At 49.0% G+C, this 72,089-nt stretch overlaps 1 protein-coding gene and 1 pseudogene across 5 annotated transcripts; both read right to left on the reverse strand.

Annotated features, from left to right (window-relative positions):
* Positions 1-889: 889 nt before the first annotated feature.
* LOC100282809 (uncharacterized) lies at positions 890-10,481 on the reverse strand. 5 transcript variants are annotated; one of them, XM_008678668.4, is made up of 9 exons: positions 10,132-10,362; positions 8,766-8,942; positions 8,336-8,412; positions 7,726-7,926; positions 7,543-7,614; positions 1,904-2,019; positions 1,743-1,809; positions 1,545-1,651; positions 890-1,474 (listed from the first exon to the last, which is right to left on the reverse strand). In XM_008678668.4, exons 2-9 carry the CDS (start codon positions 8,848-8,850, stop codon positions 1,315-1,317), a joined length of 885 nt encoding a protein of 294 aa, XP_008676890.1. In that variant the 5' UTR covers positions 8,851-8,942; positions 10,132-10,362; the 3' UTR covers positions 890-1,314. The 5 variants fall into 5 exon arrangements, with proteins under 5 accessions (XP_008676890.1, XP_008676880.1, NP_001149187.1 ...); XM_008678658.4 differs by having other exon boundaries at positions 8,766-8,988; positions 10,132-10,356; NM_001155715.2 differs by having other exon boundaries at positions 893-1,474; positions 10,351-10,481.
* An 8,957-nt stretch (positions 10,482-19,438) lies between these two features.
* Positions 19,439-57,084, reverse strand: LOC109941403 (WEB family protein At5g16730, chloroplastic-like; annotated as a pseudogene).
* Positions 57,085-72,089: the final 15,005 nt, after the last annotated feature.

A 72,089-nucleotide genomic window follows, 5' to 3' on the forward strand; every position in this document is an offset into this window, starting at 1 on the left:
AAATACTCATGATTTAATAACCCGCTCAACTCGACTCGTTAGTGGCTCGGCTCGTTTTAATTTTATAGCGAGCAGAGCTAGCATTCTAGCTTGGTTCTCTAATGAGTCAGCTTGGGCCAGCTAATGAGTTAGCTCGCGAGCATGGCAAGCCAAGTCAAGCCACCACAAGTTCGTCTAGTCATCGGTGTCACCACGTCTCTCATTGTCTTGTTCTCTCGTAGTTATGATATATGATATAGACATCTGTAGATGTGACATGTGATTAAATTTTGCATTATCGCATGGCTACATACTTGCATTGCATATTTAATATTTGATTATTGGTTGTGGTTTTGTGAACTTGTGGTTGCTAGCAGCATACAACATTAATATTATGCAATGAAATGTTACATATTTATGAAATGGATGATGGATTGCTCTATTATGATGTTTGTTGCTATTTTGTTATAATAAGGGCTTGTAAATCTGTAACTCTAAGACTATCTCTAACAACTTATTCATCATATCTCATATCCTATCTCCTATTTCAAACTTCACTCTGCGAACAGTATAGTCTACAGTGCAAAACAATGTTTTAGATAACCATATGAGTAACACGATCTAATGCATATTTAGTTGTTCGATTTAATATTGGAAGTTAGAACCTAGGACGATAATAATTTTATAATGATTTTAGATTTAAAGTGTTAAACACTTAAACTGTGGTTGTGTTTTTTATCATGTATTTGTTTACGTAGATCCTTATGTTTAGTTGGTGTGGCTCACGAGCCTAACGAGCTAGCTCGAGCTCTCTAATGAGTCGAGCCGAGCTAGAAGTTTAGCTCGTTAGTATAACGAGTCGAGCTGAGCTAGATGTTTGCAGATAAAGATAGGATACTAAATACTCGGATACATCTCAAACCGGATTAAATTCAAATACGAACAGATAATATCCGTACCATTTACATCCTTTTGTACCATTTACATTCTTAATAGAAGGCGAACGCCTTTTCATCTCAACCGACAACAGATCGTTCGTCACACCAGAGCAATATTACTTCGTGTAAAAGTGCTCGCACACCTACATTTCAAGAATGCTGGCATTATTCTTGTTGTAGACTATATACATTTCAAGCAAATGTTACTGTCCCAAACATGTTACCTTCGTAATCATCCTATATAATAAGAACTGCAGAATGATCGTCTCAACCTGCTTTACAAGGAGCCTCTGCTGTAGTATCTACGAGATAGTTAATACATAGTGTTGCTCAGTTGCCCCTGCGCCTCCAAAATGGTGTTTTTTTTTCTACATCAAACATAATTATTGGAGGCAAATCAAGTAGCATAGGCTGGGAAATCATGTAGCTCATCCTGATCGGGGATGATGGAAATCTGAGCTTCTTTTGGAAGCGAGTCATCCTCCGCGCTGGATTCCGCTCTAGCAGGCAACTCATTGCAGTGGATGGAGAGGGTTCGTTTTTCTTCCTGGAATAACCTGCAAGCAGAACAAAGATAGTTAGTTTGGGTCCTACAAATGTATCGCCTAGGAGAATGCTAGCACTTACGGGTTTTTGCAAAGCATGGGACTTTGAATCGTTACAACATATCTGCAGGAAGAGATCTCCTTGACTGAACTAATCAGTACAGTAGGCTCCGAGCAGACAAATCTAACCTGTAGGACAAAGGCAGGGTGTGCACAGTTAAATGCACTGACATGGTGATTATGTGCTTTAGTTGATAGACTTGTATTGTTTCTTTCTCACCTCTGTCTCCCGCGGAATATCTGTGAGATCGCATACAGTCCCATTTGTATACAAGTGAACATGATACCTGAAACAAAACAGGAACAGAATATATCCATTCAAGACTGAGGAACACACTATGTTGTTTCTCTTCTGACTTTCAGGAGAGTTCAGTACAGCACCTCTGAGATATATCTTTCACATGATGGTCATCGTCAACTAACTCAGAAGTGATATTTTCATGGTATGCAGCAGTCGCGTCGTCATCGAATTCGCCTAGAACAAATTCTTGGATAACCTTCAACAAAATAAACAAAGTTTACACAGCAATTCTGATAGCTCTAGCAACTTTTGACTGCACATGTGGTAATGCCAATAAAACTGAAGGTACAGTTACTATTATTCAAAATAAAGGCACGGTATATCCTTTTCTCCACATTGAAATGTCAAGGACCCCGGGGCCCAAGGTAGCAGGGCCTCGACTATGAAGATCGTAGTCGCGGTCCGTGGTCGCCGGCCGGGTTATACCCCCACGCCGCCGTACCCCGTCGGCTGGGTTATGCCCCCTGGCCACCGGGTTAGATGAGAGAGGAGGAAGAGATTGGATAGGTAATTTCTAATTTAATTCCTCTCCTTGCGGTACAGGGTATATATGGCCCTTGGCCCAACAATCTTTCCTAAACTTAAGGACTAATAATAGGAGGCAACAATCAAATCTCCTAATTTCTCTCCTAGCCCAACTATCTTTCCTAAACTTAAGGAACTAATAATAGAAGGTAGCAATCAAATCTCCTAGCCACTTTCGGTGGTCCTTTCCTTAACCAAGCGCTCGGCGCGCTCAGCAGCCCGGCGCACGTCACACGCCCGACGGCGTCTAGTGTACGTGCGCCCCCACATGACATCTCTCCCCTCCTCAAGAGGCAGATCGTCCTCGAGCTGGAACTGAGGGTAGTGCACGGTGAAGGTGTCGACGTCCTCCCAGGTGGCTGATGTTGGCGAGGTACCCTTCCAGCGAATAAGCACCTGGCGCACCCCTCGGGCCAAGCGTGTCTTGACAGCACACTCTAGTTCAGGCACCACCACGCCATGGTGGACCATCGGTAGGGGCGGTGTAGCTTGTGGTTCCGAGCCCTGGAACTTCTTGAGGAGGCCGACGTGGAAGACGTCGTGCAGGCGAGCTTGGGGCGGCAGATCAAGGCGAACCGCGACTTCGTTGATGAGTTCGACGACGCGGTACGGCCCGTAGAAGCGAGGCTTCAGCTTGTCACCGACGTAGGAGGCATGGACGCCGTGGGGCGCTGCCGCAGGCAAAGGAGGACCCAATCACCGACTTGGTGAACGACCTGCCGGTGTCCCCGATCATAGTGGCGCTTTTGGAGCGCCTGAGCTTGCAGCAGCCGGGCGCGGATGTCCTCTAGAAACTCGGCACGTTCCTCCATGGTCTTAGCCACCGCAGCCACCCGCGTCTCGCCTGGCTCATAAGACCGGATGGATGGAGGATCGCGGCCGTAGACGACGTGGAATGGCGTCTCCCACAGCGACGACTGGTAGGCTGTGTTGAAGACGTACTCCGCCCAAGGGAGCCAGCGCAGCCACTCACGCGGCCGATCACCTGTAAGACACCGCAGGTACATGATGATGACCCGATTAGCTAACTCCGACTAGCCATCGGATTGGGGTGGAAAGTCGTCGTCATCTGCAGCTTGGTGCCGCTCAAGCGCATCAACTCGCGCCAGAAGTTGGAGGTGAACACCGTGTCGCGATCCGACACGATGGACTGTGGCACACCGTGGAGGCGCACGATGTCGACGAAGAAGGCGTGAGCCAGACTCTCGGCGGAGTACGGGTGCGCAAGGGGAATGAAGTGGCAGTATTTGCTGAAGTTGTCCACCACCATCAAGATGACAGACTTGCCCCGAACGCGCGGCAGCGCCTCGACGAAGACCATGGCAATGTCCGTCCAAACCCCTTGCGGCACGGATAGCGGTAGAAGGAGGCCAGCCGGCTGTAGGTGTTCGGATTTGTAGCGTTGACACGTGGGGCATGCACGAACCATATCCTGCACCAACTTCTTCATGTTAGGAAAATGGAAGTCGCGCCGCAGTCAGTGCAGGGTACGTTGCACGCCTTTGTGCCCCTCCTCGTGGACGGCCACCATGATTTCCTGAAGGAGGGCGAACGAGGGTGGGACGTACAGCCGCCCGTTGTACTGCACCATCCCATCCACCACTGCCCATGGCAGTGTTCGCGAGCCGGCGTGGATTTCCTCACGCAAGGCGACGAGAGCCGGATCGGACTCCTGTTGCTGACGAAGCCGCTCAATGAAGTCGAAGCGAGGTGCGGACAGCACCAAGACCGCGTCGTCCTCTGGCGTGTCCCGGCACGACAGGGCGTCAGCCACGTCGTTGGTGTGCCCCGGCTTGTACTCGACGGCGAAGTCGAAGCCCAACAGTTTCCCCACCCAGTGGTGTTGGGGAATCGTCGAGAGGCGCTGGTCGAGAAGATACTTGAGGCTGTAGTGATCAGTCTTAACGATGAAGCGTCGCCCCCATAAATATGGCCTCCAGTGGCGCACTGCGTGCACTAGGCCGATCAGTTCGCACTCATACGCGGCGAGCGCACAATGACGAGGCGCCACCGGTCGGCTTAAGAAGGCTATGGGGTGGCTGTCCTAGACCAGCACCGCCCCAAAGCCATGTGACGAGGCGTCACACTCGACGTTGAATGTCTTGGAGAAGTACGGCATGGCGAGGACCAGGGCCAAGGTCACCGCATTCTTGAGGGTGGCAAGCGCGATAGTGGCCTCGTCCGACCATGAGAACCCATCCTTCTTGAGGAGGGCGGTGAGCGGGGCGGCGATGGTGCCGTAGTTGTGCATGAACTTGCGGTAGTAGCCCGCCAAGCCGAGGAAGCCCCGAATCGCCCGTGCAGAACGTGGACGCGGCCAGTCCCACACTGCCTGCACCTTGGCCGGGTCCATGGCGACGCCCGCGACGAAGACGATGTGTCCCAGGTACGCGACCAACGAGGTGGCGAACACACACTTGGTGCGTTTGAGGAAGAGCTGGTGACGCCTCAGCTCTCCGAAGACCGCACGGATATGACGCAGATGGTCCGCCCATGTCTGGTTGTATATCAGAATGTCGTCAAAAAAGACGAGGACAAAGCGACGAAGAAACGGCCGGAGGATGTCATTCATCAGCGCCTGGAACGTGGCCGGGGTGTTGCACAGCCCGAAAGCCATGACCAGGAACTCGTAGAGGCCGTCATGTGTCTGGAAGGCGGTCTTGTGGATGTCGGTCGGCCGCATGCAGACCTGGTGGTAGCCGGAACGGAGGTCGAGCTTGGTGAAGAAGCGCGCCCCATGGAGCTCGTCTAGCAACTCGTCGACCACCGGAATGGGGAAGGCGTCCTTGACCATGAGCGCATTGAGCGCCCTATAGTCGACGCAGAAACACCACAACCCATCCGGTTTCTTGACGAGGATGACCGGGGACGAGAAGGAGTCGATGCGTCTAATGATGCCTTGCTCGATGATGGTGACACATTGCCTCTCCAACTCGTCCTTGTGGGCTACCGGGTACCGGTACAAGCGAACGGCTACCGGCAGCGCGCCCAGCTTGAGGACGATGTCGTGGTCGCGTGCGCGCTGTGGTGGCAGTCCCGTCGGCTTGGAGAAGACGTCGGCGAAGGCAGACAACAACTCCTCCAGGAGGGCTGCTGAGGACGCGATGGTGGAGAGGAGCGGCCCCTGGCGCGGCGACGTCCGACCAGCGGACCTTCCTGTCCTGGCGGGTGAATACCAAGGTCCAGGAGGTGAAGTCCCAGACTATGGGCCCAAGGGTGACCATCCACTGCGTGCGGAGAACTAGATCATATCCGATGAGTGGCATAACATAGAGGTCGACGTGGAAGTCTTCCCCGACGATGGAGATGGGCGCCTGACGGAGCACGCCTGGGCACGAGATGCGCTCGCCATTCGCCACTGTGGCGGTTAAGCGCGGGTTGAGGTGGACCTCCAGGCCGGTATGACGTGCGGCGTCCTCGGCGATGAAGTTATGAGTGGAGCCAGTGTCGAGGAGAGCAGTGAATGAGGCAGCACCCACGGACACGCAGACCTGCATCGTGTCACAGATCGGGGCATCTTGATCCACCTCGCCGACCGCGTCCCCGTCGTCCGCGATCTCCACACCGCCTATGTAGAAGGTACGGCGGCACACACGATTGTGGCCTCTGGAATAGGGCTCATTGCAATTGTAGCACAAGCCAAGGCGTCGTCGTTCCGCCTGCTCTTCTGGAGAGAGACGTTTTCGCCTGTTGACCCCTGCCCCTGGCTGGCAGAGCTGGAAGCGCCGGCTGTGGTGCAGGCAGAGACGGGAGCACGAAGGCCTGGGGTGTCGGCCGCGGTGCTGGCGGGGATAGTAGCGCGCGCGGAGCGGCCTTGGCCGGTGTAGCTGCCACCCTGTCGAGCTCCATCAGCTCCACCTGGAGTGCAACACTCATAGCCGCCGCGAGGATCTCGGGGTTGTGGATGCAGGAGTCCCCCGATGAAGAGTTGGACGCGTTGGGCTTCCACCAAACGACCAGCACGCGAAAGGAGGGCTTGGAAGCGGTTGGAGTACTCTACCGTCTCCGTGTGTCGGCACTCCAACAACTCGAACAAGGGCGCCGAACGCAGGGGCGGCCCAAACCTCAAATTGAGGAGCTCTTTGAAGCAGTCCTAGTGAGGCGTGCCTTCATCTTCCTGGAGCTGGATGTACCATAGTTGGGCGACGTCTTCTAAGTTGTAGGATGCCATCCAAATGCGCTCCTCCGCCATGGTGCGCTGTTGTCTGAAATACGACTCACACTTACTGATGAAGAGCATGGGATCAGTCTTGCCATTGTAGCGGGGAAAACCGAGCCTCTGGAACTTGAGTGGACGATCGAGATCGCGCTGGCCCTCGGTGTGGCCGCCGCTAACTGGTGACGACGAGGTGGCCTGTTCCTTCATGCCCGCCATGTCGGCCTTCATGGCCGTCATGTTTGCGGTCAAGTCCAGCAGCTTCTTCATGACATCGGCAAGGGTGGGCTGATCTCCCATGGCCGACGATGCAATGGAGGACGATGGGGAAGGAGGTGGGTGCGGTGGGTGGACAGAGGGTGTGTATGCGGTGGCGGATTGGGATTGAGACGCAGATCGCCGGACTCGTGATACCAGGTTGTCAAGGACCTCGGGGCCCAAGGTAGCAGGGCCTCGACTACGAAGATCGTAGTCACGGTCCGTGGCCGCCAGCAGGGTTATACCCGCACGCCGCTGTACCCCGTCGGCTGGGTTATGCCCCCTGGCCGCCGACTTAGATGAGAGAGGAGGAAGAGATTGGATAGGTAATTTCTTTCTTATTCCTCTCCCTGCGGTACAGAGTATATATGGCCCTTGGCCCAACAATCTTTCCTAAACTTAAGGACTAATAATAGGAGGCAACAATCAAATCTCCTAATTTCTCTCCTAGTTCAACTATCTTTCCTAAACTTAAGGAACTAATAATAGAAGGTACCAATCAAATCTCCTAGCCACTTTCGGTGGTCCTTTCCTTAACCAAGTGCTCAGCGCGCTCAACAGCCCGGGGCACGTCACGCGCCCGACGGCGTCTAGTGTACGTGCGCCCCCACATGACATGAAACTAAGTACAGAACTTGCTTCTCCATTTGAAGCTAGCAATTCTTGCACCGGAACATCCCAAGATTTGTTTGAGGTGATGGATAGACAGAATAACAAAAGATGTTACGATTACAGGCCTGGGAAAAAAGCCAAATTTATTGAAGGAGAAAAAACTCTTACCTTATCGTCGTCTACATGGACCTGTCTGATTTTCCCATGATAACAGAATTCATACGACCACCAACCTTCATGCTGTGCCAAAATAAATAGTAATCAGTTTTTTAGGCATTGCTTACCAGGTACACATGTACATGACTGAAAATGCACTGCATGCCCATGCATAAGAAAGAACTGTACACTCACCCTGTAGAAGCACTGGTCCTTGAGAACCTCAAGTAACTCATCTGGCTCCTTTGGCTTAATTCTCCTTTCACTTTCTATTATAACATTAGTTGCATTTTGCGGAAGCATTGACTTCATGGTTTTAGTTTCTTCAACTGGTAGAAAGCATTTATAACGTTTCCCATCATGACTAGCCATTGGTACCGATTCTTGACCATTCTCCTGTTGAACACACCGTAATCATCTCTACTTCAGATAAAAAGGATCCGGGTTTGAATTATGCTAAGCAGTAATCTCCAGATAAAATGTAAAATTCCAATACACTTTTTTCTAAAAGCGTGAAATTCACATGATTTAGCATAAACATGGTAAGTTCGCATTGCCTGATTTACAGTCAACTGTCTTTTGCAGCCAATGACCACTGTAGTAAAGTCAACAATGATTTGTATTTTTATAGTAAGAGTTCAAAAACTGCCGGTAAACTTTAAGTAAATTCAATTACAGTTCACTAGAACCTAATACCCATACAACCAGTCGGCCATATGTAATCAGCAATGAAATTAAGAACAAAAGAAAAATCTTGCTTTGTTACAAACAAAGCTCGGAAGGACAAACCCATTAGAAATCTTACTGGATGGAATGGTGAATCAACAGGATGGAATTCGACGCGGTAACTTGGCTCACGCGAACTCCGCCCAAATGGCACACCTGACAATCAACACCCAGTTAAGCTCGTCCAGGGCATATCAGTGTTGAACAAAAGAAAACTAAACAGCAAGCAAGTCTACCAGACCAACCCTCAATCCATATGCACTTTTCAACCACACTACTACAGGCTGCAAGATCTGGGCAAGAATTTATAGCATATGGGTACTGGCCACTAGGCACTAGGTTACCACTAATGTTGTCCTACAACCTTTGTTTTTTTTATTCAACAAGAGAAGCCATCAAGACACATCGATGGAATGGTGGATTCATTGGGTTTGGGGGGGCAAAAACGCGGATAGGGTGGGGGAATTGAATGGCACTAGTGAGATCCAGCGCGGTCCCATGCCGCTCACCTGAAGTGGTGAAGATCTGGTCATTTGCTACAGCACCGGCGACCAGGAGGAAGAGCAGCATGGATACCCAGCCAGCAAAGCCCATCAGAGACGGCAGGTGAGTCTTTGCACCTTGCTTCGAGACCCCTTCCGTGATGACTTCTCGTAGCGTCAGCGTATTCACAGTGAAGTTGAACCCTGGAGTCTAAAGATCCGTGAGGGCATGCGCAGAAACTAGAATAGTCTGAAAAGTGCAAAGTAATTGTGCTTACAAGCTAGCATCAGCAAGCAATTTTAGTATTAATTCATTAATAAAACCTCAAAGAATAAAATGCCATAGCTGATAGTTCAGTATACAAATGGAAGTTCAGATGTCACGAAAGTAATGCAAAAATCTAATATTAAGAGAATAGTGAAAAGGCAATCTAAAGCGGCATCCATACCACAGCACCTGGTGTGGTGTACTCATGTACACCAATGCTTAGTCCTAAATATAATGTATCCTAGAAGCTAGATGGATATGGAAAGCAACAGCAAGCTAATAAGACCTAATAACATGTGATAAAGTGAAAGGGCCTCCGCACATTGGAAGTCCATGGTCTAGGATAGAGGCTATAAACTCCATGACATACACACTGGAAATTGTCTAAGAAGATTAAGACGTGAAGATCCACATTGCAAAGCTTTAAACATAAAGTTCAAGATGAACAGCCAACTTGAATGTATGGTAGCTAGACCAGGAAATCCACTAGGTAACAGCTCCTATCGGTTCATTTCACAATAACATAGGCTTAGAGTATGCATCATTTGGAGGTAGCATTAAATGCAGCCAGATTCCCGACCCAACCTATGTAGGTAATAGAACATAAACATGCCCTAGTAGTTGATTTCATATGCAAAGAAGAAAATCCTTGGTTCACTCAGGTCATGGATGAATATCGAGATACTGGGCAGTGAAGAACACATAACAGTCAATGTACATTGTTTCCTATTGCCGCATTTAGTTTACGTGACTGCTCATGTATATCATCAAACGAACACCTACCTGAGAGGTTCCATATGTGAAAATAATGGTAACCTAGAAGATTACACACATCAGACAAACTTGTGCTAGGTTAGAGTCTTAGAGACACACTGGTCCCCAGCTTAAGGAGCTAAAGGGCATCCGAATCACGAATATGAGCAATGCAAACCCTTGTCAACATGAAAACATAGTAGACCAGAAAATGTCACTAAGATGTAGGTTATGCCTCTGCGCCATCTAGAGGCAACGGCAAATGCAGCCGGATCCCCAATCTAGTTGATTAACATCAGTAACAAATGCGTTGTTCAGATAGTTCTCTGAATAGGCCCGCAGAAAAAAAAGAGACAGCAGCCGCATCCGCACCCACTCGGCCCTCGCACACGCCCTCTACACCCGCACCGAAACGGATCCGCCGTGCAAACTCTGCACGCCGGCGCCGACGGGGAAGCCAGATCCGAACGGCCAAGGAAACCGAAAAGGCTAAGTTTTTCTTCAAACTCGAGCAAGCGCGCAGCTTTGTACGATCAGGCGCCGGGAAAGGAAGTAAGGATCAGAGGTACAGTAGAGGGGAGGGGAACTCACCACGACAGAGATGGAGGAGGACCTGCACCGCCGCCTATTCTCGAGCGTGTGGCCGGTAGTGTTCGGTACTTCGGTGTTCCTGTGGTCCGGGCGTCTGCAGTCTCCGTCTACGCCGAGTTTACGCCTTTGATGAATAGTTTACGTCTTTGATGCATATTTTATGTCTTAGGTGGTCGCTTGCTTCTCAGAGTAACGGGTATGTTTGTTTCGACTTCTCGGTAGCTTTTGGCGGCTGACTACTAAACACTTAGGTTTTCAGTCAACTTTTATTTGAATTATTTTGATGATAATCATCTAAAACTATGTGAATAAAAATTCAGTCGAATCGTCACGAAAGTAGGACTCAGTCACTTTCTAGATCCTAAACCCTATGAACATATTCATCTCTCTCCACACGTAATCCTCACGATACTCAGATTCTCTACACAGTCATATTCTCCTCACAGCTACATTCTCGGAAAACTCGTCAGAAAAAAGTCGAAACAGACAGGTCCAATGTCTATTGGAGCTCTGTATCGCTGCAAGAACGCTAATCTTAAATGTATGCTTGGTTATTTTTATTGAAAGAACGTTCTTTTTGCAAGTAAGGATGAGAAAATTGTCACTCAATTTCAAAACCTGAAGGATTAAAAAGTTATCTTATAATATGTAAGTTTTCTTATGCTATTTAATATTCTTTATCTATATATTTAAGATATTGTCATTAGCCACTTGATATGTAAAACAATTAATACTTTGATATGTTGAGTATTGAATAATATCATCTTATGACATATTCTTTCTTGCATTAGTTATGATCTAGTTTACTAATTGTGTAATGTGTATGTTCAGTTATGTGTTATATACTTTATATGATGTGAAACTACTTCTACGTAATACTATAATAAATTATATATGCCTAAAAGGTAAAGGCTACTAGACTAGGATCTATGTTGCCAAAAAAGTTTGTGCTCTACTAAAAAATTTGAACACTCATCCTCTAAATCTTAGGACTACCCGTGTCCATATGTTAGCTCTCCCTCTTCCTTTGCATGCTTTTCTACGGACCGATGGTAAAAAAACTAAAATTTTCAAAACACACATTCACATTCCACCTAGCCAACACAACACATATGTTTTTATAATTTATACTCTATACTAAGTATAATATAAATATTTTTAGAAAAAACTAAAAAAATTAAAATCAGTCCATATCCACACCTAAGGTCGAGACAGACACGGTGATCATGCTCGAACCGAGCTAAACCGTATCGGCCACATGGCACCTAGCATGCCCGACCCATTTGGATATTTATACCAGTACACTAGTGATGTGCCCATGCAGGCATGCAGCGGTGCAACCAAAACAATGGCCCATGCAGCCAGGCTACCATGTGTCAACGCAACAGCTGTCAGATCATCGATTGAGATATATGGTTTTTTGATTTGGTAAATTTGAGATTAATTAGGTTCCATTCGAGATTGTACTTATTTAATTGAGGAGGAGAGGAGCATGGGCAAGGGCACCTGTCGTGGCATCGTCATCTGTCATGCTTGTGAGACCTGAAATTATGAGGAAGCGAGGAGAACCCATTGCTACCATCCTTGCAAGCCGCTCTAGAGGTTCCATTGCTTACTCTGGTGATGGCAATGCGGAGAGCGGAGGAGGAAGGGGCGACGACAATGGCTAGAGTTTGGTATCACCCAAGCCAGCTCACAAGAGATGACACAATAATTGGAATTGTGGTTTCTTGGTATAAGAAATGTATTTATACGGTTTACATGATAGACACGTTAAGATCGGACACAACGAACAATTCAAATAGAGCACAAATTATCAATAAGATTTGAAATGTGTTTGAACAAATATCTCATTAAATTAAATCTACCTATGTCATATATAGAAACTATAACAACGCACAATCTACCTAATTGAGAGCACCTAGAGGGGGTGAATAGGTGATCCTGTAATACTTTCTCTAAACAACACAAACTTGGTTTAATACTTTAGTTAGAATAAATAAGACCAAGTTTGAGAGTAGAGAAGAAGAGAGAAGTTCCTTTCCCTTGATTGCTCTATCAAGATATAATTTAGACTTATAGCAATATTACAAGTGAGAAGATGGAAGTTGGAAGAAATAAAAATTTTAATAAAGTGAATGGCACAAGAGACAAGACAAATTTTTATCTCGTGGTTCGGTAAAGCGTAATATGCTTTCCTACTCCATGTTGTGGTGTCTCAATGGACGAGTGTTGCACCTACACTCAATCCGTCTCAAGTGATACAAAGATCAAACTTGAGTACCATAGTTCTTCCTTATATCTCAATATCATGTTTGTGAGGAATCAAACTAAACCAAAACAAATCTAAACCAGCAACCAAACTCAACCTAGCTAGGACACAAACTCAGAACTGTGGACTCCAAAACTGAATTGTGCAAAGGCTAAGGTGATGGTTTTAGATCGAGATGAACTGATCGTAATTTTTTTGGCTTTTTGTGGACTATGGGATGAAACAAAATGAATCTAAAGGTAGTATTATACCTCACGGGCAACCTGAATCTTGATACCACTTGATAGAGGACGAGACCCGATCTTCTGTGAGGTATGATAACTTGATTGGGTGGAGATCTCAACGTTGATGATCCAAGGCTCCGAGCGAACATATCCTCACAATCACTACACCACTGCTCCGTTGGTTATCACTCATGATACACGAGTGACCTTGCCATGAAGGCTTATCTATGCAAGCACAATCAAGAACACAAGCAAGAACATGAAGAACACAATCAAAACTATGTTGATCAGGAGGTGGGGTTTTACAAACCGATGAACGACGATATTGTTCGATGATAGATGTGATTTAAACCAAACCCGAACTCTAATGTGGGCACGACTTATGTTAAAATAGATGTTAGGGGCGTGCACAACCCCTGGAGGTACCCTAATGGGCTCCAACACGATACACGGCCCAACGACCCAACAGACGATGTCGCAGCACCAAAGCAGAATCTGAACGCTGACTTGTTTCGACGATTCTTGTTGACTCGAGATGATTTTTAAGATGGGACCATTTGGGTTGGTTATATAATCTTCTTATCTTTCCAACCATATCAAGTCCATCACAATCGAAGTCTAGATGTGTCTTGGGCATCCATTTTAGTGCGAACTGGTCCTAGAACCCGGATGGAATCGCAACCAAGTCGGACTTGATATCCTTCTTGTTGTGGACTCTCTTGCTCCTCCTCCTCAACACCTTAGCCTTTACCAAGTCCTTGATGGTCCTCTCCAATGTTCCTAATCATTAAAATATCCACGACACCAAGTGTATGCTCTAAAACACAATTGATTAGGTTAGAACGAACCTGGAGATTCAGCTTTCGTGCATGTGCTCGTGTTGTCGGTCCATGCATTTGTTTGTATGGGAGTGATGTCCTCATCACCTTACACACCTTACACAAGACGGTCACGATCAAAACCGAAGGGAGGGAGTAAGAATACGCACACAAGAGCACAACACAACAACAACACGCGCAAAAAGCAAAGACAAGAGTGCAACAACAAAACAACAGAGTAACAACTCAGAAATGCACTCAAATCTCTCTCAAATCACTTAAAGGCGGGTCACAGAGTCTCAAAGTTGTAGCGTGCTCTTAGAATTCTTGGACACTGAATAGAGGCACCATGGGGTCCCAATGGGCCTTAGAGCCATTACTCCTTCCTTTGGAAACTCCAGATTTCCTTCTATCCGCGGGTGCACCAGACTATCTGGTGCACATCGGACAACTTTTCTGTGCAACGGTCACCGCATCGGGTGATTGGTTGCTTTCTTTTTTGAGTGGGCACCAGACTGCTCGGTGGCGCATCGGACTGCCTAGTGACCCCATCCGACCGTTGGCGCGTGATGTGGCCGGCGAGCCGACCGTTGCACCCGCCTGGAGAGTTGTCGGCCGTCACATTACACTGAACTGTCCAGTGCACACCAGGTTGTCAGGTGAATTTTAGCCAACATCGCCGACCAAAAATCGAGAGTGGCCAGTTCGTCGTACAACCGGACTGCCCGTGCTCCTAGACCAGAGCCCAACTTGGCTCTTTTGAGCCACTCTCTTTCGATTTATTTTGGCTCTTCTCGAGAAGTTGCCTAGCACTTAGACAAACATAGTTAGCAACAAAAACAATTGACTAAGTGCCAAAATCACACCTTTATCACTTCACTTCAAAAGGACTTGCAATATGTGCAAACTCAGGTCCAAAAAGTGATTTTCTCTACAAAATGTGTTAGAGCCCAAACACAAGTACTAGAAACATTGTAAAAGACTTATGCAACATATTTAAAAGTGCAAACCTCACACTTATACCATTTCCCACAAAGTTGCATATTTGGGTCCATCTTTGTGCCCTTTTAGACTTGATCTGCTCAATTTGCTTTCTATACACCTGTGATCATACTCATATAAAGTAAGTAAGTTCAAGATGGTGTGTTAAGCATTTAATCACCAAAACAATTAGAAATGTCCCAAAAGAACATTTTCCTTTCACTAATCTGTTTGACAAAATTTATCAGATATATTAATATTTATACTAAAAATATATTACATATTAAATCGAATTTCTGATTTAATATCATAATTTTTTATATTTTTTGTAAATTTAGTTAATCTTGCAGCAGTTTAACTTCATTAAATCTATATATAAGATATTTGTACTACGCCTCTGTGCATTTGTAGATCCACTGCACCATCCACATCAACTCGGCTTCAGTGTTGTGGAATCTCGAAACTCAACATTGCAAGCTTTCAAATAGAAAATCAATTTCTTTGATGGGCCTAAGGATATGTGTTGAGACATGAGGAGGGATGTTAGATGGTCCATGAATCTGTAAATAGACTATTGTTTATGGATTTATGGAAACCAGTAAAAATTAGCTTGTTTGCACATGTAATCGAATCTGATACGAACATATATTACTCATTTTATATTTATTTTTATATTATCTTTTTAAATTTAGATCAGATACAAATATTATTGTGTTGTGTTGGATATGATTTGAATGTATATCGATATCCTAAATATCCAACTTTGATTATATGGACATAAATATAGATCGAATATGGATTGGATACTGAATACCCAGACTTGGATATGAAACTTGAATACCCAGACTCGAATATGGATCAGATCTCAATCCTCTTAGGGTGTGTTTGGTTTAGTTGTGATCTATGAAAAGCTGCTGTGAAAAAAGTTATTGTAAGAAAAAAATTGAAAGTCATTTGGTTCAAAGTGTCATGAGTTGTCCACTGTAAACAAACTATATATTGTTTATATGCAATTTATTTAACTATATCTCTAATTAAAAACACATGTCATATTTGTGTTCCTGGCATTTTTAAAAATAAATCAATTTTACAATTTCATTTTAATGATTTTTTATTTAATTTTTTTTGTTCTATAACATTTAAATATTTATGTTTTGTCGCCGCCGCTCAGCTCCTGTCGTCACCCTTGTCACGGTGAGCTTCGCATCGGTGCCAGCCGCTCGGGACTCACCCCCAATTCCCCTTTCTCCCTATAGTTTGCTCTGTCCGCGCTCAACCGTCGTTCCCTAGGCAGTCCCGGAGCCGCCATCGTTGACCTAAGCCACAACCGTGTCGTTGTCGCCTTTGTGGGGATCCTCTTGCGTCTCGCCTTGAGGTAAGGTGTCACACCCGATTTTAAGGGCAAAACCGTAAGCATGGCATATGTGTGCCAGGATCTATTTCCACACATATGTTGACGTCACAAGTGTAATATATCAAAAGAACAATGCATAAAAGCGTAAATGAAGATTATATTAACATATTACACTTCGAACAGACATAATATCTTAACCTTTATTCATCAAAGTACAACAAAACATGGACATTCTTCCACAGGAAGATGACCGGGGGTGTCACTAGACTAGCATCCATCAAGTTCACCATCATATCTTCATCTGCAAACTTCTGATCAAAATTAAGCAAGGGTGAGCTCACTTATGGTCGGGGCTCAGCAGGTGGGGTGAAAATGTAAGGTTAACAAGGTAAGGCTAAAGTTTATTGCAATTAGCATTTTAGTTGGTCAACATTTTATTATCAACACCTGATTACTAGGTATAAGTAAATACCAAACCCAATTAAGCATAATTCATAATTAGCATAAGCTCAAACCACTTGAGCAAATACCATCAACATGAAGCTAAACCTCTTGAGCAAAACACTTAAGCATACCGCTTAAACAAAACCGATCACGCTTTATTTCCATCTTCAAGTTCAATTATCATGTGAGGGTCCAGGCTGCTCATAACCGTGAGCAGGGCTGATATATCAGTTTTACACTATGTAGAGGTGGTACAACTTTACCCACAAGTCGTGTATCCCCTCTAGCCTAGGTCGGCCAAACCCGGAAACACTTCCGAGGTGAATGGTTAGGGATCCACTATGAGGCTTTCACAGAATACACTTAATACAAAGCAACATGCTAAGGTTTCTAAGTCGATGTGGAGGCCCTCTAGGTGAGGTACCTTAGCCAAGAGTACGTCCCCATGTTAACGTGAGCTGCCACCACTGCCGCTCTCCCTCTTGCCCATATTTCAGGTAAGGTTGCTAGGCACTAAGCATATAAAGCTAATTACCAAAGCCAGAGCCATGATAGCACTCGTGGTTGCACTGTTTTCCTAGGTGGTCACTCCATGTTCCAATTATCACAATATGATCTTGCTTAATCATCAGATTAACAACAATAATGTAAACTTACCATTTGGAACATTAATATCATCAGTAGGAGTACCAGCATAAAGTTAAAGTTGCAGCAATAGCATAGCTACTTGATTAGATTAAAACCCACATTAACAAGGAATAAGGTTGGAAAGGTTAGGTGTATCTGAATAGGTAACCCATCAAATTATGCATATATATCCAAGAATAAACCTTATTAAATGAATTGTTTGGGATCAAACAGAGTATGCAGAGGGAGAAGTCCACTTGCTTTGCTTATATCAAACTTGAGATTATTCCACAAAATAGATCTTGATTCTCAACTACTAGATCAACCACTGAATAATACACAAACAAACAAGAAACAAACACCACTCAATAACATAAAACATTCATCATAGACCAAGCTAAAAGGAAACATAACAAAAGAGCATTTGCTTTTCAAAAGCATTACACGCAAGGGTTATAATAAAAAGGTATTCTTTTCAAAAAAATGTGTGATCTATACTTTATAAAACAAGATATGAGCTGAAAAATATCTTAATTAAAATATACAAATATTAGGTTCACCATTTTAATCTTTTATAAAAGCATATGTGGTATGTCTAAGGTTAAGGGTTCATAAGATGATAAAACACATTATAACATTATTAAACCTTTTAACTATTTAGAAAAGATATATTCTATATGTCTATGGTTAATGAGTTATAAAACATTGATTTATGAAACATTACAAAACATATTGTAAAACATTTATTGATGAAAAGTTATTATACAAGCCTAATCGAGTTTTATGTGGAAGCGTGGTTAAACAAATAATTATATTTATTTTCATTAAGGAAGTACATGGCCTAGATAGGTTTTTATGCCATAGATAATTAAACAATTAATTATATTCACTTTTACTTAAGAAAACACTATCCTCTATTTTTATTAAGAAAGTTATATACAAAACAACATATAAACTAACATTTTAATTATAAAAGACCATAAACACTAATTACTTTATTTTATCTTTAGGAAAAACTGAGTTATTTATATATAATGTGGACTAAATCTATGAAATAATTAATCGTGTAATATATCTAGTTATGAACAAATCGACTATAGGTTTGATTAGTAAATTGTGACAAGGATAATTAATCTATTAATTATCTTTAGTTCTAATTTAGGAACAATGATCTAATTCATTAAAAATGAAATTATGTTCAACAATATTTAATCTTTCATTTTAATTATGTGGGCACTTAATTAAGCTATACTAATATTATTAGAAATCCCTATCTGGCGTACACATATTTAAATATACAATACTTGAATATAAATCCAAATCATAAAAAAGTTGTTATATAATTATTTATCTAATACATTTGATTAAGAAAAGGTGTACTACATTCATTTTTTAACTTCATAATTAGAAAACTACACATAAATTGACTATAACAAACATAATTTAAATTGATTCACAAGAGCATGTAAACTATTGAAAACACATAATTAAAGAGGTTTATCACCAAATTACAAGGCTTAACAAAATAATGACTTGCTAAATATTATTTCTTGTTAGCAATATCATAAGTCCAATTTAAATTACAACTAGTTTGGTGCCCGTACGTTGCAACGGTATACAAAATATTCAACAAAATGTTAGTGTATACTGATTCATAAAAACAAACACTACATATATTATCACCCTTAATATCTCATAAATTCTTTAACTGATTGCAAGACATGGAAAAGTTTGAATAATAAGCAAGCTAGCACTCTTCATGCCAGTGTAGCACGTATAATTGTTAGGCAATATATAAAGTGTCTTGGCCCTCATGTTACTTTAGGAAAGAAAAGTTCTGCAACTGCAACAGATGATGATTTTCTAATTACTTTTGGTGCAGTCACTTTAGCCCTGCGCCCATTCCACTCTTAGAAAGAATAGAGGACTGTTGATCTAAATGGTGCTTCAAAGAAATACTTCATATTGATACTTATAATACCATAGTACAATGCCAATGTGTTGCGACGGCACATAAAACCATATTCATCTCAATCACAGAGCTCTGATTCAGATATACATGGCTACAAAATGCATATGTTGCATTCGTCTCAGTCATAGCTCAGATTCAAATCTAAATGGCTACAAAATACAATCCTGTCGGGTTATCAATTCATAAATAAATAGAGCCCAAAGGAAAGAACAAACTCGCTTCACTAACAAAAACAATATTTCTTCTAAATTACTTACAGATGATTCAATTGACTCAAGCCTCCTTCAAGCTTTGATCGTTTGTATCCAAGCACCTTTCAAGAATAGAACTCCAATACAATTGGATAATACCACCAGTTATGTTGGTGTCTCCAACACCAACACCAACACGCACTTCATTTCTGTCATTTATTTCACACTGCGCAGGAGGTTTCATAGTACTCTCAATAGTAAGTTGGCTTTCAGCATCTCTGAGAGGGTTTACAAAAAAATATGTCAGATGATAGAATAAAGAATATCATCAGACGGTTTTATGCTAATTTTCGCTTTTCTTTTTTAGCAGACCACCGAATCTCTTTAGTAGAGGCTTCTTATACTGCTGGTGCTGTTTAGTTGGTGATGCCCTGCCACTGTTCTCTTTAGTTGAGTGCAACCCGTTGCTGTCAAGACCTGCATCCCCCTTGTTTGATTCCAAATCAACCTGTGAGTCACCATCATTCTCCTTCTCCTTAGATGAATCATAGTCAACAAACTTGTTGTTCTCCCACATTTTGGCAACTACTACAACAGGTTCATCGTCCTCTTCAGTGCCCCCCTTCTCATTATCTCCTTCCTTGGTGTTACTATTTATCATGCCATATTTTGCATTAGTAAGCTAGGAAGAGAGTTCCTTAATCTTCTCAGAAGCCGCTGATTCCTTTGTCTGCAGGTCGTCGTTCTCCTGTTTTATGTTCTGTAATTCATTCTCTTGGTCTAATATGTTCTCCTTCCATCAGATACTTTCAGTGTTGCCTTCCTCTCTGATTCTGTTCACTTCCATTAGCTGAGATTCAAGCTGCTGCAGCTTCTCCTGCAACTCTGTGTTTTCATTTTCTTTCTCCTTAACAACCTCCAAGGTCCTGTCCATTTGAACCCTGGCAGTGTAAGCCCAAAATCTGTATAGGAGAAAAATAATAAGATTAATAAATAAGTATACTTATGTGTTAGTGTTTTGATAATTATTTGATTTCCTTTTCTATATGCACACTCAATTGAGGGAATCAAAGTAGTCAAATAGCAAATAAATAGCAATATAAGAGTTGTGTAGTTCAAAAAAAACTTAGATGTAAATCTTGAAACTAAAAGAGTTGGTTGAAATCGATAATTAAAGGAAAGTTTTTTTTTCTGTAAACTATATTAATCTTTTAAAACATTCTAATTAGAATGATACCTAGTAAATATTTTATTTTATTTTTCCCTAAATAAGTGAAATAAAGGATACTCACTTTTATTAAAATTTTGATCACATACTCAAAAGTAATATTTTTCCTAAAATAAAATATATGTGTGCATGGCACATTTTGAGCCTTTAACTAAACAAGGGAATAATATGGGAATAATTCATTTGGTTCAGTAAATAATGGATACATAAAATAAAATAAACCGGATATAATAAGTTAGAGATTTTGTTTGAGCACTTAAATTTACTTTAAATTGAACTCTGGTTGAATTTAATTTGAGATCTGAATTCAAATCTAATTTGAAATTGGAAAGAATTAGAAAATAAAAAGGGATTTCTGTGCTGCCTGGGCCAAATTCCATGCTCCTGGCCCATTTCTCCCCTTCTCTACTCCATATCGGCCCACGTCGCTCGCACCCGCGCTCCACCGACAAAAGGACCCCGCTCGTCAGCCCCACGCCGCGCGGAATCCGTGTGCCCACCTCGCACGCTCGGACTCGGACGACTCACCTCCATGTGGGGACAAATAGTCAGTTCTGTCTTCCTCTCATCCGTTGAATCGGGTCCCCGAATCTAGCCGCGTGAGGACCGGAAAAATCGCGTGCCTCGCTCCTGCCACATGGAGCCTGGCCAACCTCGCCCCACCTCCTTATTCCAGGCGCGACCATGGGTCTGCAGGTGGGTCCTGATGCACGCTCAATTTCCTCCTGATGCGAGCTCAACAAACCTCGTGGATTCCGGGATTGGGGGGATCCGCTGCCGTGACCCATGGCGCTTTGGTTCCTTGAGGGGTTATATAGGACGACCGTGACCTCTCTCCTCCCTCATCCCATAGCCGGTGCATCACGCCATATGCACCCCACCGCTAACCATGGCGGAGAGTGAGAGAACCGCGAGAGACCCGACCTCCGCTGGCATCTCACCGGTGGCGCGACTCTAGGATTGGCATGCGGTTAGGGCGGGTCTTCGGAATTGGACCCGTGGGCCTCATCATGCCGCTCGGAATACCGCCGTGGCCTCATCGTGGACGGAGCTCTTGGAATCGCTTGCCATGGATACGTCGTCGCCGTGGTTCCGCCTGTTTCCGTGGCCAACTACGTCGTAGCTCCTTCTCGGTGAGTAGTCGCCCCAGGATGTTCCCTGTCCTCTGCTCTGCGTGTTGCTCGCTTCCGGTGGGAGGATTAGGTACCTGGGCGTCGAATCGGCTGCACGCCGGTGGAACTCCGTCGTGGGGAGGTCCTGGCGCCGCCTCAGGACGGCGAGGGAAGGGGGGAAGGTGCGCTAGCCGTCCGTTCCGTGATTAGTGGATGGGATTGAATCGGCTAGGTGAGCTATTCGGCGATTGAAATCAGGACGTTGGTCTGTTGATCTACAGCCGAGAGCGGGGCATGCTATTTTAAATCGAGATCGTGGATCTTAGATCTAACGGCTATAGGCACATACCGGTTCACGAGGCTTGGGATCTAATCCGGGCGGTTAGATCTTGATCGAACGGTCCTCGTGAGGGGTACCCCTTCGGCTTGGAAACTTTACTTATGAAACCTCGATCTTCTAATATATCAACCCGCCGTCCACCTCGGGTCAGGGCTGAGTCTGGTAGATTTTGCGAATTAAACCTCAAGCGTCTTAGTAAATGACGCGCAGTCCAGATAACAGAGAAACTAGATAATTAATATTAGAAATTGATTTTTAGTATAAAAATAAATCTTAAAACTTGTTTAATTCATATTTAATTCATTTTAACTCCAAATTAATTCAATTCAGTGGCATTAATTTTGTATTAATATTGTTTATCACCTAGTACCTTTGTTTAACCTTGAAACTTGAATTAAAATTGCTCAATTGAATTAATCTATTCTAGGTGCTAATTGATTTCAGAAATTCATAACTCAATATCCGTAGCTCCGAATTTAGTGGTTCTTGTTTCTACGATCTCGTAGTATCGCGTAGATCGTTATTACGCAGTTTGTTCTTATGTTTGGTGTGATGTTAATTTTGCCTATACACTATTTGTTTGTATTCCTACGACTAGCGGTGAGGACACGTGTCACCTGAAGAGCAAGTTGGTACCTGGAATCTCAAGTCCCAGGCAAGTTGTGCCCTGGATCACTTCTTTTTACCCACTCATGTTCTAATTAATCATAATGATCTGCATAGGTTAATTTTGATGGGACCCAATAGGTTACCCTAGTTTGTCTATCTTTATACCTTGTTTACCACTGAACTTTTTGGGTAGTACTTGCTAGTGCTTGATGTGGTTTTGGGTATGAAGATACAATATTCATGATCACACTTTTATTATCTATTTATTATTACTGTTCATGATAAGATCATTATGTTAATTGGAACATGGAGCGACCACCCGGGAAAACAGTGCTACCACAAAGGTTTAATGGGACGCCCTTGGCTGATTAATTAGGAAAGCTAGTGGAAGACTACCTTACCCGAAAGGGGCAAGGGCAGTAGGGGAGTGGTCAGTGTAGGGAGGTCCTTGGGATGATTTTGCTGCGATGGCGATCATGCGAGGGATCCCTGCATTGGAGCTTCCTATAATCTGTAGCGGGTTTTCTGAAGCTAGTGGAACTTTGTAAAGGCCTCGTAGTGTTACCCTGTCTCGCCTCCTCGGTAGAGGTGTATGGGAAGTCGCGATCCCTTGGCAGATGGGTAACATGACTTGTGGGTAAAGATGCGCAACTTCTGCAGAGTGTAAAACTGGTATACTAGCCGTGCTCACGGTCATGAGCAGCTCAGACCCTCACATGATTAATTTATGGAACTAAATTCAATTTGTCATATGCATTGCATCGCAGGTGATGTTGTTACTTCTGTTCTACTACTTAATTGAGTTGGTATTTACTTATACTTAGTAACTGCTAATAAAATTTTGACCAACTTTAAAAGCAATGCTCAGCTCTAACCATCCTCTTTGGTAAGCCTTACACTTCACGTGAGCTCCCACCTTTGGCGAGTTCATGCACATTATTCCCCACAACTTGTTGAGCGATGAACGTATGTGAGCTCACTCTTGCTGTCTCACACCCCCACAGGTCAAGAACAGGTACCGCAGGATGAGGCGCATGGAGGATGTTGTGGCGAGTTGTTGAGAGGTCTAGGTCGTCGTCTCCCAGTCAACTTTGGGTTGCTGGACCGTTGTGTCCTTATAATGTAATTATTTATTTATTTTGTATAGAACTCCTATTATATAGTAAAGTTGTGACATTCGATCCTGTGCCATGATTCATCATATGTGTGAGACTTGGTCCCAGCACACCTGGTGATTATGTTCGCGCCCGGGTCTTGGTGCCCCGAAACCCGGGTGTGACAGAAGTGGTATCAGAGGAATGTTGACTGTAGGACGAAACCTAGATAGAACTGGACAACCATTACTACTTACCTTTGCTACTCTGATTCTTTTTCTAAACTTTTCTTAATCTTTCTCATCTATTTCCGCTTACTCTGATTATTCTTACCTTTTCCTTCTAAAGGCAAACTTGGATTTCACACTTTGAAATCCTATGCCTAAAGTGACTTTAGGAATAGGAGACCTACTCTTAGGAACAAAAACAAAACTATTTTTTTCGATATGCTTGAATGCTTGTTCTTATGATACTTGTCTGATTTGGATCTTTGATTGAGTGCGATGAGTTGTGGAGTAATGTCCACAATTACATCTATATATACATAAAGTAAAGAAAAAAATGTTGATACAATAACTAGCCAACTTAGATTATCCCCCACTAAAATATAGTAAGCTTAATAGATCCATCTCATCTCAAAAGATCCTAATTTATCATAATTAAAATCTATCTAGCTTAATAGATCCATCTTATCTTAAAATATACTCTATTACCTTAGAGGATTCATCTTATCTTGAAAAGATTTTATGTCATCCTAATAGATCTAACCCAACCAATAGAGTCATGATGGATTGCATAATCTGCCTATCCCCACCTAACATCAAACAAGTTTTGATCTACATCATGTAGTCTACCTCATCCGTATCTATCTTAACCACATTCCCCAACCCGATGATATGCACTCATTGCGAATCAATGAGACCAAGACCGGAGAAGAAAAGATCAACCTCGTCAAGGAAGGAGAGAAGTCGAACTCAACCTTCAGTTGCATTGCCACTCAACACAGTGTTGTTTCTCACCATAAACTTACTTACCCCAGGATATTCTTGCCCTAACCTTCCTATCTTTTATCCTACATAATAAAATGGCTATACATATAGTCACACATGCTTTCCTAATTACTTTCTAAATTGACAAGAAACTTCTTATCCTTAAACTAATTAGAAACTAAAAGTAAACTATAAATAAGGCTTTTTACATCCTTTTCTTACAAATCTCGAGGACGAGATTTCTGTTAAGGGGGGAAGGATTTGTAAGCCCAAAATCTGTATAGGAGAAAAATAATAAGATTAATAAATAAGTATACTTATGTGTTAGTGTTTTGATAATTATTTGATTTCCTTTTCTATGTGCACACTCAATTAAGGGAATCAAAGTATTCAAATAGCAAATAAATAGCAATATAAGAGTTGTGTAGTTCAAAGAAAACTTAGATGTAAATCTTGAAACTAAAAGAGTTGGTTGAAATCGATAATTAAAGGAAAGTTTTTTTTCTGTAAACTATATTAATCTTTTAAAACATTCTAATTAGAATGATACCTAGTAAATATTTTATTTTATTTTTCCATAAATAAGTGAAATAAAGGATACTCACTTTTATTAAAATTTTGATCACATACTCAAAAGTAATATTTTCCTAAAATAAAATATATGTGTGCATGGCACATTTTGAGCCTTTAACTAAACAAGGGAATAATATGGGAATAATTCATTTGGTTCAGTAACTAATGGATACATAAAATAAAATAAACCGGATATAATAAGTTAGAGATTTTGTTTGAGCACTTAAATATACTTTAAATTGAACTCTGGTTGAATTTAATTTGAGATCTGAATTCAAATCTAATTTGAAATTGGAAAGAATTAGAAAATAAAAAGGGATTTCTGTGCTGCCTGGGCCGAATTCCATGCTCCTGGCCCATTTCTCCCCTTCTCTACTCCATATCGGCACACGTCGCTCGCACCCGCGCTCCACCGACAAAAGGACCCCGCTCGTCAGCCCCACGCCGCGCGGAATCCGTGTGCCCACCTCGCACGCTCGGACTCGGACGACTCACCTCCATGTGGGGACAAATAGTCAGTTCTGTCTTCCTCTCATCCGTTGAATCGGGTCCCCGAATCTAGCCGCGTAAGGACCGGAAAAATCGCGTGCCTCGCTCCTGCCACATGGAGCCTGGCCAACCTCGCCCCACCTCCTTATTCCAGGCGCGACCATGGGTCTGGAGGTGGGTCCTGATGCACGCTCAATTTCCTCCTGATGCGAGCTCAACAAACCTCGCGGATTCCGGGATTGGTGGGATCCGCTGCCGTGACCCATAGCGCTTTGGTTCCTTGAGGGGTTATATAGGACGACTGTGACCTCTCTCCTCCCTCATCCCATAGCCGGTGCATCGCGCCATATGCACCCCACCGCTAACCATGGCGGAGAGTGAGAGAACCACGAGAGACCTGACCTCCGCCGGCATATCACCGGTGGCGCGGCTCTAGGATTGGTATGCGGTTAGGGCGGGTCTTCGGAATTGGACCCATGGGCCTCATCATGCCGCTCGGAATACCGCCGTGGCCTCATCGTGGACGGAGCTCTTGGAATCGCTTGCCATGGATACGTCGTCGCCGCGATTCCGCCTGTTTCCGTGGCCAACTACGTCACAGCTCCTTCTCGGTGAGTAGTCGCCCCCAGGATGTTCCCTGTCCTCTGCTCTGCGTGTTGCTCGCTTCCGGTGGGAGGATTTGGTACCTGGGCGTCGAATCGGCTGCACGCCGGTGGAACTCCACCGTGGGGAGGTCCTGGCGCTGCCTCAGGCCGGCGAGGGAAGGGGGGAAGGTGCGCTAGCCGTCCGTTCCGTGATTAGTGGATGGGATTGAATCGGCTAGGTGAGCTATTCGGCGATTGAAATCAGGACGTTGGTCTGTTATCTACGGCCGAGAGCGGGGCATGCTATTTTAAATCGAGATCGTGGATCTTAGATCTAACGGCTATAGGCACATACCGGTTCGCGAGGCTTGGGATCTAATCCGGGCGGTTAGATCTTGATCGAACGGTCCTGGTCGAGGGGTACCCCTTCGGCTTGGAAACTTTACTTATGAAACCTCGATCTTCTAATATATCAACCCGCCGTCCACCTCGGGTCAGGGCTGAGTCTGGTAGATTTTGTGAATTAAACCTCGGGCTTCTTAGTAAATGACGCGCAGTCTAGATAATAGAGAAACTAGATAATTAATATTAGAAATTGATTTTTAGTATAAAAATAAATCTTAAAACTTGTTTAATTCATATTTAATTCATTTTAACTCCAAATTAATTCATTTCAGTGGCATTAATTTTGTATTAATATTGTTTATCACCTAGTACCTTTGTTTAACCATGAAACTTGAATTAAAATTGCTCAATTGAATTAATCTATTCTAGGTGCTAATTGATTTCAGAAATTCATAACTCAATATCCGTAGCTCCGAATTTAGTGGTTCTTGTTTCTACGATCTCGTAGTATCGCGTAGATCGTTATTACACAGTTTGTTCTTATGTTTGGTGTGATGTTAATTTTGCCTATACACTATTTGTTTGTATTGCTACGACTAGCGGTGAGGACACGTGTCACCTGAAGAGCAAGTTGGTACCTGGAATCTCAAGTCCCAGGCAAGTTGTGCCCTTGATCACTTCTTTTTACCCACTCATGTTCTAATTAATCATAATGATCTGCATAGGTTAATTTTGATGGGACCCAATAGGTTACCCTAGTTTGTCTATCTTTATACCTTGTTTACCACTGAACTTTTTGGGTAGCACTTGCTAGTGCTTTATGTGGTTTTGGGTATGAAGATACAATATTCATGATCACACTTTTATTATCTATTTATTATTACTATTCATGATAAGATCATTATGTTAATTGGAACATGGAGCGACCACCCGGGAAAACAGTGCTACCACAAAGGCTTAATGGGACGCCCTTGGCTGATTAATTAGGAAAGCTAGTGGAAGACTACCTTACCCGAAAGGGGCAAGGGCAGTAGGGGAGTGGTCAGTGTAGGGAGGTCCTTGGGATGATTTTGCTGCGATGGCGATCATGCGAGGGATCCCTGCATTGGAGCTTCCTATAAACTGTAGCGGGTTTTCTGAAGCTAGTGGAACTTTGTAAAGGCCTCGTAGTGTTACCCTGCCTCGCCTCCTCGGTAGAGGTGTATGGGAAGTCGCGATCCCTTGGCAGATGGGTAACATGACTTGTGGGTAAAGATGCGCAACCTCTGCAGAGTGTAAAACTGGTATACTAGCCGTGCTCACGGTCATGAGCAGCTCGGACCCTCACATGATTAATTTATGGAACTAAATTCAATTTTTCATATGCATTGCATCGCAGGTGATGTTGTTACTTCTGTTCTACTACTTAATTGGGTTGGTATTTACTTATACTTAGTAACTACTAATAAAATTTTGACCAACTTTAAAAGCAATGCTCAGCTCTAACCATCCTCTTTGGTAAGCCTTACACTTCACGTGAGCTCCCACCTTTGGCGAGTTCATGCACATTATTCCCCACAACTTGTTGAGCGATGAACGTATGTGAGCTCACTCTTGCTGTCTCACACCCCCTCACAGGTCAAGAACAGGTACCACAGGATGAGGCGCATGGAGGATGTTGTGGCGAGTTCGTGAGAGGTCTAGGTCGTCGTCTCCCAGTCAACTTTGGGTTGCTGGACCGTTGTGTCCTTATAATGTAATTATTTATTTATTTTGTATAGAACTCCTATTATATAGTAAAGTTGTGACATTCGATCCTGTGCCATGATTCATCATATGTGTGAGACTTGGTCCCAGCACACCTGGTGATTATGTTCACGTCCGGGTCTTGGTGCCCCGAAACCCGGGTGTGACAGAAGTGGTATCAGAGGAATGTTGACTGTAGGACGAAACCTAGATAGAACTGGACAACCATTACTACTTACCTTTGCTACTCTGATTCTTTTCTAAACTTTTCTTAATCTTTCTCATCTATTTCCGCTTACTCTGATTATTCTTACCTTTTCCTTCTAAAGACAAACTTGGATTTCACACTTTGAAATCCTATACCTAAAGTGACTTTAGGAATAGGAGACCTACTCTTAGGAACAAAAACAAAACTATTTTTTCTATATGCTTGAATGCTTGTTCTTATGATACTTGTCTGATTTGGATCTTTGATTGAGTGCGATGAGTTGTGGAGTAATGTCCACAATTACATCTATATATACATATAGTAAAGAAAAAAAATGTTGATACAATAACTAGCCAACTTAGATTATCCCCCACTAAAATATAGTAAGCTTAATAGATCCATCTCATCTCAAAAGATCCTAATTTATCATAATTAAAATCTATCTAGCTTAATAGATCCATCTTATCTTAAAATATACTCTATTACCTTAGAGGATTCATCTTATCTTGAAAAAATTTTATGTCATCCTAATAGATCTAACCCAACCAATAGAGTCATGATGGATTGCATAATCTGCCTATCCCCACCTAACATCAAACAAGTTTTGATCTACATCATGTAGTCTACCTCATCCGTATCTATCTTAACCACATTCCCCAACCCGATGATATGCACTCATTGCGAATCAATGAGACCAAGACCAGAGAAGAAAAGATCAACCTCGTCAAGGAAGGAGAGAAGTCGAACTCAACCTTCAGTTGCATTGCCACTCAACACAGTGTTGTTTCTCACCATAAACTTACTTACCCCAGGATATTCTTGCACTAACCTTCCTATCTTTTATCCTACATAATAAAATGGCTATACATATAGTCACACATGCTTTTCTAATTACTTTCTAAATTGACAAGAAACTTATTATCCTTAAACTAATTAGAAACTAAAAGTAAACTATAAATAAGGCTTTTTACATCCTTTTCTTACAAATCTCGAGGACGAGATTTCTGTTAAGGGGGGAAGGATTTGTAAGCCCAAAATCTGTATAGGAGAAAAATAATAATTTTAATAAATAAGTATACTTATGTGTTAGTGTTTTGATAATTATTTGATTTCCTTTTCTATGTGCACACTCAATTGAGGGAATCAAAGTATTCAAATAGCAAATAAATAGCAATATAAGAGTTGTGTAGTTCAAAAAAAACTTAGATGTAAATCTTGAAACTAAAAGAGTTGGTTGAAATCGATAATTAAAGGAAAGTTTTTTTCTGTAAACTATATTAATCTTTTAAAACATTCTAATTAGAATGATACCTAGTAAATATTTTATTTTATTTTTCCCTAAATAAGTGAAATAAAGGATACTCACTTTTATTAAAATTTTGATCACATACTCAAAAGTAATATTGTTCCTAAAATAAAATATATGTGTGCATGGCACATTTTGAGCCTTTAACTAAATAAGGGAATAACATGGGAATAATTCATTTGGTTCAGTAAATAATGGATACATAAAATAAAATAAAACGGATATAATAAGTTAGAGATTTTGTTTGAGCACTTAAATATACTTTAAATTGAACTCTGGTTGAATTTAATTTGAGATCTGAATTCAAATCTAATTTGAAATTGGAAGAAATTAGAAAATAAAAAGGGATTTCTGTGCTGCCTGGGCCGAATTCCATGCTCCTGGCCCATTTCTCCCCTTCTCTACTCCACATCGGCCCACGTCACTCGCACCCGCGCTCCACCGACAAAAGGACCCCGCTCGTCAGCCCCACGCCGCACGGAATCCGTGTGCCCACCTCGCACGCTCGGACTTGGACGACTCACCTCCATGTGGGGACAAATAGTCAGTTCTGTCTTCCTCTCATCCGTTGAATCGGGTCCCCGAATCTAGCCGCGTGAGGACCAGAAAAATCGCGTGCCTCGCTCCTGCCACATGGAGCCTGGCCAACCTCGCCCCACCTCCTTATTCCAGGCACAACCATGGGTCTACAGGTGGGTCCTGATGCACGCTCAATTTCCTCCTGATGCGAGCTCAACAAACCTCGCGGATTCTGGGATTGGGGGGATCCGCTGCCGTGACCCATGGCGCTTTGGTTCCTTGAGGGGTTATATAGGATGACTGTGACCTCTCTCCTCCCTCATCCCATAGCCGGTGCATCGCGCCATATGTGTCGGTGTTTTGGGTCCGACCGCACACCCGGGGTTGCCCCTCAAGGTGTTTTTAGGAGTAGGACGGTGTCAATGACTGTAGCAAAATGGTTCGTGCTTGTCGCACGAGGGACAATGGACAAGATTTACAGGTTCGGGCCGCTTAGAAGTGCGTAACACCCTACGTCCTGGTGAGTATATGAGCGTGGTTACAAGAGGACTCTCTGGATTGAGGGCGCAGAGAGTTTACGTGGGTGGCTAAGAATAGAGTCGATCGTTCTGAAGGGGTGCCCCCTAGGCCTTATATACTCGACCGTGGGGCAATACACTTGGATATGATAACAACAAGTAACTAAGAGATAGAGAACCTCTCGAGTTTATCCTGCGTGATCCTCCCCGACTTATCCTCGCACGGCTTCGTTGCATGGGAGCTCCAGCGCGGGAAAGTCGGGTCTCCGTTGCAGCCGCTTGCTTGACGATGTGGGCCATCCGGGTTTGCACCAACCTGGCCTCATGTCGTTCTCCCTTGCTGGTTGTTCCTCCCCAGGCCCACGAAAGAACGACCTTTCGAATTATTGGGCCCTTGGGCCTTTCGTGTGGCCTTTTACTTCTTTAGTGGACCCAGGGGATATCTATCCCCCACAAGCCCCCGATCTTTGGGTTGATTTAGAGGTAATCAACTCAAAGATCCAAGGTCCAAGAAGTGATTCCCTGCTGTCTTCTCTTGCTCTGATCACTCGTCTGACCAAAGTTTAGTTTTGTGCTTGTGCCTTAGAGGTCGGCATTTTGAATTGTAGGATTCTGGACTTCATTGGGTGCACCGGAGGTGCACCCAATGGGTGTAGCCCCCGACCTTTGAGTAGATTTTAGAAGACAATCTACTCGAAGGTCTTCCCCAAAGATTATCTCCATTCGCGCTCCTGCATCTTGGTTGAGAATTGGTCTTTTCAATCTTGTCCCACGCCTTAGAAGTCGGCGCTATATTGGTTTAGAATGATAATCCATGGGGTGCACCGGAGGTGCACCCAATGGGTGTAGCGCCCGACCTTCAAATGGATTTTTTAAGGATAACCCATTCGAAGGTCTTCCTTTCGTGCCTCTTTGCTGAAAATCATCTCTTTCGTTTGTAGAATTTGGCATGAAGTTATTTGCATTATGCTTTGGAGGTCAGCATTATGTCACCAATATTTTGCTGCAGAGGTCAGCATATATTTTGTCTTTAGCAGCCGAATTTGCAATCCATCCATATCTTGCTAGGTAATGCAGTTTATTTGCTTCTGCAACTTGATTGGACGTTTGATGGACGTTCTCTGTCTAGTCCCCACATCGCTTCTGTCAGTCATATCTTGTACTTTTGCTGGCTATATTTGGCTTTCCTCTGATCCTTACTGATATCTTATTTTTGTCTTGAAGTATTTACTGCATGCCCTGCACGGATGTGACCGTTTTGAAAAATATACTGATAATTCCTGGGCGTCCCCTCCCCAATGGGTGTGGGCAAGGGACGGCTTGGTACGCTGAGTGTTTTAGCCGGCTACTTCTGAGTAGTAATGTGATGGGACGGCTAGTGTAATCATATCCTTTGCACTGTTGACTGGAGTCCCAATGGGTGTAGAGTTGCATGAAACGGCGTCAGCCACCTGACGTGTCTTCAGATGGGTGGAAGTGCTTATTGAATGCTTTGCGACTGTTCAGTGACCGCGGTTGGAGGTGAGCGGTTGCCTTTCCTTTCTATAAATAACGCCCTTGCTCCCCTGGTTTTTTCACATCTCTTCGCTGATCTTTACTGCATCCTTCTCTTCTCTCCCGTCTGCTTCCGCCATGGGCAAGAGTAACAAACGCAAGCGCGAGCCGACTCCTCCGTCTGAGGACTTCGGCGACTCGGAATACTCGGAGGAGGAGTTCTCCTCCGAGTCCGAGGGGTCTCCGGCTCCCGTCTCTCCCCCGGCGTCGTCTGATGATTCAGACGACTCCCAGGGGATTGCCGCGGAAGTCTGGACGTACATCCGGGCCGTCGAGCGCTCCGGACTCGAGGGCTCGGATGAGTCGGAGTACTCCTCGGATGAGGAGGACTCGGACGGCGGCGAGGACGAGGATGACGATGACGACGACGGCGACGATGACGACGGTGGCGACGGCGACGGTGACGGCAGCGGCAGCGGCGGGGGTAGCAGCGGCGGCGACGGGAGCAAGGGCAGCACCAGAGGCGGCAGCAGCAAGGGCAGCACCAGGGGCGGCGGCGGTGGCAGCAGCAGCAAGGCCAGTGGCTAAACGCCACTGGTCTTTAGATATTAGTATAGTGTAGTTAGAATAAAGTAGCAGTAATGTAGAGTAGTATAGTGTAGTTTAGTAGTAGTAGTAATGTAGAGTAGAAGTAGGGAAGCACCAACTCGCGAAGAGTTGGTTTGTAATTTCATTAACTTCCCCTTAATGAAGAACTGTCGTTTACCCCCCTTTTCGATGACTCGGTGTTGCTTTTTCTGAATGTTGAACTGTTTCTTTTGATATAGTAGAAACAACGCCGAGCGATGTGAAGGTTGACATCAGCGTTTTTAGAAGTAACACCAAACAATCGAACACAAGACCAGCGTTTTAGAGGCAACGCCGAATGATAGAAGGTCAGCGTCGGCATTTTAGAAGTAATGCCGAGCGATAGAATACGAGGTCGGTGTCGGCATTTTAGAAGTGACGCCGAGCGATTGAACGCGTGGTCGGTGTGTTAGGGGCCACGCCGAGTGATTGGAGGTCGGCGTCGACATTTTAGAAGTAACGCCGAGCGACAGAATTCGAGGTCAGCGTTTTAGAAGCAACGCCGAGTGATTGAAGGTTGACACCGGCATTTTAGAAGTAATGCCGAGCGATTGAACACGAGGTCAGCGTTTTAGAGGCAACGCCGAGTGATTGAAGGTTGACACCGGCATTTTAGAAGTAATGCCGAGCGATTGAACACGAGGTCAGCGTTTTAGAGGCAACGCCGAGTGATTGAAGGTTGACGCCGGCATTTTAGAAGTAATGCCGAGCGATTGAACACGAGGTTAGCGTTTTAGAGGCAACACCGAGTGATAGCCAGCCTCATGAGTTATTTTGAGGATAATAACCGAGTGATGAAGTGGCACGTCGGTTTTCTTAGAAATAACTGTTGGATGTCCACGTGGCATGCTAGGATTTCGGAAATAACCGCCGGGTGATGACTGGGCACTTTTTGAATGGGTATCTGGCTCAAGAATATCCCATAAGAGTTGCGCTTTTAGCCGCCTTTGCTTTCTGTGCCCTAGTTCTTGCATTCCCGCATCTGAATCTCCTCTGCCACTCGCCTCCTACTCTGCCCGCCAGTGAGAAGCAAGATGGCGCCCAAGAGAAAAACTGCGAACTCGTCAGCTGCGGTGATCCCCGCAATCGACCCCAACAGTCAGTTACCTTTCGCAGGTAACCACATGTCCGTTATTTCCGAAACTGAGCTTCTCTGTCTTGTCTCCATCGGGGTTCTTCCTCCGCGGGAACTCTGTTCTTGGCGGATCTGCCACGGGACTACTGTCCCAACCGAAGATACCCACGAGTCAGTAGTTTATGCTCCTTTTCTTCTCCGCGGCCTCGGCCTTCCAATCTCTCCTTTTTTCCGTGGCCTTCTTGACTTTTATCATATCAACTTGACCCACTTGAACCCTAATTCCATTCTCCAAATCTCCATCTTCGTTCACCTATGCGAAGCCTACCTCGGTGTGCTGCCGCATTTCGGTTTGTGGAAGTATCTGTATCACTGCCGTCCTGGGATGGCCGGGGGGCAACATCAGTTGGTCGGAGGTGCCAGTTTGGAGATGCGTCGTGGGCGGAAGACCGAGTATCTCGAGATACCCCTCAAAGATAGCATTAAAGGCTGGCGTCTGGAGTGGTTTATAGTTGATAATTATGGAAATTCTCTCCCCTCCCGGTCAGGAAGACAGCCAGACGTTCGTACTCCGAGTTGGACTGAGCCCCCCACGGATCAGGAAGTTGCCGAGGCAGGCGTGCTGCTTACTGAAGTCGGATTACTGAAAGAGAGAGGTCTGACTGCCGAAGCTGTGGTCACTGATTTTGTTTTCAAGAACATTCAGCCACTGAAAGACAGGGCCCATCCAACATATCTGTATCAAGGGTTAGCCGACTCAACTCGGGTTACCAACAAGAGAATCCCTTCAGCAGACTTGGTGAGCCGTCTAGAAATGATCCTTAGGGGCAAGGTGTCCAATGTTGGTGCTCCAGTGGCATACTCGGCCTGGAACCTGCCTCCTCCTAAAGCTTTCACCCTTTTTGTGTCAAATCCGCCTGCGACCGACAGCAATTTGGGCCTTAGAGTGCGACCCTCTGCTGAGGAAGTCAGTACTTTGGTTGCTTCGCTCGGGGCAATTCCTGATGATGAACGACAGGTTTATTTCGAAGTGCCCCTGAACCCCAGTGATGCTGACATAAATGACATGCTTGATCTATTAGCCGAGGATTCGTCCGATGCTGCTCCTGATGGTACCTTGGCAGTGGTGCCCCTTCCAGAGATTGATACAACTTTGGATGTCCCGAAACCTGTCAGCACCCGTCCGAGGCGTCCTAGCCGGACCAGTCAGCCCGAGCCTTCTGCTGATGAGCAAAAGAAAAAGAGAAGACGCCTCCGGCGAGTATCCAGTTTTGATGAGGACGCCGGTACCTTAGCTCCTGCTGCTGAAGAAGTGCCTGCAACTGGTCTTACTGACACTGATCCCAACGGGGGTGCTGCTTGCGTTGTCACTGTGGAGGATGAGGAGGAAGAGGATGAAGTTCCTTTGACTCGGAAAAACAGTCGGCAGCTCATCGCCGGCGGTGAGAGTAGTGGAGTTCCTTCTCCTGCATTGTCTGCCCTCATTGGTCTGCAAGAACTGTCCCTGGCCAACTTTGATCAAACTCTAGAGGATATGGTCCCAGAGGACTTGTTGTCAGAGCCTGTGGATGATGATGCGACAGGGGCTTGTGCTGCCGTGCCTGATGCTGGGTTGAGGTCATCCCGTGCCTCTTCGACCTTAGAGCGCGATCTCGAGGGTCGGGAGACTAATTTGGATCGTCCTGGTCCCATGGAAGTAATCGAAGGCCCATCAACCTTAGAAGTGGTTACTGCAGAGAGCCTGGACCCCAAGAATAGTGCCGACGCATGCTCAGCCCCCGAGGATGTCGCCGGGGATGACTTAGCTCGGATGAAGAGCGTAAGCCACTGCCCAGCCCCCGAGGGTACTGCCGGGGATGATCCGGCTCAAGTGGGCAGCGCTAACTATGATCTAGCCCCCGAGGGTGTCCGAGCAGGGTCTCCTTCCTGTACTTCCATGGACGTTCACGCAGGATCTCCTCCACACTCTGGCTGCATGGTGGTAGCCCAAACTTTGGATCAGGGGGTCGCTTTAGAGGGCAGCTTCCCCACTGGTCTGGCATTAAGCTCTGCTGAACGTACTGAGCTCGTTCCTGCTGGTCTGCTGCAAGCTGCTTCGGGTGGTGGTCTGGCACCTGGTTATCAGCTGATTTCTCCTGAATTGGGAATCCCTTGTTAGAAATATAGGCATTTTCTGAATTATTTTAATTCCATAAATTAACATTATGATGATGACATATAAAATATGTTTAATCATAGAAATCATTATCTCAAATATATCCATAACAATATGGATCAAGAGAACATGAAACATATGAATCATATAAATATAATAAGCAAATAAGCATGGAACATGTATTATTATGGAACAACTGAAAATAGACAGATAGCAACATAAACAGCATGACTGTAAAATTAAGACAGACAGATATAACATATTATAATACGATAGAGCAAAGCTACATACGACATATATAATATGCAGAATATAAAACTGTAATGAACTGAATTGATCATACCCTCCCATGCGCTCCGAGGATCCTGATCCTTGTCCAACTTCTCTTGTCATCCGATCGAGTTGAAGACGCCAAGAACCAGCGAAGAAGACAGATGTTGGGCAGTCGCGAAGACGCTCCCCAAAAACCTAATTGCCGATCCCCCGTGCAAGGTCTCAAACGGCACCAGCTTCGGAGGCACCTGCCCTCTCGCTTCTCTGTGCGCGCAGAGTCACGAGATGGAAATACCCTCACTCGGCGGCTGGATTGTGAGACTGAAAGTGTTTCTCGAGCGTACCGAGTGACAGGGGTGCTCCTCTATTTAACCTCTCGCAGAGGGAAGCTGAAGGAGAAAGGTCGCCGAGTCACGCCAAGAGTCGGCCAGCTCTAGCCGAGTTATGCCAAGAGTCGGCCAGCTATCGCCGAGTCACGCCATGAGTCGGCAGCTGAAGGAGAAGGGTCACTCGGCTGGCTGACGAAGAGACAGGGTCACTCGGCAGACGAAGAGACAGAGTCACTCGGCTGACGTACGCGGTTAGTGAGTGCTAAAAATTAACACAACCACACCACGCCCGCTCGCCTGCCTGCCTGCCTGCCTGCCTCGCCTCGCCTCGCCTCGCCTCGCCTCGCCTCGCCACGCCACGCCACGCCCGGCGCAGCCCGGCCGGCGGCGGCGGTGGCGCGCGCGCGCGCGTGTGGCACGCCCTTGTCCAATTCTTGACTTCTCAAGTTAAGTGGAATAAATCCCACCATATAAGTCAAGGCAAAAGACCCTTGGACTTCCAATGTGGTACTATTGGTATTCTCCACCATTACACACCATAGAGTTTATTCAATAAATGGGCCAAGCCCATAAAAGATCCAACAATCCCCACCAAACTCTAGGGTTTGTAATGATGAAGTATCAGAGTCACAATCCTTTGATATACCAGTGTTTCGATGGAGACTGTTAAGTTGAACATCCATCTAGAATAAGAGTTTCACTTATTCACAACTGAACAATGGACTATGCCTTGAATTGACAGTTTTGTGCGAAATAAGATTCACTCAAATCCTTTGCTGATACTAGGCTGCAGAAGGGTATTCCCGCTGTTTAGAAGCATATAAGTCACACTTCAGTGCCTTTCATGAGTATTTAGGGATTACCCAAATCCCATAGACTGTGACTAGCAGTCTGACTCATATAGGTGTATTCCTCAGAAGATGTTCTGTAGGACAACATCTCACCTTTATAAGACTCTTGGAATACATTAAGGTAAAAACCATCCTGCCTTACAGATAGGAAAGATGTGCATCAGAAATGAGTTAAAGAAGGGATCTTTCCTCACAATCTACTCCTAGCTTGTTTCTCCACTCTACTTCACGGGATCTCCGATCACATAGAGCAGGTTACCACTAGAGTAGATCTCACATGGGTCTCATACCCATTTCCCTCGATGCACTTTCTATCACATTGCGTGATAGACCCTTAGTGAATTGATCTGCCAGATTATTCGATGTGTGGACATAATCCACAGTTATAACTCCGGAGTTTTTCAACTTTCTGACAGATTTCAATCTCCTCTTAACATGCCTTGTAGACTTCATGTTATTCCTAGAACTGTTAACCTTTGTAATCACCGTTTGGTTGTCACAGTTCATGGAAATAGCCGGTATCGGTTTTTCAACTACCGGTAAGTCCAATAGGAAATCACGAAGCCACTCGGCCTCAGCCCCAGCAGTGTCTAATGCTGCGAGTTCTGCTTCCATTGTAGACTTCGTTGAGATAGTCTGCTTGCAAGACTTCCAGGAAACAGCGCCACCTCCAAACAGAAACACATATCCGCTTGTGGCATAAAGCTCATCAGCATCAGAAATCCAGTTGGCATCACAATAGCCTTCCAGCACTTTTGGGTTTCCGGTATAATTAATACCGTATGTCATAGTACCTTTCAAATACCGCAACACTCTCTCAAGAGCACGCCAGTGATCATCTCCTGGTTTCGACACAAACCGACTTAGCTTACTCACAGCATAAGAGATGTCTGGCCTTGTTGCACTTGCAAGGTACATGAGCGAGCCAATGATCTGGGAGTATGTCAATTGATCCCTTGCTATTCTCCGATTCTTTCTCAATAGCACACTGGGGTCATAAGGTGTTGGAGCAGGATCACAGTCACTAAAACCAAAGCAACTCAATACCTTTTCCACATAATGGGATTGTAACAAAGTTACCCCACCATCAGCTTCTCTAACAAGCTTGATGTTTAGAATGACATCAGCTTCTCCCAAATCTTTCATCTCGAAATTGCTCGATAGAAGATTTTTAACTTCCTCAATCACATTGAGATTTGATCCAAAGATCAAAATGTCATCAACATAAAGGCACAGCATAACAGACTCACCCCCACCATACCGATAGTATACACACGTGTCAGATTCATTTACAACAAAGCCAGCTGCTGTAAGAGTATTATCAAACTTTTCATGCCATTGCTTAGGTGCTTGTTTTAGGCCATACAATGATTTTATCAACCTGCACACCTTGTTCTCTTGACCATCCGCAATAAACCCTTCTGGCTGATCCATATAGATCTCCTCATCCAACTCTCCATTTAGGAAAGTTGTCTTAACATCCATCTGATGAATGATAAGACCATAAGAGGCTGCCACGGCTATTAATGTGCGAATTGTAGTCAGTCGAGCCACTGGTGAGTAGGTATCAAAGAAATCTTCACCCTCCTTTTGGGTATATCCTTTGGCCACAAGCCTTGCCTTGTATCTCTCAATTGTACCATCAGGCCTAAGCTTTTTCTTGAAGATCCATTTGCAACCTATAGGTTGACAACCATAAGGACGGTCAACGACCTCCCAAGTTCCATTAGACATAATAGATTCCATCTCACTCCTTACTGCTTCCTTCCATAAGTCAGCATCAGGAGAGGAATATGCCTCACTAATGGTAGTTGGTGTGTCTTCCACAAGGTACACTATAAAGTCATTACCAAAGGATTTTGCAACCCTCTGTCTCTTGCTCTTTCGAGTGACTATAGTGTCATCCTCCTCAGGGATGTGCACGTGAGAATCCTCAGCATGATCTATAGGAATCGACAGTTCGTGCTCATGGGGAATTGTAGTCTCATGACTTATATCACTAGGTGTATTCTTCATGGGAAACTCATTCTCAAAAAATGTTGCGTCTCTTGATTCCATGATAGTATCAACATACATATTAGGCACATCAGATTTTATAATTAAGAACCTATACCCAGTGCTGTGAAAAGAGTACCCAAGGAATACACAATCAACAGTTTTAGGCCCAAGTTTACGCTTTTTGTTGATTGGCACATTCACTTTAGCCAAACAACCCCAAGTGCGCAAATATGAGAGATTTAATCTTCTCTTTTCCCATTCCTCAAATGGTGTGATCTCTTTGTTCTTTGTTGGAACTCTATTCAGGACATGACATGCTGTCAAAATCGCCTCACCCCACCATGCCTTGGATAATCCCGCTGTACTCAACATGGCATTCACCAAATCTGTTAGAGTGCGGTTTTTCCTTTCAGCAATCCCATTGGATTGTGGTGAGAATGGCGGTGTCCTCTCATGAATAATACCATGTTCCACGCAGAACTCATCGAACACATTAGAGAAATATTCTCCACCTCGATCAGACCTTAACCGTTTTATTTTCCTCTCAAGTTGGTTCTCAACTTCAGCTTTATAGGCCTTAAAATAATTGAACGCTTCATCTTTTGTTTTTAAGAGATACACATAACAAAATCTAGTGGAGTCATCTATAAAAGTGAGAAAGTATCTTTTACCACCTTTGGTCAAAATTCCATTCATCTCGCACAGATCAGAATGAACAAGTTCTAGAGGTGCCAAACTCCTCGCCTCAGCAGCCTTGTGAGGCTTACGGGGTTGTTTTGATTCAACACACACATGGCACTTAGACTTTTTGACCAAGTTAAATTTAGGAATTAAATTTATATTTGCTAACCGCATAAGACAGCCAAAGCTTGCATGACAAAAACGTGAATGCCATAAATCCGACTCATCAGAAAAATGAACAGAATTCACGAGTTTATTACACACATCATGCAGTGATAAGCGGAACAACCCTCCGCAATCATATCCTTTACCAACAAAAGTACCATGTTTCGACACAACACATTTATTAGACTCAAGAACAACTTTGTAACCATCTCGACATAGCATAGAAGCGCTAACGAAATTCTTCTTGATAGAAGGCACATGCTGCACGCTCTTCAATGGCACCGTCTTTCCCGAAGTAAACTTCAGAATGACCGTACCAACACCAAGAACATGAGCACGCGACCCATTTCCCATTAACAAGGCGCCAGACCTCCCGACCTGGTAGGAAGTGAACATAGAGGCATCAGCACACACATGAATGTTTGCACCACTGTCCATCCACCACTCAGGTGAATTACAGACTGAAAGAACAAATGGTAAGGAATTACCATACCCAGATGTTCCTCCTTCAGTTTCAGTAGTTACAACATGAGCTGATTTCTTGTCTTGAGTGAACTTGCGATTAGGGCACTCTCTTGCCCAATGTTGATCACTGCCACAGACAAAGCATCCTCCCTTTCCCTTGTTATTGTTGTTCTTCTTTTTAAACTGTGCTGGTTGAACAGGTTTATTTATGTTCTCTGGTTTGTTCTGGTTTTTCTTCTTGTTAAACTTGCGGAAGTTTCTCTTCTGCACCACATTAGCAGTAGAGGTCTCCACACCTTTTCCATTGTCCTTTGATCTAGCTCTTTCCTCAACATCAAGAGTACCAATGAGCTCCTCCACATTGAACTCTTGTCTCTTATGTTTGAGAGAGGTAGCAAAGTCCTTCCAAGAAGGTGGCAACTTGGCGATTATACCGCCAGCCACAAACTTGTCAGGCAGAGGACAAGGAAAAAGTTCGAGTTCCTTAGCTAGTGCCTGAAACTCATGAGCCTGTTCCACTACAGATCGGTTCTCAACCATCTTGTAGTCATACAGCTGCTCCATGAGGTACAGCTCGCTACCAGCGTCAGTAACTCCAAACTTTCCAACAAGAGCATCCCACAGCTCTTTCCCTGTGGGAAGGATGATATAGCTTTTCTGGAATTTTGTATCCAGTGCGCTAATTACTGCTCCTCGAAAGAGGTTGTCTTCAGCCTTAAACTTAGCCTCATCCTCAGGAGGTAAGTTGGCAGGCTTGCCCTCAGCGGCATGAAAACAAGACATTGCAGTTAGCCACAATTCCATTTTAGCTTTCCATATCAAGAAGTTTTTACCATCAAAAGGATCAGGCTTTAGCACAGCAGCAAAACCTCTGACAGAAAAATGCCTAACATTAGGTTTTTGGATTGTTAGAAATATAGGCATTTTCTGAATTATTTTAATTCCATAAATTAACATTATGATGATGACATATAAAATATGTTTAATCATAGAAATCATTATCTCAAATATATCCATAACAATATGGATCAAGAGAACATGAAACATATGAATCATATAAATATAATAAGCAAATAAGCATGGAACATGTATTATTATGGAACAACTGAAAATAGACAGATAGCAACATAAACAGCATGACTGTAAAATTAAGACAGACAGATATAACATATTATAATACGATAGAGCAAAGCTACATACGACATATATAATATGCAGAATATAAAACTGTAATGAACTGAATTGATCATACCCTCCCATGCGCTCCGAGGATCCTGATCCTTGTCCAACTTCTCTTGTCATCCGATCGAGTTGAAGACGCCAAGAACCAGCGAAGAAGACAGATGTTGGGCAGTCGCGAAGACGCTCCCCAAAAACCTAATTGCCGATCCCCCGTGCAAGGTCTCAAACGGCACCAGCTTCGGAGGCACCTGCCCTCTCGCTTCTCTGTGCGCGCAGAGTCACGAGATGGAAATACCCTCACTCGGCGGCTGGATTGTGAGACTGAAAGTGTTTCTCGCGCGTACCGAGTGACAGGGGTGCTCCTCTATTTAACCTCTCGCAGAGGGAAGCTGAAGGAGAAAGGTCGCCGAGTCACGCCAAGAGTCGGCCAGCTCTAGCCGAGTTATGCCAAGAGTCGGCCAGCTATCGCCGAGTCACGCCATGAGTCGGCAGCTGAAGGAGAAGGGTCACTCGGCTGGCTGACGAAGAGACAGAGTCACTCGGCTGACGTACGCGGTTAGTGAGTGCTAAAAATTAACACAACCACACCACGCCCGCTCGCCTGCCTGCCTGCCTGCCTGCCTCGCCTCGCCTCGCCTCGCCTCGCCTCGCCTCGCCACGCCACGCCCGGCCCGGCCCGGCCCGGCCGGCGGCGGCGGCGGCGCGCGCGCGCGCGTGTGGCACGCCCTTGTCCAATTCTTGACTTCTCAAGTTAAGTGGAATAAATCCCACCATATAAGTCAAGGCAAAAGACCCTTGGACTTCCAATGTGGTACTATTGGTATTCTCCACCATTACACACCATAGAGTTTATTCAATAAATGGGCCAAGCCCATAAAAGATCCAACATCCCTTCGCTCTTTTCCAACCTCCATGTGCTGTGCTGTGCTTTAGTTTGATCTTTATGTTGCACGAATTGTTGTCATTATGTTCATCCGCCCTTCTTATCAGGCTTTGGTGGATGGAATGGTCAGCCAGCTGAAGTCACATGGTGCTTCCATCCCAGAAGTGGCTTCATCTCTTGAGCGTTGGAATCCGGTGTTGCTTCCTCGTCGTGTATCCGAGTTGGAGGCAACTAATGCTGGTTAGCGTCCTTTCTTCTTCTTCCTTGCCTTTGTTCGTGGAATGTTTTACCTTCTAACCTCATTTCGTTTGATTACCTCTTGATAGGAATGACTCGGCAGATTGCAGCTCTTGAGGAAAAACATTCCCAAGATCAAGCTGAGATGGCTCGTCGGTGCGCTGACTTCGAGGAGAAGTACTTTTTGAGCCAAACTGAGTTGAATCAGGTCTCTGCTGCCTTGGATGACGCCAATGCTCTGATTTCTTCTCTCCATGCTCGGCTTGACTCTGAAAAGGTGACTTACAAAACTGTGCCTTGCCTTGCTGTGCTCTTATCACTTGTTTAGTTTCTGAAGGGGTTGATTTTTGTTTGCAGGAAGAAAAACGTATCCTCACTGCTTCTCGCGATAATCTGGATAGATTGTACCGAGATTCTAGCAATTCGCTGACCATCTTGGAGAGAAGCCACCGTTTTACAATGGAAGAACTGGACAATCAGCGTTGCAAGCTGCAGGAATCTTCGGACGAAGTGACCCGCCTTACGCAGTTGCTATCAGCAAAGGATGCCACCATCAAGGAACTTCGAGCTTCTAAGAAATCCATTGCTCAGGAGTTAGAAGCTGCTCAGCTGGCTACTAGGGTTGCCAAAGAAACTGCTGTTACTCTCAAAGCCCAGCGCGACAAAGCCATGGACAAGGCTATTCGGGCAGGACGAATCTTGATGAGGAGACCCGGCGTGGTTGTTCCTGATGACATAAGGGCGGACGTGATCGCTGCCCCTGATTCCTCGAGTCGCCCTTCTTCGTCGGTCGCTCCTGAAAAAGACATTGCCAAATAGAAAACCTTTTGCGCGCTTTGAGCGCGTATTAGTATGGTCGAGTTAGAGGGCCTCAGTTTGGTATTCAGATGATATAACTGCTCTTTTATTGTATCGGAATTCATTAGTTCGTAATTTTGTAGTAATGAAACAACGCACGATGATTATGAAGTTTGTTTGTGGGATATGGAAGTCATCCCCTGAATTGTATGAGCGCAAATATGCTGTACCGACTTAAGCCATCAATGACTTTAGCCGATAACTCCGTTTGTAGGGCATAGTGGTCACCCCGAATTAAGTTAGCGTGAGCATGTTGCACCGCCTTAAGTCGTTGCCGACTTAAGTCGATTGCTCCGTTAGCAGGGCATAGTGGTCACCCTGGGTTAAGTGAGCGTGAGCATGTTGCACCGCCTTAAGTCGTTGCCGACTTAAGTCGATTGCTCCGTTAGCAGGGCATAGTGGTCACCCCGAGTTAAGTGAGCGTGAGCATGTTGCACCGCCTTAAGTCGTTGCCGACTTAAGTCGATTGCTCCGTTAGCAGGGCATAGTGGTCACCCCGAGTTAAGTGAGCGTGAGCATGTTGCACCGCCTTAAGTCGTTGCCGACTTAAGTCGATTGCTCCGTTAGCAGGGCATAGTGGTCACCCCGAGTTAAGTGAGCGTGAGCATGTTGCACCGCCTTAAGTCGTTGCCGACTTAAGTCGATTGCTCCGTTAGCAGGGCATAGTGGTCACCCCGAGTTAAGTGAGCGTGAGCATGTTGCACCGCCTTAAGTCGTTGCCGACTTAAGTCGATTGCTCCGTTAGCAGGGCATAGTGGTCACCCCGAGTTAAGTAAGAATGCAAGTCAATCGTAGATGAACTGAGTATCTTTGAAAACCTCTTTTTTATTGATGACATATTTCCACTTTACAGATTACATCATTGCCCCAGCAGTTTTGAGATACAGCTAGGGATAAAACTTTCTGAGGTGTTCTATATTCCAGGAGTTCCCAACTTCTGTGCCATCCATCTGAGTGAGACGATACGATCCGGGCCGAGTGACCTCTGATACTATGAAAGGCCCTTCCCATAAGGGTGACAACTTGTGCCGTCCCTCCCCCGTTAGAATTCGGCGGAGGACGAGGTCTCCTACTGAAAAGAACCGTTGCCGCACAGCTTTGCCGTGGTAGCGCCTTAGAGTCTGCTGGTATCGTGCCGATTGGATTACTGCATTCAGTCGTTCTTCCTCAAGTACATCAATATCCTCCAGCCTGGTGGCTTCGGCTTCTGCTATGCTTTCGAAGATCAATCTTGGCGCCCCAAACTTGAGATCAGCAGGTAGCACTGCCTCCGACCCATAGACCATGAAGAAAGGAGTGTTTCCATGCAGGGCCCGGCTAGGTTGGGTTCTCAGGCTCCAAACAACATAAGGCAGTTCTCTTATCCATTTTCCTGCGAATTTTTCGTTCTTATCAAAGACCCTTTTCCTGAGTGCCTCCAATATCATTCCGTTGGCTCGCTCAACCTGCCCGTTGGCTCTCGGATGGGCTACAGATGCGTACTTGATCTGAATGCTCTTTTGCTCGCAGAAGTCAAAGAATTCTGAACTGGTGAAGTTGGATCCCAAGTCAGTGATGATACTTTTTGGTATCCCGAATCTGAATATTATGCTTTGTATGAATTCCACGGCTTTAGCAGAGGTTAAAGAGGCAATGGGCTGAAACTCTATCCATTTAGTGAATTTGTCAATTGCCACCAATACATGGGTGTATCCTCCTTGAGCTTTCTTGAAAGGTCCAATCATATCCAATCCCCAGCATGCGACAGGCCAAGTTACTGGTATGGTCTGTAGCTGCTGTGCTGGCATATGCTGTTGCTTTGACAAGTATTGGCAAGCTTCACACCTCTGAACTAGCTCGGCTGCATCATTCTTTGCTGTTGGCCAATAGAATCCTGACCTGAAGACCTTCCCGACTAGTGTTCTGGATGCTGCATGTATTCCACATTGCCCTGCATGGACTTCCTCCAGAAGTTGTTTCCCGGTGGACGGGAGAACGCACTTCATGAGGACGCCTGACGCGCCCCTCCTGTATAATTCCTCCCCAATGAGTGTATAGTGAGCTGATTGTCTGGCAATGCGCTCTGCCGAGTTCTTGTCATCTGGTTCCTCTTCATTCTTTATATACTTAATAATTGGTTGTCTCCAGTCATCAGAGTCTGACTTGGGTTGATCTATGATGTTGCACTCTTCTGTTTGATCCATTGAGATACTCGGCTGCATAATTTCTTGCATGAAAACTCCGGGTGGGACCTGATTTCGACCGGATCCGAGTTTGGACAGTACATCGGCTGCCGTGTTCCGATCTCTTTCTACATGATGAAATTCCAGACCTTCGAATTTATCTTCCAGCTTTCGGACGGCAGCGCAGTATTTTCCCATTGAATCACTTGAGCAATCCCACTCCTTGTTTATCTGGCTGATAACTACCAGAGAATCTCCGTATACCATCAATCTCTTGACGCCCAGTGATATGGCAATGTTTAATCCATGGATCAGAGCTTCATACTCGGCTGCATTGTTGGAGGCCGGGAATAGCAACTAGAGGGCGTACTTGAGGTGTTCGCCTCCAGGTGCAGTGAAGAGAATCCCTGCCCCTGCTCCCTGCAACTTCAGCGAGCCATCAAAATACATTCGCCATACTTCTGCAGTCTCTGGATTATCCGGTACTTGATGTTCGGTCCATTCTGATACGAAATCGACTAGTGCTTGGGTTTTGATGGCGGTGCGAGGTCGGAACTCGATGTCGTGTGATCCCAACTCGCAAGCCCACTTGGCTATTCGGCCAATGGCTTCCTTGTTGCGAAGAATGTCCCCTATTGGAAAACCAGTGACTACTATGACTTTGTGGTCATCAAAGTAGTGTCGCAGCTTACGGGCAGTTAGAAGTACTGCATATAATAGCTTCTGAACCTGAGGATATTTTTTCTTCGAGGGACCTAGAACTTCACTGATGAAGTAAACAGGGTGTTGTACCGGATAGGCATGCCCTTCTTCTACTCGCTCGACTACCAACGCGGTGCTTACCACGTGAGTCGTGCAAGAGATGTACAACAGCAAATCTTCAGCCGGTTGAGTTGATGTAGCTCGCCGAGGTGGTTTCAGTACTGGTGGTGTTGTCAAGAATTTTTTCAATGCATCTAGAGCTTCTTGTGCTTCTGAAGTCCATTGAAACTTATCCACCTTCTTAAGTAGCTTGTAAAACGGCAAGCCTTTCTCCCCCAGCCTGGGTATAAATCTGCTTAGAGCTGCCATACATTCGGTGAGTCGCTGAACCTTCTTTTGTGACCGAGGAGCTTCCATCTTCATGATAGCTTCAATCTTATCTGGATTAGCCTCAATTCCCCGGTGGCTGACGATAAATCCGAGCAACTTTCCTGCTGGTACCCCGAAAACGCATTTTTCAGGATTGAGCTTCCATCTATATCTTCTTAGGCTGTTGAAAACCAGCTGTAAATCTTCGATGAAGTTTTCCGAATTCTCAGTTTTGATCACCACGTCATCAACGTAAGCCTCCACACGCTTGCCCCAGTGATCGGCTAGGCATGTTTGAATGGCTCTCTGATAAGTCGCTCCAGCATTTTTGAGGCCGAACGACATGGAGGTATAACAGAAAGCACCAAACGGAGTGATGAATGCTGTTTTTTCCTCATCTTCTTTTGCCAGACTAATCTGGTGATACCCGGAATAGCAATCTAAGAAAGACAACACAGAACATCCAGCGGTGGAATCCACCACCTGATCTATCCTCGGGAGCCCGAAGGGATCCTTCGGACAGTGTTTGTTGAGATCGGTATAGTCGACGCACATGCGCCAATCCACTTTATTCTTTTTGAGTACAAGAACAGGATTGGCTAACCACTCAGGGTGTAATACTTCTCTAATAAATCCAGCCGCGACCAGGCGAGCTAATTCGGCACGAATGGCCTCTCTCTTGTCGGGCGTGAAGCGACGTAGCTTTTGTCGAATCGGCCTCGCCTGGGGGTAGACTTTCAGTTTGTGCTCGGCCAGTTCTCTTGGGACTCCCGGCATATCCGCAGGTTGCCATGCGAATACGTCCCGGTTATCTTGCAGAAACTGGACGAGCGCGCTTTCCTATTTGTCGTCCAAGCTGGAGCTGATGATAGCCGTCTTGCGCTCGTCAGCGAACCCCAGGTTGATTCTTTTGGTTTCTTCAGTCGGCCGCATAGAGGTCGCGGCCTGAGCTTCATTCGCCGGTACCGTGGGGTCCTCCTCAGGCTTAGAGTTCGCCGATGTAGAAGGAACCGTCGACGGCTTGGTGGTGAGGGCTGCTTGAATGGCCACTCGGAAACACTCTGCGGCGCCTTGGAAGTCGGCGCGCACAGTTATGATTCCTCGTGGTCCCGGCATCTTCAGTATCATGTATGTATAGTGCGGAATGGCCATGAATTTGGCCAGTCCCGGCCTCCCGATGATGGCGTTGTACCCGCAGTCAAAGTTCGCCACCTCGAACCTCAGGAACTCGGTTCTGTAGTTCTCCGGAGTTCCGAAGGTGACCGACATGTAGATGTGGCCCAGCGGGTATTCCCCTTCCGTCGGCACGATGCCGAAGAAAGGAGTGTCCGACTCGTGGAGCTCTTTGAGGTGAACTCCCAAGCCTTGGAGCGTACGGGGGAAGGTGACGTTGATGCTGCTCCCCCCGTCCACTAGCACCTTCTTTACCCGGCTCTCTCGGATCACCGGATCGACGAGGAGCGGGTATTTGCCTGGATGGTCGAAGTTGAGCCACTGATCCTCCCGAGTGAAAGTGATCGGGTGCTCCGACCACCGGTATGGGGCGGGAGGACCGGTGGCCGCCACCAGTATCTGGCGGTCGTTGAGCTTTTGTTGTCTTTTGTTCTCCTGCGAGCCATGTCCACCGAAGATGACGTTGACCTCCCTGTCAACGCGTGGGAAAGCTCCTCCTCCCCCCTCCTCCTGCCGATGGGGCTGTTGTGGTTCATCTGGTCCTCCCCTCGGCGGAGGAGGTGGTAGAGGTTGGAAGGGTCGGCCATGCCCGACGGAGTGCTTGAAGTCCCGGCAGTTTCGAAGAGTGTGGCGCATGTCCTTGTGGTACGGGCACTGGGCGTCGAGGATGTCGTCCAGCGTGCGCTCGCCTCCACGAGGTCCTCCTCGGGCGCGAGAGGCGGGTGGTCCGGCGGCGTGTACTTCTTCTCGAGGCCTCTTCTCCCAGCGTTTGTCGGATGGTTGGTTCGCGTCACGTCGTGGTGCTGCCGGTGCAGGCTTTGCTCCTCCGATGAGATCCTGGGCCCGCTCGTCGGCGGTGATGTAGAGGTCGGCTTCCCGGAACAGCTCCTCGGAGGTAATCGGCGCCTTTTGTAGTATGGCTCGGACGAAAGCCGAGTCATTGGATCCTCTGTAGAAGTCCTCGATCACGGCCGCCTCCGTGACCTCGGGGATGCGGTTTCTCATGGTCTGGAACCTTTTGAGGTATGACCGGAGAGTCTCATCCCCCCGGCGCTTGATGGATTTGAGGTCCCATGGTTGCGCTGGCTTGTCGGAGAGAGACTGGAAGTTGGCGGTGAAACGTCGACTGAAGTCTCCCCAGTCGTCGATGCAGTGTCGGGGTAGATGTCGTAGCCACTGCAGCGCGTCTTGCCCAAGGACGATGGGCAGATACGCGGTCATGACGTCTTCGGATGCTCCGGCAGCCCGAGCAGCGGTGGTGTAGACGGCTAACCAACCCCCTGGATCCTGCTTAGGTTCATATTTGTCGACATTGGATACCTTGAAGTTGGGAGGCCATTGGATGGCCCTAAGGCGCGGAGTAAGAGCGGATACTCCGCACGTATCCTCCTGTCGTCGGGGATGACGCCTGTCCCGGGGAGGGGAGTAGTGGTGGTGGTTCCTCGACCGTCCCCGGGTGGTGCCGCCAGTTGAAGCTGTTGCCGACTCAGTCCTGGCGGCCTGGCTTTGAGTCGGGAAGCCATGATCTCGGTCATACTCCTCCAGACGGCGAATTTCGTTCTCATGCCGCCGTTCGCGCGAAGCATTGATGGAGCTTCGCGCGTCTCGGCGACTGTTGATGGCATGTCGCAAATCGTTCGGCGGGTGAGCGAGCGGTAGAAGATGGTTGGCCGCCTGAGTGAACAGGTGTCGGTATCCCTCGGCGTCGGGAGTCCGAGGAAGTCCGTCAGCTATCCGAGCTAGAACGCCTCCGACCTCGCTCGGCGTGTTCATAGCTCGGGCAAAGTCGGGGTTCAGGTTGCGCCCGAAGAGCGGATTCTCCCGGCGTTGCCTTGCATCTTGCTCGGCTTGCTCCTGAGTCCGTCGGCGATCACGTCATCGGGAGTTCCTTCGTTCCCTGAAGACGCGTTCCTCCGGAGTTTCCCCTATCTCTGAGACCTCGTCTCGCGAGACAGGCTGCTCCGGATCCCGTTCTCCGGCCGCGTGATGTCGTCGAACGTTCCTGCGTCGGTTCCTCCGTCGGCAGGATTCTCGTTGAGGTGGTTCTTCTCCAGGCGCGGTCGGTTCGTCATCAGAGATGGCGGGTGACTCCACTCTCCCGATGAAGAGGACGTCGGGGTAGAACGGTGCTGCTGTCGCGGCGACTTTCTTTCCGTTCTCCTTTGAGGCCAGAGGAACGGAAAGAACGTCTTGCTTTTCCCTGGTCTCCTTCTTCCTCGCGATCCGTGTCCATTCCTTCGTCGGGGAAGTAGGCAGCAGAGTCTTCCGGGTCAGCGAGCTTCCAGCTCCAGCCTTCCCGGAGATAATCTTTTTCCGAAGAGCCGGAGGTAGCGTCTTTCCAGCATTTTCGGAGTTTGTTGGAGGAGACTTCTTTTCCGGCAGATCCGCGAGGTGACGTAGAATTCCCTCTTCATCCGCTACAGATGAGATTGTCCCGAAGCAGAATACAGATCCGGGACGCACGGTGATCTTGCTGTGGAAGGTGACGGCCATTGAGCTAGCTTGGATCGTCGACACACCCCCTACCTGGCGCGCCAGCTGTCGGTGTTTTGGGTCCGACCGCACACCCGGGGTTGCCCCTCAAGGTGTTTTTAGGAGTAGGACGGTGTCAACGACTGTAGCAAAATGGTTCGTGCCTGTCGCACGAGGGACAATGGACAAGATTTACAGGTTTGGGCCGCTTAGAAGTGCGTAACACCCTAAGTCCTGGTGAGTATATGAGCGTGGTTACAAGAGGACTCTCTGGATTGAGGGCGCAGAGAGTTTACGTGGGTGGCTAAGAATAGAGTCGATCGTTCTGAAGGGGTGCCCCCTAGGCCTTATATACTCGACCGTGGGGCAATACACTTGGATATGATAACAACAAGTAACTAAGAGATAGAGAACCTCTCGAGTTTATCCTGCGTGATCCTCCCCGACTTATCCTCGCACGGCTTCGTTGCATGGGAGCTCCAGCGCGGGAAAGTCGGGTCTCCGTTGCAGCCGCTTGCTTGACGATGTGGGCCATCCGGGTTTGCACCAACCTGGCCTCATGTCGTTCTCCCTTGCTGGTTGTTCCTCCCCAGGCCCACGAAAGAACGACCTTTCGAATTATTGGGCCCTTGGGCCTTTCGTGTGGCCTTTTACTTCTTTAGTGGACCCAGGGGATATCTATCCCCCACAATATGCACCCCACCGCTAATCATGGCGGAGAGTGAGAGAACCGCGAAAGACTCGACCTCCACCGGCATCTCACCGGTGGCGCGGCTCTAGGATTGGCATGCTGTTAGGGCGGGTCTTCGGAATTGGACCCGTGGGCCTCATCATGCCGCTCGGAATACCGCCGTGGCCTCATCGTGGACGGAGCTCTTGGAATCGCTTGCCATGGATACGTTGTCGCCGCGGTTCTGCCTATTTCCGTGGCCAACTACGTCGCAGCTCCTTCTCGGTGAGTAGTCGCCCCCAGGATGTTCCCTGTCCTCTGCTCTGCGTGTTGCTCGCTTCCGGTGGGAGGATTAGGTACCTGGGCGTCGAATCGGCTGCACGCCGGTGGAACTCCGCCGTGGGGAGGTCCTGGCGCCGCCTCAGGCCGGTGAGGGAAGGGGGGAAGGTGCGCTAGCCGTCCGTTCCGTGATTAGTGGATGGGATTGAATCGGCTAGTGAGCTATTTGGTGATTGAAATCAGGACGTTGGTTTGTTGATCTACGGCCGAGAGCGGGGCATGCTATTTTAAATCGAGATCATGGATCTTAGATCTAACGGCTATAGGCACATACCGGTTCGCGAGGCTTGGGATCTAATCCGGGCGGTTAGATCTTGATCGAACGGTCCTGGTCGAGGGGTACCCCTTCGGCTTGGAAACTTTACTTATGAAACCTCGATCTTCTAATATATCAACCCGCCGTCCACCTCGGGTCAGGGCTGAGTCTGGTAGATTTTGCGAATTAAACCTCAAGCTTCTTAGTAAATGACGCGCAGTCCAGATAACAGAGAAACTAGATAATTAATATTAGAAATTGATTTTTAGTATAAAAATAAATCTTAGAACTTGTTTAATTCATATTTAATTCATTTTAACTGCAAATTAATTCATTTCAGTGGCATTAATTTTGTATTACTATTGTTTATCACCTAGTACCTTTGTTTAACCATGATACTTGAATTAAAATTGCTCAATTGAATTAATCTATTCTAGGTGCTAATTGATTTCAGAAATTCATAACTCAATATCCGTAGCTCCGAATTTAGTGGTTCTTGTTTCTACGATCTCGTAGTATCGCGTAGATCGTTATTACGCAGTTTGTTCTTATGTTTGGTGTGATGTTAATTTTGCCTATACACTATTTGTTTGTATTGCTACGACTAGCGGTGAGGACACGTGTCACCTGAAGAGCAAGTTGGTACCTGGAATCTCAAGTCCCAGGCAAGTTGTGCCCTTGATCACTTCTTTTTACCCACTCATGTTCTAATTAATCATAATGATCTGCATAGGTTAATTTTGATGGGACCCAATAGATTACCCTAGTTTGTCTATCTTTATACCTTGTTTACCACTGAACTTTTTGGGTAGTACTTGCTAGTGCTTTATGTGGTTTCGGGGTATGAAGATACAATATTCATGATCACACTTTTATTATCTATTTATTATTACTATTCATGATAAGATCATTATGTTAATTGGAACATGGAGCGACCACCCGGGAAAACAGTGCTACCACAAAGGTTTGATGGGATGCCCTTGGCTGATTAATTAGGAAAGCTAGTGGAAGACTACCTTACCCGAAAGGGGCAAGGGCAGTAGGGGAGTGGTCAGTGTAGGGAGGTCCTTGGGATGATTTTGCTGCGATGGTGATCATGCGAGGGATCCCTGCATTTGAGCTTCCTATAAACTGTAGCGGGTTTTCTGAAGCTAGTGGAACTTTGTAAAGGCCTCATAGTGTTACCCTGCCTCGCCTCCTCAGTAGAGGTGTATGGGAAGTCGCGATCCCTTGGCAGATGGGTAACATGACTTGTGGGTAAAGATGCGCAACCTCTGCAGAGTGTAAAACTGGTATACTAGCCGTGCTCACGGTCATGAGCAGCTCGGACCCTCACATGATTAATTTATGAAACTAAATTCAATTTGTCATATGCATTGCATCGCAGGTGATGTTGTTACTTCTGTTCTACTACTTAATTGGGTTGGTATTTACTTATACTTAGTAACTGCTAATAAAATTTTGACCAACTTTAAAAGCAATGCTCAGCTCTAACCATCCTCTTTGGTAAGCCTTACACTTCACGTGAGCTCCCACCTTTGGCGAGTTCATGCACATTATTCCCCACAACTTGTTGAGCGATGAACGTATGTGAGCTCACTCTTGCTGTCTCACACCCCCCACAGGTCAAGAACAGGTACCGCAGGATGAGGCGCATGGAGGATGCTGTGGCGAGTTCGTGAGAGGTCTAGGTCGTCGTCTCCCAGTCAACTTTGGGTTGCTGGACCGTTGTGTCCTTATAATGTAATTATTTATTTATTTTGTATAGAACTCCTATTATATAGTAAAGTTGTGACATTCGATCTTGTGCCATGATTCATCATATGCGTGAGACTTGGTCCCAGCACACCTGGTGATTATGTTCGCGCCCGGGTCTTGGTGCCCCGAAACCCGGGTGTGACAGACAGCGACTATCTCTTCTTCTGAATTCTTAATAGAGTTGACAAAACTTAGCTCTTTGGACTGCCATTCCTCATGTGCCCTCTTAGCTTCTGCTTCCAGTCTTTCATCTGCTTTTGTAAGGCAAACCTTCTCATAGTTTGCCTCATCAAGCAGTAGCTCATAGTTCTCCTTAATATTCTTCAGACTCAAGTTAAGCTCCTCTACCTGTGCCTGAGCGTGCCCTATCTCATCTTGTTTCAGAAGGTACTTTTCTTGCACCTCTCTGGATTCAGCTGACATTTCCTGTAAGGCTGAGGCTAGACCCTCCATTGCCTTCTTCTGCCATTCGTCAGCTAACTGCTTTGACTTGGAACCAAGATTCCTAGCATCATCAACATCACTCTTAAGTTCATCAATCATGCGCTCCAATCGAACTGTCTTTTCTTCAGCAGCCTTATTTTTCTCAAGCTCAAGCTTCAATGCAAAGTTCTCTTCTTCAAGATTCTGAATCCTCTCTGCAGTCTTCTTCCTGTTGCCATCCACCTTGGAATCAAGCTGCCCTTTGAGGTGTGTAACCTCTGCAGTGAGATGCTCAACTTCCTGAGCCTTCACCACAGAAGCCCTAACGACATCATCTACCTAGCTGAGGGCTTCATTCTTGGCATCGATTGCGTCGACCAGCTCATACCTGGCCTTCTCCAGCTGCTCCACAGTCGACCGCAGCACAGCGTCATCAGCCTCCTGCTGGCCATGGATGCTTGCCTGCTCCGATTCTCTGGCAGGGAGTTTGTCTGCCTCCTGCACCTCAATAGCCCTCCTTTGCACATCAAGCACATCCTGCAGCTTGGTATTGGCCTCATCAGCCACTTTCTTGGCACGCTCCAGCTCAGCAAGAACTTTGCACTTCTCCTTCTCGTTCTCCACCAACTGCTCCTTGGCGTTCATGAGCTCTTCTCGGATTGTGGCAAGTTGCGCCTGCTGCTCCTGCGGTGGCTTCGTGGGCTTCCCCTTCTGAAACCATCAATAAACCTCTGAATTCCACGAAAAAGCATGAGGATTTTTGCGCCCGCAGGCGGTTGCATGGTAGTCGCGGATTACCATACCTCTGGAGTCGTAGCGAGGCGAGAGGCGGCGGCCTTGGGCATTGGCGCCTTGCGGTCGGCCGACCCCGAGCTGGGGGACTTGTCAGCAGTGCGTGGCGTGCCATGGCCGGCGGCGCTCGCCTTGGGCACGGCCGACTTGCGCGGCTTGCTGTCCTTGGGTGTTGGCGGCGTGCCGCCTCCGCCGCCCTTCTTCTCCTTGTCCGGTTTGTCGTTGCTCTTCGCCTCGGCGGAGCCAGATCTGTGCTCCAACCAAGAAACGAAACCACCGTCAGACGGCGAGGATCCACCGCCACTGTCCGCGGGGATCCACCTCGAGGGCGGAGTTGCTGTGACGCATGACGACCGTCCATCCTCTCCAACATGAGCCCTATTCTCGAGGAGGAGATCACTGGAGAGGTTGGTAGATACAACGCACCTGGGCCGCTCCTCCCCGGTAGAAACCTCCTAGAGTAGGGAGTGAGGTCCCTGATGCGATGAAGAGGAGGGCAAGGAGGAAGCCACTGCTGGGGTAGGGGAATATGGAAGGTCGCCTCGACCGATTCGTCCGATCTCGATAGACACCAGTGGGGGATTTGGCGCCTCCTCCTGCATCCCCACGCCCCCGCCGTCGGCGTTGAAGGAGGGGAGGCGGAAGAGGTTCGCCTGACGACGCTATGCGGCTTAGGCTACACGTCGGCGACGGAGGAGGGGTACCATAGGAGGAATGAGCGGGGCGGTGATATTGAAGATGGAGGTTGGATGCGGGTTAGGGTTTTGTGAGAACGTGAGGATGGTGGGCACAAGGGTTGGGGAGCGGAGATCCGTACCATGGGAGCGTTCGAAAGCAGTATGGCTGGACGACGAGTTGAATACCCAAAAAGATAGGGGTCTTTTTGCAAAAAAATGACGCACGACAACCGTTGAAACTGGTGCTTTAAGTATAGTAGAGAAAATACGATAACCAGTATAAATACCAATTGAAACTATTAATCACATAATTATGAAATTAATCGAACTGTTTCTAAATTGTTTAGATTCCAAATAATCAAAATTACGTAAATAAATCTGGCGTAGGGTGCTAGCTTCTATTTATCTATTACGAGCTAGGGGTAGATGATACATTTACATTTTTCTATACATATCTCATTATAAATAATTATCTCTTGTTTTCTTTGTTATAAAACATAAGGTTATAATTCGATTTAATTTCTTACTTATAAAACTATACACAAAGCAATTATAATAACCATAATTTAAATTAAATTATGAAAATATGTACATTGATGCTGGCACTAATATTTCGCATGAACTTATGTAGCAAACAACACAAAAAACATTTATTTGTATCTAAACAACAACAAAAAAGGCTAGATTGCAAGAAGGCCATGTCTCCTACATTCGTTCTTGCAAATAGTAGAGGAGTAGAGCACGCTAGAGCCGAACGCGGTGCAAACAGGCTTTGATGGCGTGGTCGTCACGGTGCTAGTGCTGGGTTCAGAAGAGTGTACATGTGGATCGACGACGAGCAGAGTGGGGAACTCTGGTGACATCTAGCAAGCAAAATTCCGGCAACGTCGGGGCATAGAAGCTGACGGTGCGTTGACGAGCAGGGAGCGGGTGACGACGAGGTCGCTGCGTGAGCTCGGGCGCGGTGATGAAGAGCAACGATGACGGCGTGGCTTCACCGACAGTGCTCCAGTGAGGAAAATTCACAGACAGCAGGGCGTTGATGGAGAAGCAGCACAGCAGCACGACACGACAATGACGTCGTGCAGGCGCGGCAATCGACGAGCGAGTAGAGAACTCGGAGACGAGGTAGCTGTCGGGGACCATAATTAGGGGTACCCCCAAGACTCCTAATCTCAGCTGGTAACCCCCATCAGCACAAAGCTGCAAAGGCCTGATGGGTGCGATTAAGTCAAGGTTCGGTCCACTCAAGGGACACGATCTCGCCTCGCCCGAGCCCAGCCTCGGGCAAGGGCAGCCGAACCTGGAGGATTCACGTCTCGCCCGAGGGCCCCCTCAAGCAACGAACACACCCTCGGCTCGCCCGAGGCCCAGTCTTCGCCAAGAAGCAACCTTGGCACGATCGCCGCGCCGACCGACCGAATCGCAGGAGCATTCAATGCAAAGGTGGCCTGACACCTTTATCCTGACGCGCGCCCTTCAGTCAACAGAGCCGAAGTGCCCACAATCACTTCGCCGCTCCTCTGACCGGCCTGACAAGAGGACAGCGCCGCCTGCGTCGCTCCGACTGCTGCGCCACTCGGCAGAGTGCGGCTGACAGCAGCCAAGTCCGGCCTCGAGCGCCATAGGAAGCTCCGCCTCGCCCGACCAAGGGCTCGGACTCGGGCTCAGCCCCGGAAGACGACAAACTCCACTTCGCCCGACCCCAGGGCTCGGACTCGGGCTCAGCCCTGGAAGACGACGAACTCTGCATCGCCCGACCCTAGGGCTCCGACTCGGGCTCAGCCCCGGAAGACGACGAACTCCGCATCGCCCGACCCCAGGGCTCGGACTCGGGCTCAGCCCCGGAAGACAACGAACTCCGCATCGCCAGACCCGAGGGCTCGGACTCGGGCTCAGCCCCGGAAGACGACGAACTCCGCATCGCCCGACCCCAGGGCTCGACCCCAGGGCTCGGACTCGGGCTCAGCCCCGGAAGACGACGAACTCCGCTTCACCCGGCCCCAGGGCTCGGACTCAGCCCTGGCCTCAGCCGATGGTCTCCGCCTCGCCCGACCCAGGGGCTCGGACTCGACCTCTGCCTTGGAAGACAGACTCAACCTCGACCTCGGAGGAGCCTCCACCTCGCCCAACCCAGGGCTCGGACCGACCACGTCACAGGAGGCGCCATCATTACCCTACCCCAAGCTAACTCAGGCTACGGGGAACAAGACTGGCGTCCCATCTGGCTCGTCCCGGTAAAACAAGTAATGATGGCGCCCCGCATGCTCTATGACGACGGCGGCTCTCAGCCCCCTTACGGAAGCAAGGGGACGTCAGCAAGGACTCAACAGCCCCGACAGCTGTCCTTTCGCCAGGCTCCAGCGCTCCTCCGACGGCCACGACACCACACGAACCGGGTGCCAAAACCTCTCCGGCTGCCACGATGGCATGTACTTAGGGCACTAGCTCTCCTCCGCTAGACACGTTAGCACACTGCTACATCCCCCATTGTACACCTGGATCCTCTCCTTACGCCTATAAAAGGAAGGTCCAGGGCCCTATTACAGAGGGTTGGCCGCGCGGGGAAGGACGGGATGGCGCCCGCGTAAGGCCGCTCGCTCCCTCCCGCGTGGACGCTTGTAACCCCCTACTGCAAGCGCACCCGACCTGGGCGCGGGACAAACACGAAGGCCGCGGGTTTCCCCTTTTACGCCGGTCTCCCTCCGGCTTCTTCCCCCCTTCGCGCTTCGTCTCGCGCCGACCCATCTGGGCTGGGGCACGCGACGACAATTTACTCGTCGGTCCAGGGACCCCCGGGTTCGAAACGCCGACAGTTGGCGCGCCAGGTAGGGGCCTGCTGCGTGTTGACGAACAGCTTCCCGTCAAGCTCCAGATGGGCAGTCTCCAGCAACCTTTCCAGCCCGGGACGGTGCTCCGTTTCGGGAGTCTTGAGTTCATGTCCCTTGACGGCAGCTACGACATGATACTCCTTCCTCCGCCGTGCGACAGCGACAATGGCGGTTGACAACCTGCCCGCCGGCAGCGGAATCGACGACGTCTTCCCCACGTGGCGGAAGAACAACATTCAGGCTTGTCCCATCCCCTCCCCCGCCGACGGAGGAGGAGGCGGGGCAACCAAGGCCAAGCAGGAGGCGACACCTCGTCGGCTGTCGAGCGAGTCGACGGCGCCGGCGCCCCAACAGGGGGCACGTCGGGCATCGACCTCGCGTCTGAGACGAAGACGAGCGTCGTCTCCCCGCAACACGCCAACCCCAAGCAAACGGACGACGCCAGCACGCTCACGAAGGACTTGCTGGGCGTCACCCTCGTACCTGAGACGACGGTGCAGTCTGCCCCTGATGTGACTTCGTCACCACCCGTCTACCAAGAGGTACCGACCGATTCCCATCTCGTGCCTTTTGGATTCGGCCTCGACCCACCAAGCGACTTCGCTTCGGTGGACGCTCTCATAGAGGCGAGTCCAAACCCTCTGGGGTATCGTATGCGGTCACCCTGGGACCGGCTGACGGCCGTCTCGACCTACGGGCCCTCGGGTTCCGAGGAAGATGACGAGCCCGACTTCTGTTGGGATTTCTCCGGACTTGGTAACCCCAGTGCCATGCGGGACTTCATGACCGCATGCGACTACTGCCTTTCCGACTGTTCCGATGGTAGCCGCAGCCTCGGCGACGAGGACTGCGGCCCAAGTCGTGAATGTTTCCACGTCAATCTAGGGGGTCCCGGCGAAGGCAACCATCTTGGTATACCGGAGAACGGTGATCCCCCTAGGCCTGTGCATCGTGTTGACATCCTTCGGGAGCTAGCTGTGGTCCCCGTCCCGGCGGGGGGTCATGACCCACAGCTCGAGCAAATCCGCGAGATGCAGGCCAGGCTCGACAAGGGAGCAGGAACACTTGAGCCGATCCGCCGGGACATCGGGCAGGAATGGGCGGGCCAACCTCCGGCTGGAGAAGTACGTCACCTACCCCAAGGCATCCAGCACCACATCGCCGATGACTTCAGGGTAAGGCCGCCACCGGTTTCCAGTGGGGTCGGCCAAAACCTGGCTGCAGCGGCAATACTTCTCCGCGCGATGCCGGTGCCATCTACCACCGAGGGGCGGCGTATCCAGGGAGAGCTCAAGAATATCCTAGAGGATGCCGCGGTCCGACGGGCCGAAATCTCTGCCTCCCGAAGGCAGGGGTACCCCTCGGAACATCGCGTCGTGACTTCCCGATTCATGCGGGAAGCCTCGGTCCACACCGGGCGCACGCGCAACACAGCGCCTGCGGCCCTGGGTCGCCTCGGCAACGAGCACCATCACCGCAACCGTCGAGCCCACCTCGACGAGAAGGTGCGCCGAGGCTACCACCCTAGGCGTGGGGGACGCTATGACAGCGGGGAGGATCGGAGTCCCTCGCTTGAACCACCCGGTCCGCAGGCTTTCAGCCGGGCTATACGACGGACGCCGTTCTCGACCCGGTTCCGAACCCCGACTACTATCACAAAGTACTCGGGGGAGACGAGACCGGAACTGTGGCTCGCGGACTATCGGCTGGCCTGCCACCTGGGTGGAACGGACGATGACAACCTCATCATCCGCAACCTCCCTCTGTTCCTCTCCGACACCGCTCGAGCCTGGCTAGAGCACCTGCCTTCGGGGCAGATCTCCAACTGGGATGACCTGGTCCAAGCCTTCACCGGCAATTTCCAGGGCACGTATGTGCGCCCTAGAAACTCCTAGGATCTCCGAAGCTGCCACCAGCAGCCGGGGGAGTCTCTCCGGGACTACATCCGGCGATTCTCGAAGCAGCGCACCGAGCTGCCCAACGTCACCGACTCGGATGTCATCGGCGCGTTCCTCGCCGGCACCACCTGCCACGACCTGGTGAGCAAGCTGGGCCGCAAGACCCCCACCAGGGCCAGCGAGCTGATGGACATCGCCACCAAGTTCACCTCTGGCCAGGAGGCGGTTGAGGCCATCTTCCGGAAGGACAAGCAGCCCCAGGGCCGCCTACCGGAAGATGTCCCCGAGGCGTCAACTCAGCGCGGCACCAAGAAGAAAGGCAAGAAGAAGTCGCAAGCAAAACACGACGCCGCCGACGCGGACCTTGTCGTCGCCGCCGAGTACAAGAACCCTCGGAAACCTCCCGGAGGTGTCAATCTCTTCGACAAGATGCTCAAGGAGCCGTGCCCCTATCATCAGGGGCCCGTCAAGCACACCCTTGAGGAGTGCGCCATGCTTCGGCGCCACTTTCACAAGGCCGGGCCACTTGCGGAAGGTGGCAGGGCCCGCGACGACGATAAGAAGGAGGATCACAAGGCAGGAGAGTTCCCCGAGGTCCACGACTGCTTCATGATCTACGGTGGGCAAGTGGCGAACGCCTCGGCTCAGCACCGCAAGAAAGAGCGTCGGGAGGTCTGCTCGGTAAAGGTGGCGGCGCCAGTCTACCTAGACTGGTCCGACAAGCCCATCACCTTCGACCAGGGCGACCATCCCGACCGCGTGCCGAGCCCGGGGAAATACCCGCTCGTTGTCGACCCCGTCATCGGCAACGTCAGGCTCACCAAGGTCCTCATGGACAGAGGCAGCAGCCTCAACATCATCTACGCCGAGACCCTCGGGCTCCTGCAGATCGAGCTGTCCTCGGTCCGGGCAGGCGCTGCGCCTTTTCATGGGATCATCCCTGGGAAGCGCGTCCAACCCCTCGGACAACTCGATCTACCCGTCTGCTTTGGGACACCCTCCAACTTTCGAAGGGAGACCCTCACATTCGAAGTGGTCGGGTTTCGAGGAACCTACCACGTAGTGCTGGGGAGGCCATGCTACGCCAAGTTCATGGCCGTCCCCAACTACACCTACCTCAAGCTCAAGATGCCAGGCCCCAACGGGGTCATCACCGTCGGCCCCATGTACCGACACGCGTACGAATGCGACGTGGAGTGTGTGGAGTACGCCGAGGCCCTCGCCGAATCCGAGGCCCTCATCGCCGACCTAGAGAGCCTCTCTAAGGAGGCGCCAGACGTGAAGCGCCACGCCGACAACTTCGAGCCAGCGGAGACGGTTAAATCCGTCCCTCTCGACCCCAGCAACGACGCCTCCAAGCAGATCCGGATCGGCTCTGAGCTCGATCCCAAATAGGAAGCAGTGCTCGTCGACTTTCTCCGCGCAAACACCGACGTTTTCGCGCGGAGTCCCTCAGACATGCCCGACATACCGAGGGATGTCGCCGAGCACTCGCTGGATATCCGAGCTGGAGCCCGACCCGTGAAGCAGCCTCTGCGCCGATTCGACGAAGAAAAGCACAGAGCCATAGGCGAGGAGATCCACAAGCTAATGGCGGCAGGGTTCATCAAAGAGGTATTCCATCCCGAATGACTTGCCAACCCTGTGCTTTGAGAAAGAAAGGAGGGAAATGGCGGATGTGTCTAGACTACACTGGTCTAAACAAAGCATGTCCGAAAGTTCCCTACCCTCTGCCTCGCATCGATCAAATCGTGGATTCCACTGCTGGGTGCGAAACCCTGTCTTTCCTCGATGCCTACTCAGGGTATCACCAAATCAGGATGAAAGAGTCCGACCAGCTCGCGACTTCTTTCATCACACCTTTCGACATGTACTGCTATGTTACCATGCCGTTCGGTTTGAGGACTGCGGGTGCGACATACCAAAGGTGCATCAACCACGTGTTTGGCGAACACATTGGCCGAACGGTCGAGGCCTACATCGATGACATCATAGTCAAGACGAGGAAAGCCTCCGACCTCCTTTCCGACCTTGGAGCGACATTCCGATGTCTCAAGGCGAAAGGCGTAAAACTCAATCCCGAGAAGTGTGTCTTCTGGGTCCCCCCGAGGCATGCTCTTTGGGTTCATCGTCTCCAAGCGGGGCATCGAGGCCAACCCGGAGAAGATCGCGGCCATCACCAGCATGGGGCCCATCAAGGACTTGAAAGGCGTACAGAGGGTCACAGGATGCCTTGTGGCTCTGAGCCGTTTCATCTCGCGCCTCGGCGAAAGAGGCCTGCCTCTGTACCGCCTCTTAAGGAAGGCCGAGTGCTTCACTTGGACCCCTGAGGCCGAAGAAGCCCTCAGGAACCTGAAGGCGCTCCTCACGAACGCGCCCATCTTGGTGCCCTCCGCTGCCGGAGAAGCCCTCTAGATCTACGTCGCCGCTACCACTCAGGTGGTTAGCACCGCGATTGTGGTTGAGAGACGAGAAGAGGGGCATGCATTGCCCGTCCAGAGGCCAGTCTACTTCATCAGTGAGGTACTGTCCGAGACCAAGATCCGCTACCCACAAATTCAGAAGCTGTTGTACGCGATGATCCTAACGCGGCGGAAGTTGCGACACTACTTCGAGTCTCATTCGGTAACTGTGGTGTCATCCTTCCCCCTGGGGGAGATCATCCAGTGCCGAGAGGCCTCGGGTAGAATTGCAAAGTGGGCGGTGGAAATCATGGGCGAAACGATCTCGTTCGCCCCTCGGAAGGCCATCAAGTCCCAGGTCTTGGCGGACTTTGTGGCTGAATGGGTCGACACCCAGCTCCCAATAGCTCCGATCCAACCGGAACTCTGGACCATGTTTTTCGACGGGTCGCTGATGAAGACAGGAGCAGGCGCAGGTCTGCTCTTCATCTCGCCCCTCGGGAAGCACCTACACTATGTGCTACGCCTCCATTTCCCGGCATCCAACAATGTGGCCGAGTACGAGGCTCTGGTCAACGGGTTGCGCATCGCCATCGAGCTAGGGGTCCGACGCCTCGACGCTCGCGGTGACTCGCAGCTCGTCATCGACCAAGTCATGAAGAACTCCCACTGCCGCGACCCGAAGATGGAAGCCTACTGCGATGAGGTTAGGCACCTGGAAGACAAGTTCTACGGGCTCGAGCTCAACCACATCGCCCGACGCTACAACGAGACTGCGGACGAGCTGGCTAAAATAGCCTCGGGGCGAACAACGGTTCCCCCGGACATCTTCTCCCGAGACCTGCATCAACCCTCCGTCAAGACCGATGACACGCCCGAGCCCGAGAAGGCCTCGGCCCAGCCCGAGGCACCCTCGGCTCGGCCTGAGGTACCCTCGGCTCGGCCCGAGCTACCCTCGGCTCGGCCCGAGGTACCCTCAGCCCCGAGGGTGAGGCACTGCGCGTCGAGGAGGAGCGGAGCGGGGTCACGCCTAATCGAAACTGGCAGACCCCATACCTGCAATATCTCCACCGAGGAGAGCTACCCCTCGACCGAGCCGAAGCTCGGCGGTTGGCGCGGCGCACCAAGTCGTTCGTCTTGCTGGGAGAAGGGAAGGAGCTCTACCACCGCAGCCCCTCAGGCATCCTTCAGCGATGCATTTCCATCGCCGAAGGCCAGGAGCTCTTACAAGAGATACACTCGGGGGCTTGCGGCCATCACGCAGCACCTCGAGCCCTTGTTGGAAACGCCTTCCGACAAGGCTTCTACTGGCCGACCGTGGTGGCCGACGCCACTAGAATTGTCCGCACCTGCCAAGGGTGTCAATTCTATGCAAGGCAGACCCACCTGCCCGCTCAGGCTCTGCAGACCATACCCATCACCTGGCCGTTTGCTGTGTGGGGTCTGGATCTCGTCGGTCCCTTGCAAAGGGCACCCGGGGGCTACACGCACCTGTTGGTCGCCATCGACAAATTCTCCAAGTGGATCGAGGTCCGACCCCTAAACAGCATCAGGTCCGAACAGGCGATGGCGTTCTTCACCAACATCATCCATCGCTTTGGGGCCCCGAACTCCATCATCACCGACAACGGCACCCAGTTCACCGGCAGAAAGTTCCTGGACTTCTGCGAGGATCACCACATCCGGGTGGACTGGGCCGCCGTGGCTCACCCCATGACGAATGGGCAAGTAGAGCGTGCCAACGACATGATTCTGTAAGGACTCAAGCCTCGAATCTACAACGACCTCAACAAGTTCGGCAGGCAATGGATGAAGGAGCTCCCCTCGGTGGTCTGGAGTCTGAGGACAACGCCGAGCCGAGCCACGGGCTTCACACCGTTCTTTCTAGTCTATGGGGCCGAGGCTATCTTGCCCACAGACTTAGAATACGGTTCCCCGAGGACGAGGGCCTACGCCGACCGAAGCAATCGAGCTAATCGAGAAGACTCACTGGACCAGCTGGAAGAGGCTCGGGACATGGCCTTACTACACTCGGCGCGGTACCAGCAGTCCCTGCGACGCTACCACGCCCGAGGGGTTCGGTCCTGAGACCTCCAGGTGGGCGACCTGGTGCTTCGGCTACGACAAGACGCTCGAGGGCGACACAAGCTCACGCCTCCCTAGGAAGGGCCGTTCGTCGTCGCCAAGGTTCTGAAGCCCGGAACGTACAAGCTGGCCAACAGTAAAGGCGAGGTCTACAGCAACGCTTGGAACATCCGACAGCTACGTCGCTTCTACCCTTAAGATGCTTTCAAGTCATTCATACACCTCGTTCACACACAAAGTCTAGTCATCAAGGAAGGGTCAGCCTTGCCTCGGCAAAGCCCGACCCTCCCTCGGGGGCTAAAAGGGGGAACCCCCTCTGCGTCAAAATTTTCCTCGGAAAAAGATCTTTTCTGCCAGAATGTCTTTCGTGCTTTTCGACTACTTCGAAAGTGGATCCTGAAAACGACGGAGTACACGTAAGCAGCCAAGGCTGACCGAGCCGAGGGACTCCTACGCCTCCGGGATACGGATACCTCACTCATCACCTTCTGCGATAAGTAACTCACACTCGGATAAGTGATTCCACGGACCGAACAAGTCTTCACGCTCGAAAACTCCTCTGCCGAAACGATTTTTCGGGCCTTCTCGACTACGTCGGTGACAGAACCCTATGGACGAGTAAGAGTGCACGTAAGCGGCAAGGCCGACCGAGCCGAGGGAATCCTACGCCTCCGGGATACGGATACCTTACTCATCGCCTTCCGTGAAAAGTAACTCTTGCTCAGACAAGCAATTCTGTTATCGACAAATAAGTCCAGATACTCGAAACAACAGGAAAAGGAACGCAGCTTTACAACACGACGACAGTATGTTTGGGCCTCGGCGGCCGCAGAAAACATACGCACACTACAAGATAACCCGATCCTGCAGGCTCGGATCTCGACAGTTGATGGGAGCAACAGCACCCTCGGCGTCAACTACACCTTCGGCGAGGTCCAGCCTAACCTCGGACGGCGACGCGGTCGGAGGATCTCCACTCCGAAGGACGACATCGGCACCACGCCCGGGCCATCGCCGCCAGGGTCTTCTCCAGGAATCCGGCTCGAGCAGACGGCTCGGTCGGCCACCCCGAAGCCTCAGTCAGCTGTCCCCCGAGGACATCAGCCCGGCCCGTGGCCTCGACAACTCAACTCCGGCGTCGGTCCCGCTAGTGGACGACCCGACCAGGCTCCATCCGACTAAATCTTCTTTTCGAGCCAACTCTGCCTCTGTCCGTGCTGACACCGCTACCTCCGGCTTCGGCTCATCGAAGAGCGGCCGAGGGTTCCTTTAACTAAGCAAGAGAAGCCTCGAGCGGCAAGGCCGACCGAGCCGAGGGATTCCTACGCCTCCGGGATACGGATACCTCACTCGTCACCTTCGCATGAGGCAACTCACACTTGGTGAAGCGGTTCAGATAACCGACATGCGAGTCTTAGTGCTCGAAATGAGGAAAAAACACGGCTCCGTGCCAAAGATACATACATGTTCAGGCCCCGACATCCACAATGAACAAGACACCGGCACTCAAGGTGCCATTACAAACGGAACTCCGGTTCCACCTCCGGAGGTACGAACAACCCCACACAATTGGGGGGCCTACGGAGCAACAGAAGGCCGACGGGTGGCTCGCCGCCGCCCGCTCCAACAACGACGACGACGACTTCTGCTCCGAGGGGCCGAACAACAGCAGCGATGACCACAGGGCGGATGCTGCTGCCATAGGGCCCTCGCCCACTTCCTCACTCGAGAGGCAAGGACGAGCAAAAGGCCGTAGAGTTGGAGGTCAGTTCGTGGGCGGCACCGGCTATCTCGTCGGCGGAGAAACCTCTTCCGGTTGCCGTGGAGGAAGGCGGCACCGGAAGCGGCTCCGAAGCCGCTCGGGTCAGAGAGCCGGGCACGCGGCAGCTGCCAGCGCCACGAACGGCGAACACCCTTCCCCCCGATCACTGAGGGAAGGAGCGGGCCGCTGCCCGCGCAGAGACCGACCCCAACTCGGTGCACTCCCCTCCCCAGCACTGATGATGAACATCCTTGAAGCTGAGGGAGAGGCAGAGGCCGCAGCCCGGCTTGCATCGCCCGACCCAGGAGCTGGTGGTCACCGTCTTGGGTGACCACCGGCGAGGGGGTGCGGCCGGGCTGCCTGATGAAAATCCTTGAAGCCAAACGATGGCTGAAAGGTACCAACTTCCACGAAGTTGCATTCCACCAACGACAAGGCAGAAGGTTTGCGGGTGTTCCCCATCCGGGGGCTCGGAAGGTGGAAAGACGCGATGCATAAGGGAGCACGAAGACATGGTCGCCTTTCAAGGGGGTCACCCTCCTTTTAAAGGCGACTCTCCCCACTTGCGTCCTCAGCCATCGCGGGCTGAGTCTTCTCCAACACACTCCAAGGTCCTCCCCCAACGACACGGGGGCTGGGTCCCACGCGTCGTGCAAGCTGGCCCAGGGCAGAAGAAGCCAAACCGCCGCGCGCGGTGCATGCAACTGCCCAGCGGTTACAAGCGTTCCTCCACTTTCACCCAGACCAGCGGGTGAAAGGGCGGACAGCCATGCAGTCGGCATGCAACCGCGCCAAGTGGGCGCACCCCTTCGACTCCAACGCGCCCAGCATGGAGGCCCAGGCCCACACGTCATGCAACTGGCGCGCCGGTTGCTACGTGCGAGCAACTGCACCGCCCCTCGCGCCACTACCGCGCCTCCTCGACTGCGGAACCAGTACCGCGACTCGAGGCAACCCTGCGCATGACCCAACAGTGCCAGCCAGGCGCATCGGTCACGGGCCAGTCAGCCGCGGGAGAAGGCGCGACGGTCGATGCGGCCAAAAATGGGCCGACAGTAATGGTGGTGGCAGACGGGCGGAAGCAGCGGTCACGTCGTCAGCCAAGCTCACGTCCCCTCATGGGATAGGAGAGAACCCTCTCCCACGGCGTGAAGACGGCGCGCCCGTGTTCCGTTCCTCGAACGGCTCGCGCACGCGCAACGGCTGCCCCGCGAACCACTCGCCCCGTCGCATTAACTCTGCGGCAGGACATGCAGCACCTTTGGCAGGAGAAGCGGGCGACGCTTCGCCTTTGCCATAACGACCGCGTCAAAAAAGGTGCGCCACGCCATTCGATTCCGTATCCTTTTCCTCTTCCTCTTTCTCTCTCTTACAACAGGGACCGGGAAAGGGGATACCCCGAAAGGGATCCTTCCCCGCGAAGGAAACGGGCCCCGAGCCCCCCTACTGATCAGAGGATCGAAGGCTGGCCCCTCAGAGGGGTTCAACAGCCGCCTCGGAGCGCTCGGGCTCCGCGCCCACTACTGATCAGAGGTTCGAAGGCCGGCCCCTCGGAAGGGTTCAACGGTCACCTCAGGCCACTCGGGCTTCGCGCCCACTACTGATTAGGGGTTCGTAGGCTGGCCCTCGAAGGGTTCACAGCCGCCTCAGACGCAGAGCGAGGGATGACCCTGGGTACGTTCGATACATAACCAAGGCTCGGGCTACGCTCCCGAGGTACCCTAGGACATTTCCGAGACCAGCGGGAATGATCTTGTAATGGAATCCCATCAGAGGGAGGCATCGAGCCCTCGGACCCCGTCAAAAGGGGACCGGGTCCGGCAGATCACCCGCTGGTACTTTTGGAGCACGCCTCCGGGCCTCTAGCCGACCCCTAACAAATGGGGCACGGGCATCCACTCGAATTACCCGTCAGCAGCTCACTGGAGACACCATGTTCGGCGCCCTCCAAGGGCAACATGGCGCTTTTCCCCCCCTCCTCCTTGCGGAAAGGCGACGCAGGGGCGTATGTAAAAAAAAGTCGAGTCTGTCCTTGACCGTCCTCTCGCCCTGTGCGGAGGCTCGGGGGCTGCTCTCGCAAACCCGGCTCCGGCCAAACCGTTGACAGCGTCAACATACCAGCCCGAGAACTTGGGACCCGACCGTGCACCCGGGCTACGACCAGCTCGCATGAGGGAACAACCAGACCGGCCGAAGCATTGCGAAACGCATTAAGACCTCGAAGGAGTCAAACCACTCCTCTGAGCCTCGGGGGCTACACCCGGCGGGTGCGCTCGCGCGCACCCACCGGAACGAAATGCAACCGAGAAAGGCCGGTCCCCTTGCAAAAAAGTGCGACAAAAGCCTCCAAGCGAGTATTAACACTCCCTTCGAGGCTCGGGGGCTACTGTCGGGGATCATAATTAGGGGTACCCCCAAGACTCCTAATCTCAGGTGGTAACCCCCATCAGCACAAAGCTGCAAAGGCCTGATGGGTGCGATTAAGTCAAGGCTCGGTCCACTCAAGGGACACGATCTCGCCTCGCCCGAGCCCAGCCTCGGGCAAGGGCGGCCGAACCCGGAGGATTCACGTCTCGCCCGAGGGCCCCCTCAAGCAACGGACACACCCTCGGCTCACCCGAGGCCCAGTCTTCACCAAGAAGCAACCTTGGCTCGATCGCCGCGCCGACCGACCGAATCGCAGGAGCATTCAATGCAAAGGTGGCCTGACACCTTTATCCTAACGCGCGCCCTTCAGTCAACAGAGCCGAAGTGACCGCAGTCACTTCACCGCTCCTCTGACCAGCCTGACAAAAGGACAGCGCCGCCTGTGCCGCTCCGACTGCTGCGCCACTCGGCAGAGTGCGGCTGACAGCAGCCAAGTCCGGCCTCGAGCGCCATAGGAAGCTCCGCCTCGCCCGACCCAGGGCTCGGACTCGTGCTCAGCCCCGGAAGACGACGAACTCCGCTTCGCCTGACCCTAGGGCTCGGACTCGGGCTCAGCCCCGGAAGACGACGAACTCCGCATCGCCCGACCCCAGGGCTCGGACTCGGGCTCAGCCCCGGAAGACGACGACCTCCGCATCGCCCGACCCAGGGCTCGGACTTGGGCTCAGCCCCGGAAGACGACGAACTCCGCATCGCCCAACCCCAGGGCTCAGCCCCGGAAGACGACGAACTCCGCTTCGCTCGACCCCAGGGCTCGGACTCGGGCTCAGCCCCGGAAGACGACAAACTCCGCTTCGCCCGACCCCAGGGCTCGGACTCAGCCCTGGCCTCAGCCGACGGTCTCCGCCTCGCCCGACCTAAGGGCTCGAACTCGACCTCGGCCTTGTAAGACAGACTCGACCTCGACCTCGGAGGAACCTCCACCTCGCCCAACCCAGGGCTCGGACCGACCACGTCACAGGAGGCGCCATCATTACCCTACCCCAAGCTAACTCAGGCTACGGGGAACAAGACCGGCGTCCCATCTGACTCGTCCCGTTAAAACAAGTAATGATGGCACCCCGCATGCTCTATGACGACGGCGGCTCTCAGCCCCCTTACGGAAGCAAGGGGACGCCAGCAAGGACTCGACAGCCCCAACAGCTGTCCTTCCGCCAGGCTCCAGCGCTCCTCCGACGGCCACGACACCACACGAACCGGGTGCCAAAACCTCTCCGGCTGCCACGATGGCATGTACTTAGGGCACTAGCTCTCCTCTGCTAGACACGTTAGCACACTGCTACACCCTCCATTGTACACCTGGATCCTCTCCTTACACCTATAAAAGGAAGGTCTAGGGCCCTCTTACAGAGGGTTGGCCGCGTGGGGAAGGACGGGACGGCGCCCGCGTAAGGCCGCTCCCTCCCTCCCGCGTGGACGCTTGTAACCCCCTACTGCAAGCGCACCCGACCTGGGCGCGGGACAAATACGAAGGCCGCGGGTTTCCCCTTTTACGACGGTCTCCCTCCGGCTTCTTCCCCCTTCGCGCTCCGTCTCGCGCCGACCCATCTGAGCTGGGGCACGCGGCGACAATTTACTTGTCGGTCCAGGGACCCTCGGGTTCGAAACGCCGACAGTAGCAGTGCACCGGCTTCGTGGATCACGGCGACGAGGGGACACTCTGGCGAGCGGCACACAACATCGACGAGGTCGCAGCGAGTAGCAAAGCAGCAACGTCAAGCGAGCGCGATGGCTCAGCGAGCCGGGGGTTTTGGGGCACGGAGGAGAGTAAGGCACAGAGTAGCTCTAAGAGGCTTGGTTCTCTAGCGGCATGGGCTGCTTTGGCAAGGAGCGACATGATGCGAGGAAAGCAACGCATGGTGCCTGTGGGTGACGAGGAAAGTTGTAGGCTGGGTATGTACAGTGGACAACAGTGGCGACAACAAGCAGGGGCGAATGGAGGGACACGAACGTGGATTTTATAGGGGATGGAGAGAAGCTCCTCAGTCGTCAATGAATGTCACGATGAATAGCTTTAACGTACACTAATGGAGCAGCAATGGCTGTGGGTGAAACCGTCGCGTGAGAAATAACAATGGGCTGGGCGTGGGCGCGCGGCACGGCTAGACACGGGTACACGACTGTGCGGGAAGGGATGTGGGCGTTGAGTGGAAACGTCGGCGCTGGCGACGTGCAGCTTGAAACGTGGCGGCCGGTGCTCCTGCGTGCAGGCATGAACGAACGGGAGGGGAGAGAAGACCAACAATTCCTAAGGCCCATCTGCCATACGCATAAAGAGAAAAAATAAATAAATGGAGTAGGTCGTTTGACGTGCTGCTTGGGCAAAGGGCCGAGCGGCCGTGACCTTTTTTATTTGTTTTTATTTTTGTTTTTCTTTTTTTTTCAATTTAGATGTGTGCGTGTGAGTTGTGTTTTACGTTTTGGTTTTTTTTCTTTTCAAATTTGTAATCGCTTTCTCTTTTATTGTTTATTAATATATGAGTGTTAATATATTTATATTTATTTAAATACTTCATAAAAAACTATAATAAATTTAGAAGATGATATTTTATAGATAAAAATACTCAATTGTAAAGAATAAGTCATTTTAGTCAAAAGTCTATTATTTAAATAGTTTGGGCTCCATGAAAAGGAAATCAATAAAATGAAATACCTACAAACAAAAATTATTAATCTATGTACATTATTTTAACAATTTATTATTATTCTATAAAATAAAGTTTTCTTCACAAAACTAAATTCAAGA

The sequence above is a fragment of the Zea mays genome, chromosome 1 (genome assembly GCF_902167145.1).
Source record: "Zea mays cultivar B73 chromosome 1, Zm-B73-REFERENCE-NAM-5.0, whole genome shotgun sequence".
In the NCBI taxonomy this organism is placed as follows: Eukaryota; Viridiplantae; Streptophyta; class Magnoliopsida; order Poales; family Poaceae; genus Zea; species Zea mays.

Bases quoted from the DNA above. Each gene is read 5' to 3' on its own strand.
- LOC100282809 (XM_008678668.4), bottom strand. From the start codon at position 8,850: ATGGGCTTTGCTGGCTGGGTATCCATGCTGCTCTTCCTCCTGGTCGCC. The intron at 7,927-8,335 runs GTAAGATTTCTA...TGTGTTCAACAG, and splicing joins TTGATTCACCATTCCATCCA to GAGAATGGTCAAGAATCGGT. The intron at 1,475-1,544 runs GTAAGTGCTAGC...TTCTGCTTGCAG, and splicing joins CCCATGCTTTGCAAAAACCC to GTTATTCCAGGAAGAAAAAC.